General features: G+C 43.8%; 2 protein-coding genes across 2 annotated transcripts in view; one reads left to right on the top strand and one right to left on the bottom strand.

Annotated features, from left to right (window-relative positions):
* The first annotated feature begins 12,158 nt into the window (after positions 1–12,158).
* Positions 12,159–53,656, top strand: KCTD3 (potassium channel tetramerization domain containing 3). Its single transcript, XM_075204247.1, is given in 19 exon segments — positions 12,159–12,524; positions 14,415–14,468; positions 15,208–15,253; positions 18,774–18,847; positions 20,371–20,429; positions 22,606–22,686; positions 24,915–25,052; positions 31,810–31,900; positions 39,553–39,743; positions 44,718–44,833; positions 45,186–45,273; positions 45,479–45,595; positions 46,711–46,881; positions 47,004–47,159; positions 49,231–49,327; positions 50,475–50,659; positions 50,733–50,871; positions 52,307–52,798; positions 52,800–53,656. Coding segments are annotated over 19 exon segments (2,394 nt in total). The 5' UTR covers positions 12,159–12,465; the 3' UTR covers positions 52,840–53,656.
* Positions 53,657–57,082: 3,426 nt separating this feature from the next.
* USH2A (usherin) overlaps positions 57,083–72,089 on the bottom strand; it is a 558,840-nt gene continuing 543,833 nt past the window's right edge. Inside the window, exons 70-72 of the mRNA XM_075204257.1 lie at positions 67,334–67,578; positions 57,952–58,158; positions 57,083–57,350 (exon numbers count right to left, since the gene is read on the bottom strand). Of these exons, the coding sequence (XP_075060358.1) occupies positions 57,261–57,350; positions 57,952–58,158; positions 67,334–67,578 (542 nt within the window). The 3' untranslated portion in view covers positions 57,083–57,260. The remainder of the gene's footprint in view (positions 57,351–57,951; positions 58,159–67,333; positions 67,579–72,089) is intronic.

A 72,089-nucleotide genomic window follows, 5' to 3' on the forward strand; every position in this document is an offset into this window, starting at 1 on the left:
CAAATAGATTGAGAATATAACACAGACAGAGTGGTTCTTAAAAATATAAAAAAAACTTTAATTGAACCAGGCAAATACTTTATCCACAGAGAAGCTGTGAAAACAAAACATTAAAAAATCAACCAATGACAAAACAAATTTTAAAAGGACTATAGCACTAAAGGGATGACTTAAGAATGCAGCGAGTATATATGAACTGGCAATAGATATAGTATTAGGCAATTTCATACTATTAAGACTTATTGCAATTTTCCTGTTATAAGTCTATACTGTATATGTAAAGCATGAATTCGCACCCGAAATATTCAGAAATCAATGGTGTTAGGTCAGGGGTGGGCAAACCAGTCCTCAAGGGCCATATAACAGTTCATGTTTTTAGGATTTCTGTCTGTAGAAACAGCTGGGATAATTACTGACCCAGCCAAATAGATTAACTCAGCTGTGCATGATTAAAGAAATCCTAAAAACATGAACTGTTATATGGCCCTTGAGGACTGGTTTGCCCACCCCTGTGTTAGGTGATACATATGTTATAACCAGACCTCAGATGTCAATCGATTGTTATCTTCACGCTATAATGACTCCCATAAAAACGGGCACTGATTTAAAAGTACCTGATGGTAATTGGAGCACCACAATTCTGTGCTGGTTCTGTACACAGGTCAAAATTGCCGAATGATGTAAAGCCTTTGGTTTGCCGGCTGTGTGTTGTTACGACTGCCTAAGTTTTGTATGTGTCAGCAGTACCTCAAATCCACCAGAGGTGCTGCTGTTCTGCTCCTGATCTTGCACCATGCCTGAAGGGGTTAACCTCCTTGCCTAATTAGAACTGCACCTGTCGCACTGCTTCAAATACCTGCCCCAAGCTGTGCTCTATGCAGTTCATCCGTGTACACCTGGCTGCTGCTCGTGTCTCCCTGTTCCAGTTTGGTTCTGCAGCTGCTTGATCTACCGTTGTGACCTTGGCCTGTTTACCATTGATGCTTGTTTGCTCGTGACCCCGAACTCTGCCTGGATACTGGATACTGCTTGAACTCTCGTTGCCCAAAACCTCTGCCTGTTTAACGATCTATGCTAGTTTGCTTGTGACCCTGTACTCTGCGTGGACTCTGGTTTTGCTTGTACTTGTGTTGCCTGGACCTCTGCTTGGTCACTGGACTCAACTCCTCTGTTTGCTTCCCTGGACAGACTTGTGCATCCTGGCAATAGGGTAACTCTATATTTGTTCCAGCATTTTATCTGTCATTTGCTTTGAACCTGTTGCTCTGTGAACTTTCCTGCCACACCTGTTCATATTTATGTTGGGAGTTATACCTGTTTATGCTGTTACATGAAAACGTGCATATTCCTTTAACTGAATCTTTGCTCATATATTCTGCCGGAATAAAGACATTTGTAATCATACTTCCGTGGCCACTTTCTGAGTTTACTAGGAATCATAACATGTGTATACAAGATCTTTTGCCTTTAGGGAGTTTGCACATGAGAGGAGATCTGTTCCATCATTAGTTAAATCTGCTATCCACGGTTTGTGTAGCTTAATGAAGAGATTTAGTAGTACTGCACCTCAGTATCAAAGGTGGTATTAGGAATCAAATTCGGATCCTGGGGTGAATTATCTAAGCCTGACTGACGCGTTTCGTCTGACTCTGTCAGACTTTTTCAAAGATGAAAACTTGAGCTTCACTTGGAGATCTGAACACAAAGACCGCCAAAACTAGGCCAGTAACTGGACCCCACGATCGGAGATTATTTCTGAAGGCAAACGATGGAGTCTGAAAACCTCCTGAATAGACAATTGAGCCAGATTTGGAGCGGAGGGTAGTCCAGTGAGAGGGATAAAATGGGCCATCTTGGAGAACTTGTCAACTACAGCCCAGATGTTGTTGAACCCTTTAGAAACTGGTAGATCAGTAATGATGTCCATAGACAGATGAGTCCAGGGTTGGTGAGGAATAGACAATGGTTGAAGTTGGCCGGCAGATGTCAGATGAGATATTTTATATTGGACACACCTGGAACAGGAAGCTATGAATTCTTTGATGTCCTGCTTAAGAGTAGGCCTCCAATAGGATCTTTGAAGAAATTTGTAAGTCTTCTGAACTCCAGAATGTCCGGAAAATCAGGCAGCATGAGCCCATTGAAGCAATTTCTTGCGAAGTGCTGGAGCCACAAAACTTTTTCCCAGAGGTTGGGTAGAGCCAATATCGGTGGTAGAAAAGGACACAGGATCGATGATGGGAGTTTTTTGGGTGAGGCAAAGATCCTCAAATTTAACCATGGAACAAAAAAGGGCAACGGCCTTACAATTCTGGAAGCCTGGCCAGTAGGATACCTTGAAGTCAAACCTGGAAAAGAACAAGGCCCATCTAGCTTGGTTTTTATGAATCTGTGACGACAGAGATGGTATATTAGGCATCTTCTGTCATGAACACGCTCTCAGCTTTCGTGACTTTGAGTGTTTGCTGTATGAGGTTACACGCGATTACAGCCCGCAGTCTCTCTGTACCTATCACACAGGATATAGACCTACTGAATCGCCCCCCACACAGTGCTCTCACACCCCTATACACTTCAGGTTTCCCACCACCTACTGCATACGGGCAATAGGACCCCAATATACTGTCCCACACCTGCACACAAGGCTTCTGGCTACCCACAGGCTAGCAAGGCCCACACCAGCAAACAAAGGGTTAACTCTTCCCACCTCCAGACTGTTACACAAATGTAAATGCAAGCACATACTAGGCTTGTTAGTCAAATGTTCGACTGTATTAACAAATCTCACACCGGAATTCAAAGGGTTAACTTGGTCGGGCTATATTCTTCTTAACAGGCTAATGGTTTTGTTAGAGTATCACGCCACTTATTAATTTTATAGATTTAATATACGAAGGTACAGGGCATTCAGATATAAAAAAACAATTAATAAACAATTGACATAACATACACACGCAAAGCAGTTTAAAATAAAAGGAGTTACATTCAGAGTATAACTTCCATGAGTTGTATAATCTGTGCCATGAGAAATTGGCTAGGAAGATGGACAGATTATCAATATGGATTGATTTTTCCAAATGACTGACAATTTGCCCCTTCCCAACACAGGTTTTTTAAGCAAAATTAAATGGGACGGTCTTCACACGGGCAGTGTTAAATGCTAATAGGGGGGCAGGGATGTCCAATGGGTGTCACTATATTGCTCACAAATATTCCAAAAGTTTTACCTTTGGTAATTTTTCACAGATATATCCCAAGGACATAACTCCCCCTTCAATAAACAGGTCATAATCTCCTGTACATTTAAATACCAAACATGTGGAAATTATGACAATGTGACATATCTTTCCTACAGACATATGATTATAGCTATTCCTGGATACCGCCAGTACCTGTCATTCACAACCCTGGTGTGATTTCTGCTCCTCAGTATGGAGTACAACCCAGAGTTCCCAAAATATCAACTATGATGAGATTTTCCTTTTGAAGCACATATTTTTGTATACCTGTATATGCCTTCAAATGCTGTTTTTGGCTGCAAGGATGTCCTGCTGTGACTGGCCCCACAAAGTATATTCAGGTGTCCAAAAACTAACTTGTGTCAGGATATGTGGGCAGCACGGTGGCTAAGTGAATAGCACTTCTGCCTCACAGCACTGGAGTCAGGAGTTCAATTGCCGACCATGGCCTTATCTGTGTGGAGTTTGTATGTTCTCCCCGTGTTTGCATGGGTTTCCTCCGGGTGCTCCAGTTTCCCCCCCCACTCCAAAAAACATACTGGTAGGTTAATTGGCTGCTAACAAATTGACCCTAGTCTGTGTGTGTCTGTGTGTGTATTAGGGAATTTTGACTGTAAGCCTCAATGGGGTAGGGACTGATGAGTTCTCTGTACAGCGCTGCGGAATTAGTGGCGCTATATAAATAAATGGTGATGATGATGATGATGATATAGCTCACAGCAGGGGCTCTTTGAAACTGCTACAGGCAACATTGCTATTTTCTAACATGGGGATGTGCAGAGTTACTGAATACACATACAACAGAGTTTCTGACTTCACATATTACACTTTAGTAGTTCAACTTATCAATGTATTCATTTGATATACCATATTTACACTGCAGTTATGATATCGGCCTTATTCCCCACAATTATGTGCTGGGTTACCCCTTATAACTGTAAGTTCTCTATGCTCACAACACCTTCCAACAAATGTCTCCATTCCTCCAAAGCCAATTTAATGGCTAATAATTCTTGATCTCATATAGAGTAGTTTTTCTCTGTTGGCAGAAATTTGCAAGAAAAATAGCCCAAGCTTCTTTGGACCAATTGGAGGGATCGGACCCCTTTGTGCTAAGGGATGTGATGGGAGCCACATGAGTGGAGAAATTTCTAATGAATTTCCTGTAATAGTTCACAAAACCCAGAAAGCGTTGGACCACCATGAGAGCTGCTGGAAGAGGCCAGTTGAGAAGCGTCTTGAGGTTCTCTGCAACCATCTGTAAATCAGTACCAGAAATAATGTAACCTAAAAAGAAGATGGATGGTACTTCAAAGGTGCATTTTTCCAAGTTACGAAAGAGCCGGTTGGTACGTAGTTGTGAAAGAACCTCTTTGACATGGGCACGATGTGATTCTAGATTATTGGAGAAGATAAGAATGTCGTCCAAGTAGACAACAACTGTTTTGTAGAGGAGGTTTCATTGACATAATGCTGGAATACCGCTGGGGCATTACTCAATCCGAATGGCATGACAAGGTACTCGTAGTGCCCATCACAAGTGTTAAAAGGGGTCTTCCATTCGTCCCCTTCGCGAATTCTAATTGAATTGTAAACTCATCTCAAATCTAGTTTGGTAAAGATGGTAGCACCTCTGACACAATCAAACAGTTCCGTGATAGGGGGCAAAGGATAACAATTTTTAATGGTAATATCGTTCAAACCCCCATAGTCAATGCAAGGGCAGAGACTGACATCGTTTTTCTTCACAAAAAAGAAACCTGCTCCTGCAGGAGAGAAACATGGATGGATAAACCCCTTCTCAAGGTTCTAATGGATATATTCAGACATAAACTTAGTGTCAGGAAGAGAGAGCAGGTAGTTACGCCCCCTAGGGGGTGTCTTCCCTGGCATCAAATCTATAGGACAATCCCACTCTCTATGTGGTGTTAAGGAGAAAGCACCAGCTTTACTGAAGACATCAGAGAAGTCCCTGTAAGGTAAGGGTGGAAGCTCTTGACCAGAGGAGACTGTGGTCCCAAGTGGTATAACACGCTGGAGGCAGGAGTCCTTACAAGATACACCCCAGGATGTAATCTGAGATGTAGTCTAATAAATCTGGGGTTATATAACCGGAGCCAAGGTAAACCTAGGATAAAGGAATGTGAAGCTTTGGGAATGATAAGAAACTTAAGCAATTCTGAGTAAAGAACCCTCACTCTAATCTTGAGAGGATTAGTCTGGTAGGTGATAATACTATTTGAGATGCAACTTCTATCCACTGCCGTGATGTAGAAAGGTCGAGTTAATTGCTCTGTGGGTACCCGCAATTCTTGAACCGCTGTGGGAGTAATGAAATTTCCAGCGGCACCAGAATCAAGAAGAGCCGATTAGCTCTTGGTTCTCTGAGCATGTTCAAGAGTGATTGTTAGTACACAATCAGATTTTTGTGGAGAAGAATTGACTACTCCTAACCTAGCTTCTTCATCACCGGTTAGGAGCGGGAGTTTCCCGGATGCTTGGGGCAGAAATCAAGTAAATGTCCCGAAGCTGCACAGTAAATGCACAAGTTCGCCAGTCGGCGTCTCTGACGCTCCTCTTTGGTTAAACGAGTTTGGTTCACCTGCATGAGCTCATTGCTTGGCGGTGAGGACTGCCAAGGCCAAAGTTGATGATGCGGCTTAATCCTTTCACCCCTTCCTTTCCAGGGCACGCTCCCAAAAGCGTAAATCAACTTTAGTTCACAGGGAAATTAGTTCTTCAAGTGTAGAAGGCAGATTACGAGTAGATAGCTCATTCTTAATTTTATCACACAAGGCTCTCCAGAAGGCTGCGATCAGGACCTCTTTCTTCCACTTCAATTCAGAGCCAATATTTGGAACTGAACCAAGCATTGGCGCACAGGACGAGAGGCTTGTCGAAGGCGTAGGATTTCTAAGGATGCTGATGTGGATCTGCCTGACTCATCAAAGATCCGATGAAAGGCTGCTGTGAATCCAGAATATGAGGAAAGCAGGGGATCTGCTTTTTCCCACAATGGAGATGCTGGAGCCTAGGCTAATGCTTGTCCCGATAAGAGGGAGATAATGAATGCAACTTTTGCTTTCTCTATGGGGAAATTGCTGGGCTGTAGCTAAAAATGGATCTCACATTGGTTCAGAAACCCTCTGCACAGTTTTGGATCGCCATCAAACTTGGCAGGAGTTGGCAGAAGAAGATGAGAAGCTGTGGCAGGAACTTGAACAGGTGGAGCTTGTACAGAAACAGAAGAGTAACCTGAACTGAGAGTAGTTTGAATGCTGTCCAGACGAGAGGACAATTCTTGAAGGAACTGCATGCAGTTTCCTGACTCACTAGCCGATTCACCAGACTTTGCATTGAGCCCACTCCTAGGGGCAGATCACCAGTGGAATTTATTAGGCCAGTGCACACTTCACGCCTGAGGATCTGTCTGTACCCAGACTGGGTGGTGTCTCTGGAGTTAGGCTGGTGATAGACTAGCAGAGAAGACCAGGCAGGAACTTGATTGCTGGAACCAGAATGCTGGATGATGGAACCGGAACAGAACCGGATTGCTGGATGACAGAACCGGAAAGGAACTGGAATGCTGGATGATGGAACCGGAATGCAGACTGCACTGACTGAACTGGAACAAACAGAAAAGACTGCAGACTGCTGGGAACCAGGTTGGCGTTGGAAAATACAACGTTGCACTGGCAACAGGTAAGGGCTCCAGGAAGTCCTTTCATAGTAGTTGATGATTCCTTATTGGAGACTGCAGTCAGCTGGGCAGAAGCAGCACTCTGAGTTGCTGAGATGGATCAGGTGATCATATCCAAGATTGAAGCTCCCAGGAACTGGTTTTGGAGGGAAACCTGAAGTAGAGGCTGCTATCCCCTGATTGGCTGGGAGGAATCATGTGACCGAATCCAAGATGGCAGCTCTGATTCTGGAGGGATCTTTGGAGTGGAGACAGACTGGGCAGCATTTTGCAGAGAGATCTGAAAGACAGTGGAGAGGTAAGTGACAGGAGGGCCTGGTGTGTGACACTTGTTTTGCATTAAGACCAAACAACTTCACTTTGGTCTCATCTGTCCAGAGAAGATTGTTCCAGAAGTCTTTTATTTTGTTCAGATGCATTTTTATGTTTCATAGAGCAATATATATATATATTTAGAGCATGGGCTTTCTCCTAGCTACTCTTTCAAAAAGCCATACTTGTTCAATCCTACTTTGATGGTAGAGTCATGGTACCTGATTCATCAAGGAACATAAACAGTGATTTTGAGCATACAGTCCGCAAAATGAATCTGCGCATACCCAGACCAAGTTCATACACCACAGAACGAAGCACCATCCAAAGGACACTTACTACAGCCCACGATATTTGGTAAGGAACGGGACGGGAAAGGGGCGTTTCATTTTTTTCCCCTGTGTGTTCTTTTGTGAATTTATATTCCACATATGTATTGGACGTATCCTGCAGTGTCCTGTCTAGTAGAGCGCACCTACACCCATAGTTATCACCACACGTATCTTCACATTCACTTCTTGTTGAATTTGGGCATACATATACCCAATTTACATCTGTCTTAAAACAAACACACATTGCGCTCAGTACGAGCAGGCCCGGCGCTCCCATTAGGCAAGGTTAGGCACTTGCCTAGGGCGCCGGGCTCTGAAGGGCGCCCTCCAGAATGAAAATTACTTTAAAACTGTGCGGCGACCGCTGACCATACCTGTCACGGCCGCCGCACAGCATTCAGATGCACGGGGGAGGGGGGGAAGAGGCTATTGCTCACCACCGCCGCCTCTCTGCTCCGTCTCCTCCACTCACTAGTGTCAGTGAGTGGAGGGGAGGAGACGGAGCAGAGTGGCGGCGGTGGTGAGGTAAGGAAAGATGGGGTGAAGAGGGAGGAGGGCACCGTTTTTGCGCGGGGGGGGGGAGGGGGGGTGCGCCGCCGATTTTTTCAAAATGCCTTGGGCGCCATGGACCCTAGCACCGGCCCTGAGTACGAGGGCCTTGATCAATCAGGTCCATGAGCTTTAATATTTAATTGAGCTCATGCAGAGTTGGACTCAATAGCGACCAGATCGTAAGCAGGTAAAGACGTGCGCATAAAATGCTTCTTTACATGCATATGTTCAATCACAATGCAACCAGCTGTACATCAGTAGCATGTGCGCCAGGTTTGTGGCAGGAGTAACAAGTGTGTATACTTACGCTCGACGATAGCATAGAGAATGAGTAAGAGATAGGGTAGAAATACAGCTTGACAATGTTAGCAGTAAATGAAAATGTTGCATTACCCTATTTATACAGAATATAATAATTATTATTATTATTATTATTTATTTATAGGGTGCCGCATGAGGTCCGCAGCGCCATACAGAGGGAAAACACGAAGTCTGTAAATGGTATAACAGTACAATACAGTAAACAAATAACACAACAACTCACAACACAGATACTGGGGTGCAAGGAGTATGTTCAGCGCAGGCTGAAACCTGTGCCCATTAGTGTTGGTGCAACTAACAGGTCTAGAGTTACCGAAAGAGGTGCAATGACAATTGAGGAGTGGAGTCAATGGGCAGAGAGCCCAAGAAGGCCCCAGATCTTTGGCAGCAATACCAGACCACTGAACATCTTTGGTCTGTTTTGTATTGCTACCACATAACCAGAACATGGTAGTAATACAAAGCAGACCAAAGATGTTTAGTGGCAGTACTATAAAGACCCCCAAATCTCTGGTGTCAAATAATGCAGACCCCCAAATCTCTTGTGGAAATATAAGAACAGCAGCCCAAAAACCTGGTGTCTTTAAAAATGAAGACTCTGGGAGGTCGGAGGAGACGGGTCAAATTCAGGAGACCATACAAAGCTGGCTGTTTTCAGGGAGAAATCTTTAAAATCGTGGACAGTCCCTGGAAATTAGGAACTATTGACAATGATGAATATAGTGGTTTACTTCAAAGATAAATTAAAACAACAGTAAGTCACAATTTTTACGACATATATAAGATAGTTAACAATTTAAGACAGTTCCAGCCAATGCATTTTCTTACTTGAGATACTGAGGCTTATTTACTATTATTCATACTTTTGCCCCAATAATCATCATCTGTCATCGCAGTAATAGGAGGTTGTTCCGGCAATGAATTTGGGTTCTGATCCGGAGTCTTTACTACGCAAGCGCGACTTGCACATGCGCAGAGGTCATTTATGTTAATTAACGCAGGGCAGAGCAGGAAGGCTGTCGGAGAGTGATTCTTCTCTTGCGATGATCTCCCCATAGGATTGAAGCTAACACCATTTTCAGATGCAATTAGCCTATTGAGTATTGGGGGACTGTGGCATTGTGTGCTAACTTGCCTAGTGCAGGATACATCTCCTATGTTAGGCTGGATACACACTATAGTGTTTTTAGGCAATTATCAGGCCAATCAAATGATAACGGACCATTCGGCGCATATCACATTAGTGTCTACGCTCCAACGATGAACGATAATCGTTCCAAAGCTCATCATATCGTTTCATTTAATTTTTAAACCAGACTAAAAATCTCGTTCCACGATGGAACGATGCTGTTCCGATCCAGCAGTGTGTATGCACTCAGGACCGGCAGTGTCCATAGATCTCTATGGAGTGTCCAGTCACAATTTTTTCAGCCGATGGTTATGACAGATGAAGAGCACAGATCTGAAGGCAAATTTTGTAAAATAGGTTTAGTGTGTACACATGAATCGGATGCTGATCGGGACTTTTTTAATCAGTAGAATCGTTAAGGATATCGCAACAGGAGTAATTTTGTATAGTGTGTACCCAACCTAAGGCTTCTGTTACATAAAAACTTTACTTAAAAATGCCTACACCAGGCGGAACAATCTGTTTCCACATGGTTTAGGACTTGATAAATAGACCTCACTAAGGGGCACATTTATCAATATTCGCAAAAAATGAAAAATAGTTTTCAATCCTTATCGCGTTGATAAGGATTAAACTATTTCTCAAATTTATTAAAAAAACCTACACAGGAACAGCGGTTCCGATAAACTGCTCTTCCTGTGGAGAAAAACAACGTACTTACCACTCCATCTTTGTAATGTGATCCTGGGTGGCTTCTTCGTCCCTCCTGTCACATCCTGTGCGCATGCACCGATTGATAACTAGAGCATGCGCACAGGCGTCCACACAGCACTGACCTGAAGGACCTGGGTCATGTGACAGCGCTGCACATGCGTTGTAAAGCTCTGCTCGAAACGGCAATGTGCGCCAGCCTGAGCTGGTGCACATTGCCACGGGTAAAAGGTTTTTTTGAAAATTGCAGTACATAGCAGTCCCCGTAGACATCTATGGGGACTTTATGCATTACTAAAAAAAAGTGCAAAGCAGCGATGCACTGTTGATAGATTAGACTTCAATTATTGTTATTATCGTTTATTTGTAGCCCGCCACAAGGTTTCCGCAGCGCCGCACACAGTACAAACAGTAGACTATACAGTAGACTATACAGGGTAGAACAGTACAGAACAATAAACACAAAGTACCAGTACTTCAGAAACTCCGGGCGGGCAGATACAGTAGAGGCGGAGCAGAAGAACAGGTATGGAGACAGGAGGGAAGAGGGGCCCTGCTCATACGAGCTTACATCCTAAGGGAGGGTAAACAAAGTCAGGCACAAAAGGGAGCCAGTGAATCAAAGGGGAGAGAGAAGAGGGGTCAGGGAGGATGAGCAGAAGAGATGAGAGGTTAAATGGATGGTTGGTAGGCCTTAAGGAACAGGTGAGTTTTAAGTGCCCGTTAGAAGGAGCACAGATTAGGAGAGAGACGGCTGGAACGAGGGAGGTCATTCCAGTGAAGGGGGGCTGTACAGGAGAAGTCTTGGATTCGAGAGTGGGAAGAGGTGATCAGTGTGGAGGAGAGGCGGCGATCATTGGCCGAGCGCATGGAGCGGGCAGGAGTGTGAATGGTAAGGAGGTTAGAGATATAAGGGGCAGTAGACTGGGAGAGTGCCTTGTAAGTGGTGGTAAGGAGTTTAAAAAGGATTCTGTAGGGGAAGGGGAGCCAGTGTAAGGCAAGACAGAGAGGGGAGGCAGAAGAGGAGCGGCGTGAGAGGAAGATGAGTCTTGCAGCCGCATCGAGTATAGAGCGGAGGGGGGCAAGGTGGGAGTGGGGGAGGCCGGTAAGGAGAAGGTTGCAGTAATCGAGGCAGGAGATGATGAGAGCATGGATGATAGTTTCGGTGGCTTCTTGAGAGAGGAAGGGACGGATGCGGGCAATGTTACGGAGTTGGAAGCGACCGAAACTGCTGTTTTCAGGGAATAGACACCAAATGAAGGTTTAATAAATGGCCCCTAAGTAAGAAAATACTTGCTTAGGGGCTTAGAGAGCGATATGTATTCATTGTATAGTCCAGACTATCAGCACAATATACAGAACATGCAGGGATAATAGGAATGTTATATGTAAATACTATATGTGGTGACATTTACACAGACACAGATTCCCAGGGAGAACACTAAACCCTGAGCCTGGTAATTAGGGGACATGGGGGGGTAGTGAGTGTACTATCTGGTAATTAGGGGACATGAGGGATGAGTGTACTATCTGGTAATTAGGGGACATGAGGGGTGAGTGTACTATCTGGTAATTAGGGGGACATGAGGGGTGAGTGTACTATCTGGTAATTAGGGGGACATGAGGGGTGAGTGTACTATCTGGTAATTAGGAGGACATAGGGGGGGGGGGGGTAGTGAGTGTACTATCTGGTAATTAGGGGACATAGGGGGGTGAGTGTACTATCTGGTAATTAGGGGACATGGGGGGTGAGTGTACTATCTGGTAATTAGGGGACATGGGGGGGTGAGTGTACTATCTGGTAATTAGGGGACATGGGGGGGGGTAGTGAGTGTACTCTCTGGTAATTAGGAGGACATAGGGGGTTGAGTACTATCTGTATTCAGCGGTGTTACTATGGAGACAGCGCAGTGACGGATAGGCCTAGGCCCGTGAGGGGGGGTGACGCCGCCTCCCAGCCCTGGATCCAGGAGAATCGGGAGACGTATCACCTGGACGGCCGCCCTCTCTCTCCGCGGCCCGGGACATGCTGTGCTCCGGGGGGAGCTGCTGCTGCTGGCTGCCCGGTCTGCAGGGAGGGGACAGCAGGGAGTGAGCGGCGGTATCCCGGGAGATCCCCTCACCGCCAGCCTGGAGACCGCAGGGTGGAGACTGGAGGCCGCAGCTGACATGGCCGGGAGTAACCCGGGCACCGGGGAGATCATCCAGCTGAATGTGGGGGGCACCAGGTACAGTGTGAGCCCAGCATGTCCCCCCTTATAGACCCCAGTATCATGTATCAGCCAGGACACAGCACTGCCTGCGCCGAAGAGCTTGCAATCTATACAAGCTGTGCTGGCTGCTGTGTAAGGCTGTAATTTATTTGTTACATATTATTAACCTATTTTTTATTTTTTGCAGAAGCCATTCATTGCTTAACTGATCTCTACTAATAGTGTTGCTGTTGTTATTGTTGAGCAAATGAAAATCATGCATAGACTGTTATTGTTGAATAACAGGCAGGAGGAGCCTTTAAAGTCTCACTTTTTATAAGTCTTCCTTTTTCCCCCCCTATCATTTCTTCCAATGCAGTGTTATATGGTTATCATGGCCCATGAACCCCAGCTTTTTCGTTGTGGACTTTTGTATAGTGTTCCTCAGGCGCATATGGTTAAATTTTATAATGCTATGCAGCAACATTACATATTCATACACTACAGTGTGTGTATGTGTATATATATATATATATATATATATATATATATATATATATATATATATAATTGCTGTGTTAGTTTGAACTTATCATTTTATTTTTTAACCATTTTATGGTTGCATCAGTTTCTTTATAATAGCTATTCCCATTTGCATAGCATTTCCCCAAAAGCGCTATGATAAGATGCACTTCCTCTCCCTGTTGGCTGTATTGGGTACCTTTTTTGCTGCTTGTTTTTGTATTCCAGCTGTCATGTCATAATATAGAGACACTAGGATTGCTGCTCGGTAGAACCTGCGTATTGGCCCATTAGTAATTTGAAACTTCCCTGAGTGGTGCCCACTCGCCCACACAATAATATCCTCGACCTAGGCTTTTGTGATCCCTCCAAAAATTCCAGCATGTTCATACCCCTGGTTAAAGACATTTGAAAGTCCAAACGCCGGTAGTTTGTGCACTGGGAATTTTAATTGTCTTTATACTGCTGCAATGATTTGGTAGTATGATGTAGTGGACAAAGCAGAACACTTCAGTGTCACTATCATCTTTATAATGCAAACTTCTTTTGTGAAATTCCTCGAGCATCTACCACCTATCGCTAAACTAGGTTGTCTCAAAGGAGGGGAACCCCTCTGTGTAGGTGCGTGGTGTGGGCTGTGTTTTTAAAAGGACACTTTCCAAAAGTGAAAGTGTCCTTTATGGTTTGCTAGTAAATTCTAGATACAGGGTATATGCTGAGCATTTCCTGGTCTTTTCAGTGGTGTCTGAGTTCGTGTGCAGAAAATATTTTGGAATGTTATCAAATAATTCAGATTACTCGCATGTTTCTCATTCTTTCATAGTCTGCTATGCTTGATTGTTCGCTTGTATTCTATAAATTTTTAATGGCTGATATGTTCTCCTCTTGGACTAGTTATAAAACCACTAGTGTAGATTAGACCAGGTTTTAAACCACTGTTGTTGTTGTCATTATGGCTATTAACGTGTATTTATATAGCGCCATCATATTCCATATTGTTTTACACACTGCACATTCAAAGGATCGTGGTATAGATAAATTGAGTTGGTTTAAGGTCATATAGGAACCTGGTTTGTGGATCGCTGTGTAGTTATCGAGTGACAGTGCATATGTGCTTCTTAATAAAACGGGTGAAGAGACATTATCAATGCTTTAGATCAGTGTCGGCTAACCTGTGACACTCCAGGTGCTGTGAAACTACATGTCCCAGCATGCTCTGCCGATATATAGCAGCTTATTGCTGGAAGGGTATGCTGGGACTTGTAGTTTCACAACACCTGGAGTGTCACAGGTTACCCAACACTGCTTTAGATGCTCTATATAAATCACATATATTACTACTTGATGCTGAAAAATATTTTTTCCTCTTTCTTACATACGTAACTTTTATTTGTTTCCTTCCAGGTTCAGTACATCAAGACAGACACTTATGTGGATTCCAGACTCATTTTTCTCTAGGTGAGTTGTAATACGGGTCAATGATCTTATGTTCTATCACTAAGTTATAAATCTGATATAAGTTTGTTTCTTTATATGTGAATACAGTTAGTGTGTCTGCCCACTGTGTTAGAACACTTTGCTGTTACAATGGTGTCTGTAAACCTAATCTTTCCCTGTTGGTGTGTATTAGCCACGATTTCTGTACACATAATTTCATTAGACATTTTACTCTTGCACAGATACTGCTGCAGATCAATAAGTAGTAGTATTACATCTAATATGGTTTTGCCAAGGTGCAAATTTTCCCCTTTATTTGCTCTTTTCCGAATTTTAAATGCGTTGAAACAGTTTGAGTCACTGCAGAGAGGGGTAGTTTAGTTCAAATAAGCGTCCATGTGAACTGACATTTGCTCAGGCCGTAATAGCTACCCCAGACTACTTACTTTCTTTTCCCGTAAAAGGGAAGACAGTTTTAGGAAGTTATCCCCAGTTATGCAGGTAATTTAGGTACATCAGCAGTCTGAATCATCAGAAACTAAGTATTTTGAGTTAAAGATTTCAAGTGGGGAGGAAAAGGGGGAATGTCGAGAGAAAACTAGGACTACCGGGAGCACGAAGTTATAATAGTGTGTCTCTGTTACAAAAGATTTATTCATTTTATTTATTTACCTTTATTTTTCATGGAAATGGATTATTGTGAACAAGGAATTGTTTCTTTGCCAAGATTTTTCATGTATTTAAATAATTTGTTTTGCAGTCTTTTAAGTGGGAGAATTTCAACTCTTCGGGATGAAACTGGGGCAGTGAGTACTATTTCTCAAAGTTCTCTCCTGAGTATTGTATATTACTGTGCCAGGCTGATTTTGATGGAATGTTTTGAAGATGGTGGCTCAGTGGTAAGAGCTTCCTCACAGCACTGGGGTCATAAGTATGATTCCCGACCATGGCCTTATCTGTGTGGAGTTTTTATGTTCTCCCTGTGTTTGCGTGGGTTTTCTCCGGGTGCTCTGGTTTCCCCACCACACTCTAGAAACATACTGGTAGGTTATTTGGCTCCTGACAAAATGAACCCTAGTCTGTGTGTGTGTGTGTGTGTTAGGGAATTTAGACTGTAAGCTCCTATGGGGCAGGGACTAATGTGAATGATAAATATCCTCTGTACAGCGCTGCAGAATTAGTGGCGCTTTATAAATACATGATGATGATTATTTCCTTGTCTAGAATTTACACTTGGCATATGTTCGCCTATAATAAAAAATTGTTCAGCACAGACTCTTAGAATAGGATAGTTGAACCTCCAAAAATATTTTGCCATGTCTTGCTATTATATAATCTTTATTTACAAATCGGTCATATTGTTAAATTAAACTGTTATGTTTTCCTAAACGTTGTGAGAAACTAAGCCACGAGCTGACACATTAAATGATGTTTTCAGTTAACAATCTAACCCAGATTACCTGTGTGGTGGGCGATCCCTTTACTGTGTGCCAGCGGTAACCCTGTAGAAGTTGGACTTCCCTAACGAAGGACCTGATCACTCTGCTGGGTCATCCTCCACGTTACTTAATTTTGTAGCCATAATGCTGATTGTTTGTCCTGGGCGGTAACTATTGGCGTTAGGTCTATCTAATATCATCAGGGAAGTGATGCAGCGTTATTACACGGGGGGCTGACAGGGCACTTTACTGCAGCCAGCTCTGACATCAGAAAAAGGCTGGCGTATAATCGGGATAATCTATATTAATGTACTTGTCTGCAAAGGATTACATTATTAAGAGGTGGGCAGCACGGTGGCTCAGTAGTTAGTACTTCTGCCTCACAGAGCTGGGGTCATAAGTTCGATTCCCAACAATGATGGTAATACTGGATGACATTTGTGTTAAAAGTAATTCCTCCATCTAGTGGTGGATGTAAGAATTGCTGTGTGAAAGCATGTAACCCTACTGTCATGTGATAGGATGCTGTAACTTATTTTTATTTGTTCAGCAATAAGTGAATAGTATGTTAGTTTTACATATGGGGGCTCAGTTAGAGATGGGTGCATATGTAAGGAAAATATGCTCTCGGAAACAGTCTATTTACTTAAAATTTATTTACTTAAATACTAAAGTTGCATAAGCCTACTCCTACACAATAATATCATCATCATCACCATTTATTTATATATATAGCGCCACTAATTCCACAGCGCTGTACAGAGAACTCATTCACATCAGTCCCTGACCCATAGGAGCTTACAGTCTAAATTCCCTAACATACACACACAGACAAAGAGAGACTGAGGTCAATTTGATAGCAGCCAATTAACCTACTAGTATGTTTTTGGAGTGTGGGAGAAACCGGAGCACCCAGAGGAAACCCACACAAACTTAGTGAGAACACATGCAAACTCCACACAGATAAGGCCATGGTCGGGAATCGCACTTATGACCTCAGTGCTGTGAGGCAGAAGTGCTAACCACTGAGCCACCCTGCTGCCCCTACTATTGTGCCCTTATTGTACTCTGCCTACACTTGGCCGCCCTAGTTTTGCTTCTCCAAAAGTTAGGATACACAAGTTAACAATACACATAGGTCTACATATGGATGTGTGCGTAGACGTATTTGCTGTGCATGCTCAGTACTGAAATATGTGTCCTACGGAGATCAAACAGACCCTGTGGTGTCTAACTGATACATTATTGTCAGTATGGTCTGAGTGTCTTAGATAAGGTAAATAGAATTGTGACTGTGCAGGTAAAGCCGTGAACTTTACTGGTCTCCTCCTGTAATCATTCATAAGAACTAGCTCTTTTGTTAGGAATATAAATGGAGGACCTTCTGTACTTTGCTCCAGTGACCAATCCCACTGTGTAAGCAACAAACGAGAGGGATTGAAGTCACTGTGGGATAACGCCAGGCATTTAGTGCCACAGAAGATTCAATGGGAAAGTCCAACTCACTGTTTTACAAGAGCGCTTCAGTTGTAAAAGCTCCGCATATAGCAGTTACACCGCTGAAGCTCAATAATGTGACCTAGAATTAAATGGACAGTGCTAATTCTATTTGTCACTAGAGCACATTTCTGAACTCATCTGCTCATCTCACCCCCTGAGTGTGAGGAGTATAAATAATTACAAAACTTCACCCCGATAGTAAATATTCCTCTTGTTCACGTTATGCCCACTGCCATACTGATGGGGCCTAATGCAAGTTGTCTGGTAATGGTGGCAAAGCAAATGTTAAGCTTTTATCATAATTTAGACAGTCCAGACAATACCTCTGGTTTAATGTGGGTACATCTCAATTTCCCAACTAATGTATCCATTAAGTCGGGTGCCTGTAAAGGCCACCACAGACGGGCCAATCCCGCCACTGGCGCTGAGGGATGCACGACGGGATCAGCACCTACTGCGGTCGCAAACGTACTTTGGCTTTACTGTGGCTTATTAGGGAGGTTGCAGGAGGATTGAGCACACAGGGCAATAGATCTTCTGATTGCAATTACTAAACTGCCTGATAATGAGCCTAGAAATTCCGATAATAATATTATCATCATCATCACCATTTATTTATATAGCGCCACTAATTTCGCAGCACTGTACAGAGAACTCACTCACATCAGTCCCTGCCCCATTGGAGCTTACCGTCTAAATTACCACACACACACTCAACACACTAGGGTCAAATTTGATAGCAGCCAATTAACTTACTAGTATGTTTTTGGAGTTTGGGAAGAAACCAGAGCACCCGGAGGAAACCCACGCAAACACGTGGAGAACATACAAACTCCACACAGATAAGGCCATGGACGGGAATTGAACTCGGGACCCCATCTCTGGGAGGAAGAAGTGTGCCGACGCAGTATTCCTGTGGACTGTTTAAGATTATATTCTGCTTCCCACTTTGCTGCTGCTACCAAAGAATGACATATTATGGGAGTGTTCCTAATTACATATTCTTTTTCTTAAGTCTCTTATTATAGTCCAGTTCAGATATGTCCTATTTCAAATTCACATTTGTCATTCAGTCCTGTTACATGTCTGTTAGAGAAGCTCTGTGGCCTCATTCTGCTGACTAATGGGAAAAAAAATCTTCTTTTGTGCTGCAATAATGACCTGGAAATATATTTCCTTTCACTTAAGGTTTTAAGTGTTTTTTTTTTTCATGAATATGTTAGAAGGTCTATTAACTTTATTGGACTTTATAAAATGTGTATTCAAGAAAAAAGTAAGTACAAGCTTATTGGAAATGGAAAATGATACGCTTTTTTGTTAAATAAAAAGCTGCAAATGCATGTTCTTATTTCTCTGTAATAACCATGTAATTTTTTGTTTTTTACAGATATTTATCGATCGCGATCCAACTGCCTTTGCACCCATTTTGAATTTCCTTAGAACAAAGGAACTTGACTTAAGGTACGAGGCAACATTGCTAATCATGTCTTCTAATGTATAATAATATCATTTAGAAATCACTGTTACTACTACCTTATGTTTGGAATAGAATGTTTAAATATATCTGTAAATAATTAAAAGGAATCTTGGTCTTTACAGAACGGGTAAACTCCCATCTTGGCATTGGGTACTCTTGTATCTATGCAGTAAATCTGTTGGTGCCTCTTAAGCTATCCGAACATGGGCCCAGGCGTTCGGAACAAAGTCTAGTTTGCCCACACAGCGGTTCAGCCTGAGTACGCTTGTTTGCTTAGCGTAAAATAACTTTTGTTCGTACACAAGAAGGAATCTTATTCCTGCTGTCTTGTCACCGTTTTTTCTTCTTTAACTCAAGTCTAATAGTAAATGCGTTTTTGACTATCAAAAGAAACCGTAAAATACTCTTCTTGTGCTTATGTCCGGTGTAAGTACGCCTGATGTATACCAGCAGCTGTACTAGTAGTAGGTACTAGTAATCGACTGTCCTCTTCCAATCACAATTACCAACATGTAATGATCCCGTCCATTGTAATTGAGTTATTTTGCAATGTGGATCTATTAGGAACTCGTACATACGGCAACATTTGGCCGTCGTTGGGGCAATGTAATCAAACAAGTCAATAGAAGACTGATTTCCCCCTTTAAATTAAAGCCTAGTGGTGTAGTGAGGTAGAAGTAATTGAACAGCTCATGGGTCTGTTACAGTTAATGAATCGGCTGATAGATGGGTGGCCGATTATTTGCGTTTTAAACCGGATGTCCTTTAGAATAGCGTTGGTAAGTTCTTTATTTGTCACAATGCGTTGGAAAGACAACAATGAAATGCAATGATTGGCAAATCCCTTTTTGGGGTTTTTTCTGCATAAATGTCTGATAATAATCTAACAAATAAAAAGAAACAATGGGAATAAAATTGTAATACACAACTGTAGATGTCCGAAGCTCTTCTAAGGATAAGATACCATGGCACATGTAACACTTTTCCTTGGATCGTGGCAAATTGTTATACTGCCTTAACATTTGGTGGATGTAATGTCAAAGAGTAATCCAGCATCCCCCCCCCCCCCCAGGATCTACTATTACCACCATTGTCTGTAGCTCTTCCTCACCCATTGTTGACAACCAGTAGAATATCTCATTGTATAACACTGGGGCTGACACTAGCTCTGTCCACTGAGACATTTACACCGCAGTGCTGGGGTAAGAAGCATTCGTTAGTTTTAGCTGTAGTTCCCCTTTAAGAAACATAATATATAAGCAGATGGTAGGAATAGGATATAGAGATAATTTGACTGTGTAAGGCAGAGGCATATGTTTATACTTCAGCCAATCTTTTAATATACGTTTTGTATTCTCTCTGATCACTGACTGCCTGTATGGATACGATGTGAAGCGATGGTGCGTTTTTATGTTTTAAGCCAAGTTTAGACCTTAAACCAACCACGTGTTATCTGCCTTTACTCTAAACATCCCCAACTCTTTCAATGTTTTCTTTATTCTTTTAGGGGCGTCAGTCTGAATGTTCTACGCCATGAAGCTGAATTCTATGGAATAACTCCGCTGGGTAAAATGATGTGTATTTACGATCATTGCTGTCCAAGCATTATGTACATATAGAAGTCACTTATTGTTTTCTTATATTTTTTCCTGTTTACTCCTGGTTTGCTTGGCAAAATCCTGATTGTTTAAGCTGAACTAAGCTGTAAGGGCCAAATGCTTTAAACTCTCCTACTGAATTTAAGGAGACTTTAACAAGGTGATGCCTTTAAGGTCTCCTTAGCACGAAGAGGTTATGTTCTAAAATAAGTAAGGTTCCCCCTCACTCCTGTTTGAGGCTTCAGTGTTACTAAAGGTGTTACTTATAGGATATTACTTAGGTCAGCTAATTTGCAAAGAACATGGCTACTTTAAAGTTAATAACAACAAAACTTAGGTAAGCAAGGTGCCCTTGAAGCACATGCTTAACAAAATTTATAGCATCGGGGATGAGTACCTTTAGTAGTCATTCTCCATCTCCTGCTTATCCATGTATCCCTAGTTTTGAAGCGGCCAGGGATAGGCTGACCTATCGCCGAATATTTCAGATGAGTGTGCTGATATTGTGTGACCTTTCTCTCATGTGATTATATAAGTGAGGACAGGGCTGCCTGTGTCATGGACAGTGACATGATGTGAGGAGGGAAGTGGAGGCAGCACCAAGCCACGGACTGAGAGTTATATAGTGGAAGGAGCAGGATCCTCCAGCAGCACAGAGTATATCGGGAGATGAGTGATGTGTTAGTGAGGACAGGGCTGCATGTGACAGGGGCAGTGACATGATGTGAGGAGGGGAGTGGAGGGAAGCAGGGAGCCATGGACTGTGAGATTGTGGAATATTTAGTGCAGCTGAGCACGTTCTGGGGGTTATTCAGGTATTATGGAGAGAGAAGTAGACACCTCCACTCTTGTACTTGTTTTCTTATAGCTACAGGTAGAGCAGTGTTTATACAGTCAGTAGGTAGAGCAGTCCTAGGATTAAGAGCAGAATGTTCTTACTTTGCATGTTACCAGCACTGTAACATGTACCGTGTGTTAGTTGAGGAGTGGGTGTTGTATATACAGCTATAATTAGGGATTGAATGAATCTTCCACTTTTGCAGAAGATATTATTGAACAGAAATAACGCACTCATTGGTTTACAGCAAACCCTGAAGGTCTACAGGCTGCACCGGATGTTTACCTATAAAATGTTTTCATTGCCTCTGTCCAGTTCTCCATCTATAATTATGTCTTATGTATAAATGACGTTTTCAGAGTAGTCGTCATTGAAGGTGCTAAGAAGTGTCTGTGATTTAAACAGTTATTAGTTGCATATGAGGTTGAAGGGAAGAATCTTCCTAACAATCCCTTAGATTGTACGCTCCTCTGAGCAGGGCCATCTCTCCTCCTGTTTCCACCACTTCTAACTCTGCTCTCCAGCTACTTAGCCCTCCTCCTCAAAGGTCCTCCACCCCACATCCACTTTCGCTCCCTCCTCCCCCCTGGGGGTCTCCCTGTCTTCCACGCCCCCCTTCTTGGGCCCCGTCATTTTCGGATCCTCCCTCCCCCTTCCCCGCCCTCTCTAGCTGTGCATTGAGCGTACTGAGTTGCTGTGTTTACTGTACTGTGCTGTCTCCCATTGTATTGTGATTTTGTTTGTCTCTGTACGGCGCTGCGGATGCCTTGTAGCGCCTTATAAATAAATATTAATAATAATAATAATAATAACTATTGGAGCATCCAAAACTGCTAAATTTCTTCAATATTTTAATTTTGGGGTGTATTATAAACAGCACCCACAGACTTTGTTACACAGATTGAGAAAGTCTGATGATGTCTCTGACTTTATTATTATTTTTATTTAAAACTTTATTTAAGGGTTTTCAAAAGGCTGTAGAATAATAAAATATTTACCTATTATGGAAATTTAAAAGGAACAGGAATTCCTTCACACCAACCAAAATGATAGAGATAAAGTTTTTTTTTTTTATGAAAGCGCGTAGACTATTTGAAACCTAAATTCAAAAGGTTTAATTGATTTAATTTTATTTCTATCCTACTATGAAACCTCAGATCAATAATGTATTCTTTTAATATGCAAATACCATAACATTGATGAATAGAGGGATAAGAAGGCACCAACTTATGTCTGCTCTTTAGGAATGTACATGTATGATTATTTGCCCTCCGTTGATAGAGGTATCATCTAATTTCTATCTTAGTAAGAAGATTGTTGTTATGTGAAGAACTGGAACGGTCATCGTGTGGCAGTGTCCTATTTCACGGATATTTACCTCCTCCAGGTAACTTTATATTTTTTCTACACTTTTTTTTTATTTTTTTTTAAAAAATGGTCTTGCCCTTATGAAAGCATACCTCTCATAGGGGTGTGTCCTCTCATAGGGGTGTGACCTCTCATAGGGGTGTGACCTCTCACCTCTCATAGGGGTGTGTCCTCTCATAGGGGTGTGACCTCTCATAGGGGTGTGACCTCTCATAGGGGTGTGACCTCTCATAGGGGTGTGACCTCTCACCTCTCATAGGGGTGTGTCCTCTCACCTCATAGGGGTGTGACCTCTCATAGGGGTGTGACCTCTCACCTCTCATAGGGGTGTGACCTCTCACCTCATAGGGGTGTGACCTCTCATAGGGGTGTGACCTCTCACCTCTCATAGGGGTGTGACCTCTCACCTCATAGGGGTGTTACCTCTCATAGGGGTGTGACCTCTCACCTCTCATAGGGGTGTGACCTCTCACCTCATAGGGGTGTGACCTCTCATAGGGGTGTGACCTCTCACCTCTCATAGGGGTGTGACCTCTCACCTCTCATAGGGGTGTGACCTCTCATAGGGGTGTGACCTCTCACCTCTCATAGGGGTGTGACCTCTCACCTCTCATAGGGGTGTGACCTCTCATAGGGGTGTGACCTCTCATAGGGGTGTGACCTCTCATAGGGGTGTGACCTCTCATAGGGATGTGTCCTCTCATAGGGGTGTGACCTCTCACCTCTCATAGGGGTGTGACCTCTCACCTCTCATAGTGGTGTGACCTCTCATACGGGGTGTGACCTTGCACGGGGTATGGCCTCGCACCTCTCGCACGGGGTGTGACCTCTCGCACGGGGTGTGGCCTCTCGCACGGGGTGTGACCTCTCGCACGGGGTGTGGCCTCTCGCACGGGGTGTGGCCTCTCGCACGGGGTGTGGCCTCTCGCACGGGGTGTGGCCTCTCGCACGGGCTGTGGCCTCTCGCACGGGCTGTGGCCTCTCGCACGGGCTGTGGCCTCTTACCTTTCGCACGGGGTGTGGCCTCTCACTGAGCTGCCAGTCTCCTCCCACTCATACTTGTCTAACCACGTGAAAGTAATATACCTGCTTGTTCAGGACACTCGGTGCTCCAGACCTTGAAGAAGCTTCGGGATTGCCGACGTAAAGTAGGAGACTCGTGCTGGAGAGACAGAGCTCTGCCCATACTGCTCATCAGCATATGGAATTGCGGGGCGAGCTGCTTCTCTTTAGTGTGAGCCTCTCTCCTCTGCATCAACCCCCCCTGTGCATCTTGCTGGTCTCAAGTGCTGACTTCATAGTAACCGAACAACATCTATTTCAAGCGAACCAATAATTTACTCCCACTCCCATGTTTTTAATGGAAATACTTTTGTACATAATTTGCATGAAACAATAGTCCGACATACAGTCTATATTTTAGAATACACTAGAACACTTTCAAGCAATATCACCCTTTTCTGCTCACTGAATCTAACTGTTAGTTCTGGGCTTGTTGTTGTGCATTTAGTATCCTTTGCCTATACCACAGTGACTGTGGTTTTTAATGCACTCAACACATATTTTCAATGTGTACTGGATTGAATGTTACACTCATTACACTGTTGACAGGTGCACAGAGTGAAAGACATTTTAAGCTAATTTCAATTTGTTTTTGCATCTGAGTCACTCTGTTCTATCCTATAAATGTACTGCATGAAACTGTTGGATCTGTGCTCACTTTTAACTCCATAACGAAGCGAATAATAAAGTGTACAATGACATTGCTGGTTTATTTGGTACTGAAGAAGTGCTCTCCTTTATAAAGCGTTATTATCTCATTAACTACCAGATTATTAATATGAATTATAATAATGACTTTAATGACTAGACATTGTCCATTCTATTAAGTGGATTGTAAAACAGTTTTTATATTTTTCTGCCAGTTCTGTCTCATTTAAAACATGCGCTTTTATTTTTTGGAGATCCAATCCATTATGTAATTTTTAACCAGCATTTAGTATTAAAATAACAGAGGCGCACACTCCCTTTTTTTATTTTTTATTGCTGACTGTAAAGTCATGTAGAAATTAGAGCTTACGGAGCAGGCCTGAACAACTAGGTGTTTGTGAAACTACAAGTCCCAGCATACCCTGCCAGTTTTCAGCTAGCAATGCATGCTGGAGCTTGTAGTTTCTTGTAGAGCCACAGGTTGTCCAAGGCCTGATATAGAGGTATTGTATTGATCAAACTCTTGTCTGTTTCCAGCTATTCCCAGTCGTAAGCTGACTTGTGATGCTGCATCCTCTGCCGAGAGTAAAGTCAGCCAGAGACCGTGTGACGGAGCAGCCCAAGGCACTAGTCTGCAGCCAACACTCTCGGCAGTAGAAGGAATGGTCAGACTTGGTAAGTATCATGATCATCATCAACATTTATTGATATAGCGCCAGCAAATTCCATAGCGCTTTACAATAGGGAACAAACACAGTAATAAAACAATACTGGGTAAGACAGACAGAGAGGTAAGGGGGCCCTGCTCACAAGCTTACAATCTATAGGACAATGGGGGTCTGATACATGAGGTCAAGTTCCACACATTGTATATTGGTCTAGCCAGAATGCAGAGTTAGAGTGCTTAGTGTGTTATATTATCCAGTCACACAGCAATGTTGGTCAGGGGGTCAGAGCGTTGTTGTCTTGTGTGAACTCTGTAGAGGGTGGTAATAGGGTAATGTAGTGAAGTTAAGAGGGTAGTTGAGGAATATTATAAGCTTGCCTGAAGAGGTGTGTTTTCAGAGAATGCTTGAAGGTTTGTAGACCAGAGGAAAGTCTTATTGTGCGAGGGATGGAATTCTATTGAGTGGGTGCAGCCCAAAAAAAGTCCTGTAACCGGGAATGGGAGCAGATAATGAGTGGATGAGAGATGCAGATCTTGTGCAGAGCGCAGGTTGATTTGGGAGATACTTGGAGACAATTGAGGAGATGTATGTTGGGGCAGTTTTGTTGTTGGCCTCGTATGTAAGTATAAGAATTTTATATAAGGATTACTTCTTTCTATAAAGGTTGGTCTGTAATACTTGCAATATTCCAAAAAGGAGACACAAAAGACTCGGTGTCCAGAAGGAAACATGGATTCTTTTATTGTAGACGCTGAACATTTATTTTTTTGATGGTAGTGAATGAAGGAGAGAGAAAAACAGCGAAGAAATGGCAGCACGTGGAACCTGCCTCAGTTTAGAATATTTGATTGCACTGTACTGTGCTTCTGGATACAAAGTTCAAAATGATAGGTTTACAATAATAGGAGTAATGGCTAAATTCTATTCAAGTAAAAAAACAATAATAAAGTGTTGCTTACTGACTGTTCTTATTATCGTTTATACAGCGCCAATCGTTTTACGCAGCATTATACAGAGAATATGATCATTCACATCAGTCCCTGCCCCATTGGAGCTTACCGCGTGCACCCTGGTCGGAATTTAACCCATGAGGCAATGCTAACCACTGCGCCACTTTGTTGCTCCCGATGGAGGCAGCCATATTGTGGAATTAACCAATATTCATTATCTATTTGCAAAACCTGGTACACATGTAACAGTGCAGAAAAGGTGTTGGGATCTATAATAACCAATCAGATTCTAGCTCCATCTTGTAGGACAATATAAAAACGAAAGCTATCCTATGGTGCCTAGTGGGTTACAGTACATATTTTGCTGTTATCTATTCACCAGTTTTAATTCTATTAGCCGATGTATGTATGTAAACCTAGTATTGGTCACTTATATACATATATCATCATCATTTATTTATATAGCGCCAACATATTCGGTAGCGCTTTACAATTGGGGACAAACATAGTAAACTAATAAACAAACTGGGTAAAACAGACAAAGAGGTGAGAAGGCCCTGCTCGCAAGCTTACAATCTATGGGACAATAGGAGTTTGACACATGCGGTTAAATCTAAATTTTGCATTTTGGCCCAGCCAGACTGCAAAGGTAAAAGTGACTCATAAGATAAATGATCCTGTCACACAACAATGTTGGTGTTGTCTTGTGTGAAATTGTGTAACGGGTGGTAATAGGGTATTATAGTGAGGTTAAGAGGGTGGTTGAGGAATATTATAAGCTTGTCTAAAGAGGTGGGTTTTCAGAGAAAGTTTGTAGACCAGAGAAGAGTCGTCTTGTCCGAGGGAGAGAATTCCATAGAGTGGGTGCCGCCCTAAAAAAGGTCCTGTAAACGGGAATTGGAGGATGTAACGAGGGTGGATGAGATCTAGTGCAGAACGGAGGTGCCGAGTTGGGAGATATTTTGAGACAAGAGAGGAGATGTATGTTGGTGTAGCTTTGTTGATGGCCTTGTAGGTTAGTAAAAGTATTTTATATTTGATTTGGTAGCAAACAGGCAACCAGTGTAGAGAATACAGATTGATTCAACAGAGGAATAACGCAATAATGCAAGGAAAATTAATCTTGCTGCAGCGTGCAAAATAGATTGTAGGGGTTTGAGTCTGGTTTGGGGAAGACCAGTAAGGAGGGAATTGCAATAGTCAATGCGGGAGATAAGTGCATGAATTAAGGTTTTTGCAGTGTCTTGCGTGACACTGCAGTGTGATAACGTGGATGCATGCTTTCTAGCAGAGCCCCTTCTAAGAAACTGGAATGTAGTAAAAAGTTGATATGAATGAACACTGCATTTGACAACTTTAGTATTGTATGCTGTGTTGTGTGCTTGCTGTGTTGTTTGGATTAAACCGATTTGGGCTGGGACCGGCTCACCGCACTGCACTTCAGTAGACTTTTAGGGAGGATGTTTTGTACACACACAAATAATTTCCTTATGTTAGATACTTTCCTATAATGGTTAGTTGCAGTAAGCAGCAAAAAATGTGCATATGTTTTCGTTAATATTATTACATGGCTCTTTTATAGAAAGACACTAGTATGACAGGTGTGGTCATTTAAAGGGTAAAGCCATGTTTTTCTGCAGATGTTACATTTAATATAGTAGGGTCCTGAGGCTAGTTTTCTTTAAGGAACTGTCTATCCAGCTCCTTTTTAGTTAAAGGACGCAAGGCCGGGGGATGTGTGTATGCAGGTTCATACAGTACGTAAATGTAAGCGAACATTAGATATACTCTACCAGAGAGAGCTGTCTTCCTAAAGAAGACGCTCCACCTCGCCACTTTATCTAAAGTGACCCCTAGGGTCCAATTTAATTAAGAGTTATGTCCATCTACAAAATAAATGTTTAGCTGTAAGATCCCCCCCCAATATAGCTGATTGGACAGAGCCAAGGTGTTAAAATTTAACATGCTGTTTCCATCTCTTCTCCCCCTGTTGTCTACATGGGAGAGGATCCCTAGACATACCAATAGGTTTGAGTACTCCAGCGCTGCAGGGCTCCCGGGATCTGGTTCTTACAGCTCTATCAGTAGGTGTGAGTACTCCAGCGCTCCCTGCGATCTGGTCCTTACAGTTCTGCCGGTAGGTGTGAGTACTCCACACTTGCAGGGCTCCTTGGGGTCTGGTTCTGACAGTAGGTGTGAGTACTCCACACCTGCAGGGCTCCCTGGGATCGGGTTCTTCTAGTAGGTGTGAGTACTCCACACCTGCAGGGCTCCCTGGGAATCGGGTTCTTCTTCTAGTAGGTGTGAGTACTCCACACCTGCAGGGCTCCCTGGGAATCGGGTTCTTCTTCTAGTAGGTGTGAGTACTCCACACCTGCAGGGCTCCCTGAGGTCTGGTTCTTCCAGTAGGTGTGAGTACTCCACATCTGCAGGGCTCCCTGAGGTCTGGTTCTTCCAGTAGGTGTGAGTACTCCACACCTACAGGGCTCCCTGGGGTCTGGTTCTTCCAGTAGGTGTGAGTACTCCACACCTACAGGGCTCCCTGAGGTCTGGTTCTTCCAGTAGGGTGTGAGTACTCCACACCTGCAGGACTCCCTGAGGTCTGGTTCTTCCAGTAGGTGTGAGTACTCCACACCTACAGGGCTCCCTGAGGTCTGGTTCTTTCAGTAGGTGTGAGTACTCCACACCTGCAGGGCTCCTTGGGGTCTGGTTCTGACAGTAGGTGTGAGTACTCCACACCTGCAGGGCTCCCTGGGATTGGGTTCTTTTTCTAGTAGGTATGAGTACTCCACACCTGCAGGGCTCCCTGGGATCGGGTTCTTCTTCTAGTAGGTGTGAGTACTCCACATCTGCAGGGCTCCCTGAGGTCTGGTTCTTCCAGTAGGTGAGTACTCCACATCTGCAGGGCTCCCTGAGGTCTGGTTCTTCCAGTAGGTGTGAGTACTCCACATCTGCAGGGCTCCTTGGGGTCTGGTTCTGACAGTAGGTGTGAGTACTCCACACCTGCAGGGCTCCCTGGGATTGGGTTCTTTTTCTAGTAGGTATGAGTACTCCACACCTGCAGGGCTCCCTGGGATGGGGTTCTTCTTCTAGTAGGTGTGAGTACTCCACACCTGCAGGGCTCCCTGGGATCGGGTTCTTCTTCTAGTAGGTGTGAGTACTCCACATCTGCAGGGCTCCCTGGGATCGGGTTCTTCTTCTAGTTGGTGTGAGTACTCCACATCTGCAGGGCTCCCTGAGGTCTGGTTCTTCCAGTAGGTGTGAGTACTCCACATCTGCAGGGCTCCCTGAGGTCTGGTTCTTCCAGTAGGTGTGAGTACTCCACATCTGCAGGGCTCCCTGAGGTCTGGTTCTTCTAGTAGGCGGGAGTACTCCACACCTGCAGGGCTCCCTGGGATCGGGTTCTTCCAGTAGGTGGGAGTACTCCACACCTGCAGGGCTCCCTGGGATGGGGTTCTTCTTCTAGTAAATGTGAGTACTCCACACCTACAGGGCTCCCTGGGGCCTGGTTCTTCCAGTAGGTGGGAGTACTCCACACCTGCAGGGCTCCCTGGGATGGGGTTCTTCTTCTAGTAGGTGTGAGTACTCCACACCTGCAGGGCTCCCTGGGATCGGGTTCTTCTTCTAGTAGGTGTGAGTACTCCACATCTGCAGGGCTCCCTGGGATCGGGTTCTTCTTCTAGTAGGTGTGAGTACTCCACATCTGCAGGGCTCCCTGAGGTCTGGTTCTTCCATTAGGTGTGAGTACTCCACATCTGCAGGGCTCCCTGAGGTCTGGTTCTTCCAGTAGGTGTGAGTACTCCACACCTACAGGGCTCCCTGGGGCCTGGTTCTTCCAGTAGGTGGGAGTACTCCACTCCTACTGGGGTCTGGTTCTTCCAGTAGGTGTGAGTACTCCACACCTGCAGGGCTCCCTGGGATCGGGTTCTTCTTCTAGTAGGTGTGAGTACTCCACACCTGCAGGGCTCCCTGGGATCGGGTTCTTCTTCTAGTAGGTGTGAGTACTCCACACCTGCAGGGCTCCCTGGGATCGGGTTCTTCTTCTAGTAGGTGTGAGTACTCCACATCTGCAGGGCTCCCTGAGGTCTGGTTCTTCCAGTAGGTGAGTACTCCACATCTGCAGGGCTCCCTGAGGTCTGGTTCTTCCAGTAGGTGGGAGTACTCTACACCTGCAGGGCTCCCTGAGGTCTGGTTCTTCCAGTAGGTGTGAGTACTCCACACCTGCAGGGCTCCCTGGGGTCTGGTTCTGACAGTTGAGAGAAGAGTCGCTGACATAAAATGTACACAGTCCACCACCAGGTGGATTTGCCTGTAATAATCTTCATACCCTTAGTTCATTTCTTCAGTTAATAAACATTGAAGTGTTTGCAATAAATAGGATAACACCCAAACAAACAACATCATGATGGATCTGTGGATCGCTTTTCACAGAACAGGCTCCTGACGTAACACTGCAGAACATAAATAGCTTGTGGGTTATGTTGTTGTGACAGCTGCCTGCAAACACCTCAACCCAGAGGCTTTTACTTGTACCATTGAGTCATGTCAGAGAGGTATAAACCAAAAATAATGAGCACGCTGCTTGCATGTAATCACACATTTCTAATAGTAAAGGTGACCACCAATGTTGTGCATTTTGTTCAGTACATCATAGCAGCCCTTTGTGGGTCTTTGCGCTATTTGGACACATTGTGACTTTCGTGTTCTGAGTTTGTTTTCTTTGCAGTATCCGCAATGTACTTCTTAATCATCATTACGATTCTGTAACTTTCGGTAAGACCTGATCATTTGATTTACCATGAAAAGAGATCTTTAGAATGATGGCAATGTCTTCCTGCCCTGCTGGGTGTTTAAACTGGTTTGCTGTAGAACATATGCACACAAGGAGCCAATGAACCATTTGTATACATAGCACATAACTCTATTGATGTGCTCTTACCCATCAAATGTTTACTTCCAGGAGAGAGATCAGCGCGCGCTCCATGAGGTTTGCGTTCTGCCACTGACAAAGACTTAAAATCTGCACATTGCACTTCTGACTTGTAATAACAATTCTTCCTACCAAAATGTGTCGACTGCTGGCAGGAAACGGGGGGCCGTTGTGAGCCTAATGAAGATATCGTGTTCTGGGTGACATTTGAGCATCATAGTCACTACATCGAGAGAACTCTTTTATTCTTTTAAACCAGCAGTTATAGCCGAGAATAAATAGAGCAACGATGTTTGTAAGAACCGTAGAGGTAGACATCCCGTGTTTGAGCAAAACTCTGGTTATTAAGTATGGCTGGCAGTTTCTACTTAAGAGACTTATGATTTAGTGAGAGTGTCACTTTCAATAGCCCCATTTCACTGGAGGATGGTCTCATGAGTTCAGATTTGAGAAGCAGTGATGGATCAGTGATGGTGATGCAATTACGGGACTTGCCAGCCGCGTACCTGACCTGTAGATAAATGGAGGGACCATGCACACAGCCTCCTCCAGCTCCCACCTCCCCTCGTTCTGCACCAAGGTTGCATTCATTCCACAAAGCACTCCGTCCACCGGTCTCATTTGGGAATCCAATTTCTTTAGTATCTGGGGCTTTCAAAATGGCAACATCATAACCTATAACTTTACTTAATGCTTGGGGGAGGAGGGGTTGTCGAAATGTAAATTGCAAACTGTGGTGTCCGTGATTAAGAGGCTGCAGGTAATATCATTTGACTGTTTTGGAAAGGGTGACTCTCCGTCATTTGTCTTTTGGGTTTGTTGTGGAAATACTGCCAAGTGCTGTGGCATTAAATATATCTGTCTCTTCCCTTGTATTTTTGTAGGATTCCCAGTGGATCCCCGGAATGTACTTATAGTAGCGGGCCATCACAACTGGATCGTCGCTGCCTATGCTCATTTTGTGGTTTGCTACAGGTATGAATTATTCATCAGGACGTGTATTATTATTTTTTTTCTAGAGGCTGATTGTTTTTCCCAGAATGCTTCGGGCTCCGCGCTGCCTGAACCATTTCTCTTCTGAAATTAGCTGCTATGACTGCGATCAGCATGAACATAAAACGGGAACATGTTCATCTGTTCAACGGCTCTTGCTTTTATATTAGACTGTAAAGAAGTCATTGCTTTAAAAACTTATCTCTAGCGAGATGAAGGGATATGTACTTGTCCGGTTAGTAATGTTGTTTCCTGCAAACGGTGAACAAAGCAGCGTGGTGATGTTTTTTATATATATCGGGAATATATACTGCTTTTATGACATTACAAAGAAGTAGAAAAAGTTCAGAAGAAAATACTGCAGAATATATATATTTATTCCAGCAGATAGAATGTTAGTTTTCTCCAGTGTGGAACCAGATAGTGATAAAAGCACAGGATTAGTAGTTTCTCCCAAATCCAGGTCCCTTTGTGAGGTTTACATTGTGTTATTATCCCATTAATGATCTTCCTTGGATGGGGGTAGCACAGTGGTTAGCATTGCTGCCTCAAAGCACAGGGATCTAGAGTTCAGTTCTGACCCAGGCCCAATCTGTGCAGAGTTTCCGTGGGTATCTTCTGGGAGCTCCCGTTTCCTCCCACACCCCAAAGACAATACTGGTAGGTTCATTGACTAACATGGGTGTGTGTTAGGGAATTAAAAATGTAAACTCCAATGGAGGCAGGCGCTGATGTGAATAATGATTATATATCCCCAAGGTAGGGTTTTTGCTGGTATCCTATTATAGTTTCAAATGAACCCAGTGTTTATATTAAAGAAGAACCTCCTCTAAACATAAGATTTACACTGAGGAAGGTTTTCACTTCCTACCCAAGTATTAGAAGCTGATTGGTCGGTTAATCGTGGCAGCCGTGCGCTCCGCGGCATCGCGGCAGCCGTGCGCTCCGCGGCATCGGGGCAGCCGTGCGCTCCGCGGCATCGGGGCAGCCGTGCGCTCCGCGGCATCGGGGCAGCCGTGCACTCCTCGGCATCGGGGCAGCCGTGCACTCCGCGGCATCGGGGCAGCCGTGCACTCCTCGGCATCGGGGCAGCCGTGCACTCCGCAGCACTCCGCAGCATCGCGGCAGCCGTGCACTCCGCGGCATAGGGGCAGCCGTGCACTCCTCGGCATCGGGGCAGCCGTGCACTCCGCAGCACTCCGCAGCATCGCGGCAGCCGTGCACTCCGCGGCATAGGGGCAGCCGTGCACTCCTCGGCATCGGGGCAGCCGTGCACTCCGCGGCATCGGGGCAGCCGTGCACTCCTCGGCATCGGGGCAGCCGTGCACTCCGCAGCACTCCGCAGCATCGCGGCAGCCGTGCACTCCGCGGCATAGGGGCAGCCGTGCACTCCTCGGCATCGGGGCAGCCGTGCACTCCGCGGCATCGCGGCAGCCGTGCACTCCGCAGCATAGGGGCAGCCGTGCACTCCGCAGCATCGCGGCAGCCGTGCACTCCGCAGCATAGGGGCAGCCGTGCACTCCGCAGCATCGCGGCAGCCGTGCACTCCGCGGCATAGGGGCAGCCGTGCACTCCGCAGCATCGCGGCAGCCGTGCACTCCGCGGCATAGGGGCAGCCGTGCACTCCTCGGCATCGGGGCAGCCGTGCACTCCGCGGCATCGCGGCAGCCGTGCACTCCGCAGCATAGGGGCAGCCGTGCACTCCGCAGCATCGCGGCAGCCGTGCACTCCGCAGCATAGGGGCAGCCGTGCACTCCGCGGCATAGGGGCAGCCGTGCACTCCGCGGCATAGGGGCAGCCGTGCACTCCGCAGCATCGCGGCAGCCGTGCACTCCGCAGCATAGGGGCAGCCGTGCACTCCGCGGCATAGGGGCAGCCGTGCACTCCGCGGCATAGGGGCAGCCGTGCACTCCGCGGCATAGGGGCAGCCGTGCACTCCTCGGCATCGGGGCAGCCGTGCACTCCGCGGCATCGCGGCAGCCGTGCACTCCGCAGCATAGGGGCAGCCGTGCACTCCGCAGCATCGCGGCAGCCGTGCACTCCGCGGCATAGGGGCAGCCGTGCACTCCGCGGCATAGGGGCAGCCGTGCACTCCTCGGCATCGGGGCAGCCGTGCACTCCTCGGCATCGGGGCAGCCGTGCACTCCGCGGCATCGCGGCAGCCGTGCACTCCGCAGCATAGGGGCAGCCGTGCACTCCGCAGCATCGCGGCAGCCGTGCACTCCGCAGCATAGGGGCAGCCGTGCACTCCGCGGCATAGGGGCAGCCGTGCACTCCGCGGCATAGGGGCAGCCGTGCACTCCGCAGCATCGCGGCAGCCGTGCACTCCGCAGCATAGGGGCAGCCGTGCACTCCGCGGCATAGGGGCAGCCGTGCACTCCGCGGCATAGGGGCAGCCGTGCACTCCGCGGCATAGGGGCAGCCGTGCACTCCTCGGCATCGGGGCAGCCGTGCACTCCGCGGCATCGCGGCAGCCGTGCACTCCGCAGCATAGGGGCAGCCGTGCACTCCGCAGCATCGCGGCAGCCGTGCACTCCGCGGCATAGGGGCAGCCGTGCACTCCGCGGCATAGGGGCAGCCGTGCACTCCTCGGCATCGGGGCAGCCGTGCACTCCTCGGCATCGGGGCAGCCGTGCACTCCGCGGCATCGCGGCAGCCGTGCACTCCGCAGCATAGGGGCAGCCGTGCACTCCGCAGCACTCCGCAGCATCGCGGCAGCCGTGCACTCCGCGGCATCGGGGCAGCCGTGCACTCCGCGGCATCGGGGCAGCCGTGCACTCCTCGGCATCAGGGCAGCCGTGCACTCCTCGGCATCGGGGCAGCCGTGCACTCCGCGGCATCGGGGCAGCCGTGCACTCCGCAGCACTCCGCAGCATCGCGGCAGCCGTGCACTCCTCGGCATCGGGGCAGCCGTGCACTCCGCGGCATCGGGGCAGCCGTGCACTCCGCGGCATCGGGGCAGCCGTGCACTCCGCGGCATCGGGGCAGCCGTGCACTCCGCGGCATCGGGGCAGCCGTGCACTCCTCGGCATCGGGGCAGCCGTGCACTCCTCGGCATCGGGGCAGCCGTGCACTCCGCGGCATCGGGGCAGCCGTGCACTCCTCGGCATCGGGGCAGCCGTGCACTCCTCGGCATCGGGGCAGCCGTGCACTCCTCGGCATCGGGGCAGCCGTGCACTCCTCGGCATCGGGGCAGCCGTGCACTCCTCGGCATCGGGGCAGCCGTGCACTCCGCGGCATCGGGGCAGCCGTGCACTCCGCGGCATCGGGGCAGCCGTGCACTCCTCGGCATCGGGGCAGCCGTGCACTCCTCGGCATCGGGGCAGCCGTGCACTCCTCGGCATCGGGGCAGCCGTGCACTCCGCGGCATCGGGGCAGCCGTGCACTCCGCGGCATCGCGGCAGCCGTGCACTCCGCGGCATCGCGGCAGCCGTGCACTCCGCAGCATAGGGGCAGCCGTGCACTCCGCAGCACTCCGCAGCATCGCGGCAGCCGTGCACTCCGCAGCATAGGGGCAGCCGTGCACTCCGCAGCACTCCGCAGCATCGGGGCAGCCGTGCACTCCGCAGCTTCGGCAACCTCTAACTGGTCTGAATTTACTTTCAGATATCTCCCGGTTGGCAGCCCGCATACCACGTTTCCCAAACCATGGCCGCCCAGGGCATTGAACCCTAATAGTTATATTAGTTGGAGGTGGGGACGGCTGTTAGGAAAATGTTATGTGGGAGTTTCTAGATTTACGTTCTAACTATTCCTACAAGCTGCTATTCATTTTATATATTAAGTACTGAACAGTGTGCTCCATCCTGGACTCTTGTCTTTCAATAGACTGCAAGATTGTGTATAAACCTTCCAGATTATTGCTTATTACTATCACTCCTATACATAGCACAATACCGTTGTATGTTGGCCTTGAGTTAGCACCTGACCCTGTTTTTGCTCACCGAATCTCTACTCGCTGTGTTACACCAGTGATAGGCAACCTGATAGACTTCAGGGGACACGTGGGCAGCCCTCGAACCTTCAAAGGGCCACACATTACCCTTAATCCCAGTAAGGTAAAATAATCTATTTAATCAGACAAACCTATCTGTAATATCACATCAGCAGGCGTTTTAAACAAGTGTTACAAGTTATACCTAACAGATCTGACAGTGAAGCAGGAAGGAGCTGGGGGCCGCCGTTAAAGGCTCAGAGGGCCGAATGCGGCCCTAGGGCCAACTGTCGTTCATCACTGTGTTACACAGTGGACATTTTTGTTTAAGCTCTTTTAATGTGTATTAATCTATATGTAGGATCCACCTGTAGACTAATGCTATCGGCAGCACAAACATTAGTTAGTGTAGTAATGGAGAGACAAGTTAGCCTGTATTTTTTTCAGTAATTTGGATTTGATGGTACCCTCAGTTTATTATGATTTATACAGTTTTGTATATGAGTAGGGTAAAGCCCTCGCCGCCCTTTAATTCGGCAGCATTACCAACTGAAACATTTAATGACTTTTAAATTGCTTGTTTTAGCATCGCTATGACCAGTGGGCACCGGCTTCTCTTCCCTCTAACTGTGATAGAGTGAACACAGCAAGGGGTTTATTGAAATTTGTCAAAAATCTTGCTCTAATGCTTTTCAAATGGATTACCTGTCCGTCCACGCTCGCGGTTTCAAATTGTTTCAGTCACACTCAGCAACACTCGCGGTGACTCAAAGAAAAATAGAAAACCGGGCAGCTGACAAAACTTTTATTAATGGTAGGAACAGCATGGGGGTAATGCAGCTTCTCCCGCTCTTGTTCTATTCTCTCTCTCTCATATTCTCGGCAGAAGTGGGAGTATTGAGACATGTTTGATTTGTAGCTAAAGAACAACACTTCTGAAGTTTTAAATGATGTCCAGTAAGTTTTTATATGATACTGTAAAGAGGGAGAACAACATGGTGCCACTACTGCTTTGCACCAAGGTTCTGTTACCGCTGCCGTTCTGTTCTTCAGTTTAGGGATATTCTAAACTCCATCGTCAAGACTCCCGCATGGTATAGTGTTCAAAGGCAGAATCCACTCTACTGTGGCCTTAGAATATTGCCCGGTGTCTTCTGAAGGTCTCTATTTCCCCTCTGGAGAACTTGGGAGTGAATTCTGATCATAGTGTGGGCATTTTGAATCATGATTGGATAAACAGACCTGGTTTAAACTATCCTCTAGCCCGGGCTCCATTTATTTCCTATATAACCAACAAGGTATTAGCCTAGGGCAGGACATACATGGGGTTATGGCCGGTGCATTGGATGCTTAAACTTCTTCATCTCTCCCCTCCAAGCGAGAACCAGGGTTTTGAACTTGGAGGCAGTTGTCCCTTCAACACTTCAAGCACTGCAGCAAAATGCATGAATGTATGCTGGAGGAGTCCTAAATGACATAGTCATCTGCAAATAGCAGAGATGTCTCCTCAAACCCTGACTTGATGTCCTATTCAGGACAATCTCAAGCAGGAGTGGAGAGAAGATGCATCTGTAAACTAATATAAATGTGTATCCTGTATGCTGACATAACTAAATGTCCTCACACAAGTGCTCATACCCCTGCAGTACCTCCCACAGACCGTTCGTGGTTCACCTTTCCCAAGTCCACAAAACACCTGTAGACTGTATTAGTGTTCCCACGATTCCTTACATAACTACAAGGGAAAACGATTGGTCCACTGTCGGGGTGAAATCTGTTTTTTTTTGTTTTTTTCTCTTCAGCAGTCGAATGGAATCTCTTCTTCGGTACCTTGCTAAAGGTTTTTCGAGAGAAGCTTGATAACCCTGTGGTTGGTATACGGCCCCTGGCCCTTCTTTTTAAAGTTGAAGACCACCATCCTAGATTACCCTTTTAGAGGCACTATAATCACCTTCTATTCAACAATGAATAGGTGTGTCTGCCGTTTTAGCCCATTGATGTCCAGTGCCATCAACATCTCTTTTTAGAAATCATCCACCCCTACCGTCTTACCACAATAGCAACATAAGCCAAAACTATGGAGTCCAAACCACCATGGATTTCCAACACTCCCTCTTGGTGAAGACTTTGTGTCTACTGGATTAAGTATTCCACAAAAGACTCTAACAATATCCCCAGTAGTAGTCAGCATTTCTCAGTCCTGGCTTAGCACCACCTATGAAAGGTCTCCCTTTCCTCTCCTGAGGTTCTGAACAGTTTGCCAGAACATCTTTTGGTCCACCCAATAGTCCTTTTTTGTGCTGAACTGTTGCTTCCAGTACCGCTCTACCAAAAAGGAGATTCCTCTGCGAGCCTTTTTCCGAACATCACTTTCTTTAGCTAGACAGCCTCCCTCACAGGGATTATTGACCAACAAATCCTATGTCTACTGGTGGATTGCTTTTTGGATTGGATTGCTTTCTAGCAGCAGATTTTTAAAGACTTGACATGGTCCGTCGAATAACAAAGTCCCCGGCTTCACTCTACCCAGATCAAGATAAGACTCTTCTCCCACGCAAGCATCCACCAGACATTTCCAGCCAATCCTGGTGGTTCTCATTGGCCTCGAGCTCCTGTCTCCTTATCCAACTCAAATACCAATTGGTGATCATTTGACAGTTCCTCCTTTCTCTTGACTGAGTTTCCAAAATAGATGGCCTCAAGTCAGATGCGATGAACACAAAGTTGACCGTTGACCTTTATCCCAGGATACTTTGATACAATTATGAGAAACCTTGTGTGTAAATCATGGGCAATAATCTTTGGGAGGTTGTTCGTCCAATTATGCCCCTCCTGGTATTTCTATTGTTCCTCCTGTGATTGCGAGTGTGGAGGTCTTCCAGCAAGACTACAAACTAGGTGGTACTCTAAAGCAGCTCACATACTTTCTCCAAGAAAGCTGCTACTGTCTCCTAGATGCCTCCCTCGTGTCTACTGCGACCTCCCAGAGTTGGAGAGAGACCTCTCCCAATATTTAGCTATAAAAAGCTGCAGTTATTTCCTATTGCCAAAGTCTGTGATCTAATCTCTGCTGTCTCATTTCCAAAGCTTCTAACACACCTAGATCTTCTCATAGCTGGTTACAAAATGCTTCTGAAATCCAGATCCATTGAAATCAGTGTAAAATGCTCTAGCCGGTCACATGAGCTGTAAGAAGCTATCGAAATATCAAAGCGGAGTTCTCCCTGGCAGATCAGAAAGACTCCTAAAACTTTCAGAGTGTTTGTAAGCAGCTGAAATACTAAAATACAAAGTTTTGGAAACCCTTTTTTTTTTTTTTTTATTATTATTATTATTCACTTTGTGCTGCACACTTTTGCATTATTTGCTAGTTTTACTAGGTTTTTGACATGCAATGAAGCTCTCATGTCTCACTAAACATCTATTTGTTGAGCAGCCATTTATGTAAGTATTATATTTGCCTTTGAATGTATTCTGTCTCTAAGTTCACAATGGATTCGGTGTCCTCTCCACGTTTGTATGAGGCTGAAAACTGGGCAGACTGCCATGTACCCAGAGATATAATTTTACATTTACACTGTAATGGGATTACTTTGTACAGTACATGTAGCTTTTAATTGTAAATCAATAGACATTTTTAAAGTCTAATGAGCTGTGCCAAATCTCGGCGTTATTGACTGTCTCTCCCGGGTTCTCGCAGAATAAAGGAATCTTCCGGCTGGCAGCAGGTTTTCTCGAGCCCTTACCTAGACTGGACCATCGAGAGGGTGGCGCTCAACGCCAAGGTGGTTGGTGGCCCGCATGGCGACAAAGACAAGATGGTGGCCGTGGCGTCGGAGAGCAGCATCATTCTGTGGAGCATACAGGATGGAAGCCGGGGAAGTGAAATAGGTGGGACTTTGTATTTCCATGATACGTTTCTTTACTGAGTATGTATGTGAAATAGTTCCATACACTGAAGTTGCAGATCAAGGAATCTTGGACTAATATTTAGTATCCTAATAGTGCTGTAATTTGTACTTGTTTTATTTAAATTTGGGGATGGGTTTTTGTGATATGGTTGCGATTGTTTTACTGTACAGCTCCTGAGATTCTATACATGTTATACTGTATGCTTCTCATTGATCCTGTTTGGGGAACACTGCTAACCTCCTTGGGATGTAGAGGAGCCGACTGGGCAGGGAGGCATCTGGCCACTGGACTCTGTCCCACAATAAGCATCTTTGGGCTGGGTCCTACATTTATTTTTCTTTTAAATTGTTCCTAATAGGCTGCTGAGCCAAGTCCCGCCCCCAGGCTAAAATGGGCCAGCCAGTCCCTGCTCTGCACTGGAGCAGGTGCTTAATCAACTTCTATTTGTTTGTACTCTAGCTCCTTAACCTATATACCCCTCCCCCCTCCTTATGGCTCTTCAGTTTTTCTTTAAATTTTTTTTAAATAAAAATAATTTTGAGGGAGTTTTTAAAGGCAGATTTCACAAAGAAGAGCTGCAACAACAATATATTGCCCTATGGATACTAATATCTAGTTTTCCTATTGTGGTTTACAAGATTTTTTTTAATTTGATCTTACTGCAGCTGTCTGACATTGGAATAGTTGTGTGTGGAAGTGTTTCAGTGCATACAGTGTACATAAAGCAGTGAATGTCTTTCGTTCAAGTGCTGTGAAATCGCAGACATTGCTTTGTAACTTCTACTATTCAGGGAGCATTGATGATCCTACCCCGTGCTTGCAGTGGTACCTGATTATCCACTATACCTCACTGCAATACTGCGTTGCAGACTACGAGACAAGATACTGCTGCTTAATGAATCACTGAATCTAAAATCCCAGTTAGTACATATAAAATAAATAATAATTAGCAATAGATGTGCAAAAGCCTCCTGTGCTTATGAGAATGAAGGATATATGAGCTACAGCTGTCTGTGTGAGTGTTTTGTATGCTCACAAGACTCTGTGATTTAAGTGACTGAAGGTGGCTGCAGAGAGTCTGGCAGCCTGAAATCATTGCAGCTGGGTATATGATGTAATATCATAGCTGTTGTCTTGCCCCAATATTGCAGTATATGGGGATGAAAGTGACTTACGGGTGATAATAACCAGATCATTATTGGGTGTGTTGAAAAATTCTTAATGTTGTTGTCCTTGATTTGTAAGACACCTCAGTGCCCAGCAACCTTGGCAGTAGGGAAGACCTACATAAAGTTGCGGAGCGACCTACAATGTAGACAACATAGCACGGGAAGGGTCTTGCTCTAGTGAGAGCGTACATCATAGAGGGCAGAGGCGAGAGTGCGTCTCAGAGTGGAGGTTGAGACAGCAGCGAGGGGCTACCGGTGTGAGTAGTATTGGTGGGCTGTAGTAATGAGGGAAGTTTCAGAGGGCATGTGTGTAGCAGCATGGTCGCTTATGTGAGATGTGTTTGTCAGAGGTAGAGCTCAGCCGGAGATTTGATGTATTTGAAGGGGCAGCGGTGTTTAGGGCTTTGTAGTTTAGGGTGAGTGGATTGATTCTGGAGCACAGGGAGCGCTAATGAGGGAAGCGCTGAGAGAGGAAGATCAGCCTTGCAGCGTATTTTAGGATGGATTGAAGCCGCAACAGATGAGCCTAAAGATTGCCAGATAAGAGGAGGTGGCAGAAGTCCAGATGGGAGATGAGAGAATGGATGTGAATCTTGTTTGCATCTTGGGTAAGAAAATATGGAGAGGACCGAGGACTGCAAGAGATAATGGATGTGAAGAGTAAAGCAAAGGCACAGTCCAGGCTGATACCAAGGCAGCAGGTTTTTAGGAAATTAAGGAACTCGTGGTGTTGATGTTGAGGGAGGGGATAAATGGAAGCAGAAAGGGACAACAGGCCACTTCTACTGGCCCATGAGTGCAGTCCTCTTCCAAATAGACTCCATTCATGCCAGCAGTGTATTTTGGTCCTGCACGGGCAACGAGCAGAAACTTTGGTCCTTGTGAGTCCAGCCTCCGCTATTTAAGAAAGATACACTCAATGTCAACTAAAATGCTTCACCAAGCCCAACATATTGCTACCTGCAATGATTTTATTTGCTAATCATGATTTCTAGGGTCATAAATTATTTCACCAGCATGGGGCGGCGCGGGAGACTGATCTGCATTGTCATTCATCCATCCCTGTCCGTCTTGTTAGAATAATTTATGAATCTAAAGTTGATGTTTTGTTTCATACGGTGCATAGTGGCCGGTGTGACTGAGTATTGGCCATCTGCTGCATACAATGAGCTCTGACAAGCTCACCAGCCTCATTCAACTCGTTTACCAGAAGTCGATACATTTTCAAAGACCCAATCTTTGTGTGCACCGAGCGCTCCCGCAAGAGATGAATTCGCCTGAACTAGACCAGGCAGCTAAACAACAGGACCCGGCAAACAGCAACAACTAAAGTTCTTTCAATATCTAAAAGTCCATAAAGTAGAAATGGATAATCTGGTTTAATATCGGGGACATCCCTCAGCCATGTAGCAGGGAATAAAGTTCTACCGAGCTGGCAGGGCAATCAGAACCGCCGGCACTGGGGTGAGATACCGGGAAATTGCTTATATCCACTGCAATTAGGTTTCCATTTTATTTAATAATGAAGTACCTTTTCACTTGGTTTTGATTGTGATGGTTGGAAATGATAGTTTGGGATTACATAGGGGGACCGCAGAGGTGCTCTTTGTTCACACTCTGTAAAAGAAACAATTTGTTGTTACAAACACTCCGGACCTCTGTAACACCATCTAAAGAAGATTACAAAACCTGGCATCTCGGTGATAGAGCTGTCCCCCGGCAGACCAGCCTTCAATATTACTTACCGGAGACACCACTAGCAGATTGCTGCTATAAGCAGTATTTTACGGAGAGGGCCCCTTAAGACAGGGACATGTCATTACTTATACCATCTCCCTCCCTGTGGATAACAGTCAAGATTGTTGAGCCTAAGCAAGAGTGACACTTTAAATTCCTTCAGACCATTCAAGCTGTCTCCCTTGATTTCCCTGAACCTCCTGCGTCTCTGGAGTAATCAATTCTACTTGTTTCTCTCTCTTTTTTTTGTTTTGTTTTTTATTATTGCCTGCATGCCGGTGCCACACGTTTCTTAATGTATCAGAAAAGATTTGGGGGATATTAAACAGAACGTGGCGTCATCAGATTGTTTTTGGGACAGCACAGCTCTGCATCGCAGTATAGAATGTTATTAACCTATCATATGATGAGCCAGTGAAACCACCTTGGTAAAGCATACACTGATACATAGTGTTTCTACGATGTTGGGTCTATTAACCCCTAATGCTATCAATACTGATATTGTATGGTATAGCCGGTGAAGTATGATGGAAGCTTGGTGGGGATTATTTGTGACAGCTGGGCAGCCTGTTTGACAGTCCTTCTCTAAGGTCGTCATCATCATCATCGACATTTATTTATATAGCACCAGCAAATTCCGTAGCGCTTTACAATTGGGAACAAACATTAATAATACCACTTTCATACTACCGCCCCGGCAATATCCCGGGTTGTTAACCCGGGATATTGCCGGGGCACAGGGCAGTATAGATCAGAAGATTCCCAGGTCGGGCGGGTTCCTACTGCACCTGCCCGACCCGGGTTTTAGAAAAAAAAAAGTGAAAAAAAAGATTTTAATTACTAAAAAATACAAAACAAATGTTTACTTAACTTATTTTCAGCCAGCGGTGTCTCCGGTGCGTTGCCGGCTGCCAGGGGGACCTCTGGGTACTAAAATGACTTCATTTCTAGTCCATTAGAAATGATGTCATTTTAGTACCCAGAGGTCCCCCTGACAGCCGGCAATGCACCGGAGACACCGCTGGCTGAAAATAAGTTAAGTAAATATTTCTTATGTATTTTTTATTAATTAAAATCTTTTTTTTTTTTACTTTTTTTTCTTACTTCCCAATTTTTTTTTTACAGTATGAATGGTGAGACCCGGGAATTACACGGGTTGCACCATTCATACTGCAGGCGAGCGGGGTCCAACACGGGAATTACCCCTCGCAAAATCCCGGGTCTAAGTCCCAGGATTTTGTGGTTGGACTATTCATACTGCACCAAGACCTGGGTTTTTCAGCGTGCCTCTGCAAAAACCCGGGTTTTTGGTGCAGTATGAATGGGGTATAAGACAATACTGGGTAATACATACAGAAAGAGAGGTAAGAGAACCCTGCTCACAAGCTTACAATCTATATAAGGTCCTAATTTAGGTAAAGCTGTATAACACACATACAGTTATCGTGCAGATCACATGATTCACGTCACACTCCAAGAGAGTGTACAGTCCCATGATCATGTTTTATCCTACCAAAGTACATCGCATCTGTTGGTTTGGTTTTATAAACTTCCAAAAATGACGGAACGATGTCCTTTCAGCAGATGGTTATGAGATGATCATAGATATAAAGGTCAGGTTGTGTAGGGCTGTACGTATGAATCGGTATGGTCATCAGGACTTTCAGTTGTTGGTGAAATTGTTACAGAAATTGCATCTGAAGTAACATTGCATAAGTGTGTACCCAGCTTAATGCAGGCCTTTGATTCATATGGCAAAAAAATTGGGAACATATTTATGTCTTAGAATAGTGGTAACTTGTGCTTTTAGGAGGGATCCGGCTTATCGGTAAACGTTGACAAACCTGGGAGAGTATTTGGTGCACCTTGACAAACCTGGGGGTAGAGGGGGGCAGGGGGGGTTCATTGGTAAACCTTCAGTCTTGGGTGGGGTGGGGGGGGGATACCCTTTACAGGCGCGTGGAAAACAGAAGAAAAAGGTTTAATAAACTGTACTACTCAGCCTTGTGATTGGTTTTACATGGATGTTCTGTTATTGGACATTTAGGTGTGTTTAATCTGGGAGTGCCGGTGGATGCCCTGTTCTTCATCGGTAATCAGTTGGTAGCGACGAGCCATACTGGGAAGGTCGGAGTATGGAACGCCGTCACTCAGCACTGGCAAGTGAGTACAAGTTCCAATCTGAACACTAATTACTAACTTTATTTATATAATGACGCCCCGCTTTCTTCAGAAATGACTATTTCCCTGCCAGACATGCTTTCTGTGATGCCCCATCACTCCCAACGAAACAGCACCCCTAGTGGGCGTCGTTGTTATGGGAAAAATAGTTCCTCATTTTAAACTTTCAATATCGGTTGAAGACGCAACTTGTTATACACCGGCCGAGCCTTCTGTTATTCCGCAATAAGAACGTCCGTTGTGTCAGTAATACAGTGTGACATTCATTGGAGGTTAACTCTCCAACTTGCCGATTTATTCCATATAATGAATATTACTTGGTGTCTCCCCCCAGGTCCAGGATGTTGTCCCTATTACCAGCTACGACACCGCTGGGTCTTTCCTCCTCTTGGGATGTAACAACGGATCCATCTATTATATAGGTAAGAGAGGTTTGCTATGAGGTAGACGGTAGGAGATTTAATGGATCCGCAAGTTAAATTAAAACTTTCCACCTAACCCTTTACAACTATACTCTCTCCTGCTTAGTTCCTGCAGTTTCCCTGTGACCTAGGTTTTTCCACCATATTTATTTAAAGAGATGCCTGATTAAGCTGTATGTGGTTGTTCTTTATTCCCTTACTACAGATATGCAGAAGTTTCCTTTACGCATGAAGGACAATGACCTTCTAGTGACAGAATTGTATCACGATCCCTCCAATGACGCCATCACTGCTCTGAGTGTCTACCTCACCCCCAAAACCAGTGAGTACATTCATATATCATAGATCCAGGACCTGTCAAATGGCATCAAAGTTCTGATTTATAGGGGAACTAAATGTAATAGAGGATTTCTTGTTTGTTACATTATCTGCTCTCCTATTGGCAGACCTGTGTTCTAAATACATTTGGCTCCTCCGCTCCCCCCCTGGTATAACACTAGATAATTAGCTTAGTGTGTATATATAGGTGGTAGACCTGAAGATAACTAGATAATTATAATACCCTGACTGTCTTGAATGTCAGAACATCGGTTTACTCAAGAAATCCCCTTACAGTTTCTCCCTGGGTGCTGCCATATTGAGGTGCACCCTTTACTTTTTTTGGTACTGTTGTATTATATATATATAATCTATCATCAGGACTATTCTCTTATTGTCTGCTGCCCACTATCAGAAGTATGGTGATTGCCGCTGAAGACTGAGAGTAGAAATGATGTAATATGATATTAGTTACCACTTTCACATGTATACATAGATGCCTTTACATGGAGTTCTATTTGAGTGTGTTAATTTTATTAGGTTTAGTTCCCCTTTTAAACCACTTGTGTGCATTTCTTTGGTTTATACAGAGTAACAAGATTATTATTATTATTATTATTAATAATAATAATAATAATAATATCGCCATTTATTTATATAGCGCCACTAATTCCGCAGCGCTGTACAGAAAACTCGCTCACATCGGTCCCTGCCCCATTGGAGCTTACAGTCTAAAGTCCCTAACATACACAGAGAGAGACTAAGGTCAATTTAACAGCAGCCAATTGACCTACCAGTATGTTTTTGGAGTGTGGGAGGAAACCGGAGCACCCAGAGGAAACCCACGCAAACACAGGGAGAACATACAAACTCCACACAGATAAGGTCATGGTCGGGAATTGAACTTATGACCCAAGTGCTGTAAGACAGAAGTGCTAACCACTTAGCCACCGTGCTGCCCAGGATAACTGCATAATGTGGTCCCCAAATCTCCATCTACTTTATAGTAATGAAGCTGCTGGAATATGTAATCAGTAGGAGAAATGGGCCTTTATAACCTTATATCTGTTCAGTCTGGCCTCCAGTAATTTTAATCATGCTCTCTGCTGCCCCCTACAGGTGTCAGCGGGAACTGGATCGAGATCGCTTATGGTACAAGTTCTGGTGCAGTCAGGGTGATCGTACAGCACCCAGAGACAGTGGGCTCCGGCCCCCAGCTCTTCCAGACCTTTACCGTTCACCGCAGCCCGGTTACCAAGATCATGCTGTCGGAAAAACACCTGGTATCAGGTACTGTTATTATTACATCTCTATGTATGAACCCTCTGTGTATTGTCACATTGTTTGTAACAGATCTGAGCAGAGGGTTCTGTTACTCCAATCTGGTGATTATGTTGTGTTTTATTTTCTAGTTTGCGCTGATAATAACCACGTCCGGACGTGGACGGTAACGCGCTTCAGAGGAATGATCTCTACGCAGCCAGGGTCCACCCCTCTCGCCTCATTCAAAATCCTGTCTTTAGAGGAAACTGAAAGCCACGGGAGTTATTCTTCCGGCAACGACATAGGTACCAGATATTTACCCTGTTTATAAGCTGGGTGCAGGGGCAAACGCAGGATTTGTAGAGGGGGGTTTCCACACTACGTCACCAGTGGGCGTGACCACCATGCATGGGGGCGTGGATATAATATTAGACAGTGCTTGGCTGCTCTCCAACTCTTCCTATCCCCATATTATACATGGGCAATGCTGCGTTCACTACTGTTAGGTGCACGCAGCTCTCCCTTTTCAAGCAGAGCCGTGTGAAGCGGGGGCAAGGTCCAGCCACCTCAATTATACAGTGCCCCAGGCTTGGAGGGGGTTTTCCAGGCACTAGGAACCTCCCCCCCCCTCAGTTTGCCTATGGGGTGTTTGTTTTACTCTTTATTCTGTAAATATTATGCTAAGTCAACTGTATGGTCTAATGGAAGTTTGTGTAATAGTCTTTCTTAATAGGTAACTTTGAAACAAAGTATCGGACATGGAATGACCTGCTTTATACACTAACATAGCCAGGAACGTCTTTACATCCAGTAATATTTTGGTATAAAGTTAACTTATAAAATTGTATGGGGAAAGCAGTCAGTTAATGGGTCAATATCTGTGAGAATGCATCCAGTTAATATAGTAGGAACCAATGACCTCATCGAGGCACTGTGTACCTCATTCCTCAGTGATGTTACCAGCATTTAGTGAATTCATATTGACTTCATTTATCATCATCAGTCTAATTAGGAGGATATTGGGATAAATATTAAATTATGACAACATTTATACCAGTTTGGTGAAACTTGATATTTAAGACTCGTCACTTAGTGGATTCTCTACTGTACTGCAGAGATCTGTACACAAAGCTGAGCTGCACTTTCATATGAAAGTATTGGCGCTCTTGACACCGTAGAGCTGTCCTGTGTTCAAGCACAAAGAGTCATGAAGTTGTGTGCAGGATCGCTGGTGGCGAACACGCTGCTAAAGCTGGTGACCGCTGCGCGCACGTGTCTGGGACATACAATTCCTTAAAAAAAAAAAAAAGTATTCAGCCATAACACATTTGTCACATGTTGTTATGTAGATATATAATCAAAAATGATGCCCCTCTCTCTGTGAGGCCATACTGCATGATGGGGACTTTCCAAAAATAAAGGATTCCAAATAAAGACGAAGGAATATTCCAGACAAGTTGCAGATAAGATTGTAGAAAAGGCTCCAGGACCATTGCAAAGACATCCACCCTCCCTGCGTGCATCATGCAGAAATAGAAGTAGTGTGAAAATACCGTCACACCGCCTAGACCAGGCTGCCCCCCATAAAGTTAGGTGCTGGACAAGAAGGGCGCTTATTAGAGAACTACTGCAAGGCCAAATGTAACATTACATGAAATGCAGAGGTCTGTGGCTGTGATAGAGGATAATGTACACAAGTCAATAATCCTGGCTGAAATCAAAACCAACACCACACGTCCTTGCCTGCAAATAGTTTGCAATATCCCATTAAGAGATACAGCTAGAGGTGGCCAGAATGTCTTGTGGTTTTATGAGACTAAAGTTCAACTTTTTGGCCTGAACGCTAAGCGGTAAATAGGGTAAATCCTGCACCCCAGCCGGGTGATGCGTGGCGTCATAGCATCGTGCTATGGCGATGCTTGTAGGTGGTAGAGACTGGCAGTCTGGTCAGGACGGATGGGACATTGAAGGGTGCATATTACCGACTAATCCTGAACATAAACCGGCTCCTTCCGGCCAGACAGCTCAAACTGGGGAGGAAGCTCCGTCTTTCAACAATGATCCAAATTGCGGATGAATGTGCGACTCACAAATAAAACATTTTATTGTGAAAAAAAATAAAAAAATTCCAGGCTGTGTTTTGTTTTTCTTGTTTAGTTAATAAATACATTTTATTAAGGGGTTTTAAAGCTAAATCTTTTTTTTGGGGGGGGGCTCAAACAGGTTAACAATAACATGGCTGTGAAATTCTTAATTGACATTAAGGGGGATGAGCTGAATACTCTTTCATGGCACGTTGTATCTGCTGGCACTGATAGACATTTGTCTCTGATTGTATTGTATACTGCGCTAATGAATGTCATTGTTTCCTTACAGGGCCTTTCGGAGAGAGAGACGACCAGCAGGTGTTTATCCAGAAAGTGGTTCCTATAACTAACAAACTGTTTGTGAGACTTTCATCAACTGGAAAGAGGTAACTGCTCACATAAGAGATCTTGTTACTTTGTTACCTGGAAAGTAATGGCCCATTGTTAGATTCCACATTGAGAGCAGATTTTCAGGTCGTCTTCATTGGAACTGTGCTCAGAACATACCTCTAATTATACCGTAGCCTCCTTCCTGGGAGCTGAGAGCGATATTGGGGAATGATCACATAGTATAAAGAGAATGACATGGATCCTTTTAGACCATTGATACCTTATTTAGGGGTTATTCTCCAAAAGTGGAGGTAAACTAGTGACTGTCCTCCATGTTCTGCAACCCTCAACATTTTTTGGGTGGTGATCTGGCAGTAAAGGTTTGGAAATTCCTTATAGAGCATATTTTATTAGTAGAAGAGGTTTAGGGAGACCAGTATACAAAACACAGAGTAGCGAGTAGAAATACATCAAAACCACATACAGCTTCCAAAACTGAAAGAACACAAAATCTTAACCTGTCAACATGTAATTGTATCTGGCACAAGTAAACATTTGTCCTATATTAGCTGATATCTGGTGTTCACATGAGGAGAGAGAAAAATCACATTGACCCACCAGTATATTTATAGTAGGTTTAATTTGACAATGTCACAGGTTGATCCTTTCATGTCGTCGCTTGTAATCTCTATGCCAGCGCTTCTCAACTAACATACCTGCTTTCAGTGTATCAGTTATCTCCTCTACATAGACATACACAGGGTGTGAGAACGAGATGTGAAATGTAAGCTAAGGAAATTAATTCATATCACTTTAGGCTTATTTAAAACAAAATGTATTAACTATATATAATTTTATTAGTGACCAGTGTTACCAAGGTCATATTTTGCTGTTTTTTACATTGGATTATGTGAATTATCAGAACATTTCAACACTCGTAATCTGTTTCGTGATTGTTTTTGAACTGTGTAAGACTCTGATGACGGAGGGATAATATCCCGGGGAGGTCTAAATTACTCGCTTAATAACAGTGGCTTTACAAGTGGCCCTGTTGGTGCTACATAAAGCCACGTTTGTGACGTTGAAATGGTGAAACATTTATGCCGTCTTAGTGCGTATTTACATTTAGAAATGAATGTAATTGCCAGAACCAGAAAGTTCACTTTAGTGACTAAAACTAACAACCGTCTCTTCCTGGTGCAGAATCTGTGAGATCCAGGCTGTGGACTGCACTACAATCACGTCTTTCACCGTCAGAGAGTGCGAAGGGTCCAGTCGGATGGGCTCCCGGCCGCGGCGCTATCTCTTCACCGGACATTCTAACGGAAGTATTCAAATGTGGGACCTGACCACGGCCATGGACATGGTGACCAAGACGGAAGACACAGGTAAGAGACGGAGAAAGAGACGCGATATCTGGATTAGACTACGGTGAATTTACCTGGTGTCTGCTTTGTCTAGATGTCGGAGGTCCGACGGAGGAAGAACTGTTAAAGTTATTGGATCAGTGCGACCTGAGCGCTTCCCGCTGTGCAACGCCAAACATCAGCCCAGCCACCTCTGTGGTTTACCAAGGTCGTCTTCGTGATTCCAGCTCCAGGTAATCTAGAACAACTCGCTTACTGTATTTCTGTGTTGTATCTGCCATATCGTTATATCATTTTGTTTCTTTATATGAATGTCATCCTTGCCTAAAAATACCTCTAGAAACATCCATAATAACATTGAATCAGTCGCAACGACATTGTCCATGAAAGCCCCAACCAGATAACAGTGCAGGGATAGGCTGGTAGATAACCGTGATTGCACCGTGATGCAACATTGTCTTCAGAAAAATAATTGTCGGACCCTAAAAGAACAATCGATAGAACTTCAGTTATAAGAAGGCGGAGATCTCCTTTGTAATGCCAGACTTTTTTGTATTTTGAAATAATGTAAGGTTTAAAATGAATGTACTGAAAAGCACATCAACTAAAAGCAAAAAGTTAAAGCACATGTCCCCATTCAGACAAGTGGATTCAATTTAGTATATTCAGTCCAAACATATTTTCCAATGCAGCAAGAACCTGTGAGCTCCAGTTTAGTAGACGCAGCCTCTTGAGGGGTAATATTATTGTTCTTGTGCTTCTGTGGAGCCTTGGGACTGTCTGGCTATGTTGTGTTACTTTCTCCGCAGATGTTAGATCTGTGCAGGAATCACAGTAGCTGATGCAGTCAGTTTGGTGATGATGTGAATGAGAGACCGTGTTTAGTACCTGATACTTGCCTGTCATGAGCGGCAGGGAGGGGTTTAATCTGTTGCCACAATCTTTGCATACAGAGCAGTGATATCAATGCATCCCCCACATGGATTTCATTTTGCAAATATACAAAACCAGAAGAAGTTATTTATGGACTCGCAGTAATAAAAGAAAGACACATTTATTTGACAAATATTCGCTTTATTAAAGATGTTAAAAATAGAACTACCCTTAAAATTTTACAAAATGCCAATAATTACCCTGATGAGACACATTAACACTGGAATTAAACTGAACAGTTGGGCATATTTCTAATTAATACAGAAAACCAAAGCATTGGGGGGCAGGACTTTATCTAGGGTGACTTTAAACCCATATTTAATGAATCGCGCAAACACTGAATTCTGTTATGGAATATTTTTCTGAATCTGACCCCAAATTTGCCTAGTATAATAGTTAGCAGTCTAAGGACGGTTTTCTTTTTCTTTTTATGTCTGAAATAGGATAATTCACAGGGGAATAAGAAAGCAGAACCCACTGACACCAAATACTAATTACTAAGAACTCTCTTGATTCGGCTGATCCCTACTTTTAACTGTATTTTTATTTTTTATTTATTTACTATTTTTTAGAGAGAAAATGTTTTATGTGCAATTCTTATTTTATATACATTTTAGTTTTGCACCTCTTCTTCTTTTTTTTTTATATTTTCTCCATTAGTTCCTGAGAGTTATGCATTGTGTTTTGACATTATTTTACATATACTAAAATATTGAGTATTTATCTTTTGTATAGTTTACAACTTCAGCACGAAACCATACCGGAAGCTGCGACTTACGGCTCAGTGAGGCCTTATCGAGAGAGCCCCCTGTTAGCGCGAGCGCGGCGGACGGAGAGCTTCCACAGCTACCGAGACTTCCAGTCCTTCAGCTTCAACAAAAATATCGCCGAGAGAGTCAACCCGGAAAACGGGAGTTTATTGATAAAGAATGACGTAAAACCAAGTGACCAGGAAAGCAGCCCCCCTGACAAGAAGACCGTAACGACCCAAAAAACAAACAAATGTTTAGATTCCTGCCGCAGTCCCGATACAGCCGACGTCAGGAAGAGGATGGTGGACGAGGAAACAGAGTCCAAATTGGACACGAAGAAGAAGAGTGGATTTGAAGGAGCGTTTCTCAGTCGTCGAAAAGTTTCACAAGTACCTCACTTAAACTCGTCGTCAGGCGATGGTGGAAATGACTTGCCTGGTAATGCCTCACCATCGCCTACTAAATCCACCACCTCGTAAGAAAAGCGACTGGTCGTGCCAGGACTTTGCACTGTAAAAAAAATCATTACTTGGGAAGGAGTCTTTCCACTCCGAGCCTGATGTTTTCAAACAACAAGCTGGATTACAATACATTACGTTCTCGTTCCATTTCTCTCTTATTTTGCTGATGAAGCATGTTAGTACTAATACAAACTATATTTATTTATGGTTTTGGAAACTTAATAAGAAACCTATTTTTACTTTTTGTTGTGCTATTGTAAATTAGGCATGCTCCAACTGGGCTGTTTCTACAACCATTTAACTTTTTTATACATAATATATACTTTTTTCTTTTCTTTTTTTTTTTAAAAAAAGATACTTAATTGTATACATATGCTAGTGAATAATTTATTGATCTATAAATAGTTATTTATCCTACTATCTGAAACACTGACGCAGTAAATAGACATTTATCAAAAGTATTTAATTATTTTTTTTTTACTAGAAATATAGCATAATTTTGCACGAAGCGCACCATAGTCCTTTTTTATATTTCAGCGGCGTTTGCAAAGCGTGGCTTACACAGCAATATTGCACTCTGGTGTGTTTATCCACCGACGTCTTCAATGCAACCATGGTCTAATAAATAGGATAGATTATTTAGATTTATTTTGGCAGTATTTAATGTTCCAGAGATATTGCAACATTGTCCAGGCTGGAAAAATAAAAATAGACCAATGAAAATCGTTTTATAGAAGGGTTTATCTAATGGAGTATATAACGGATGATGTACTATGAAGATATTTTACAATTTGTGATGTGTTTGTGCTCACTCTGTAACAATGTCATTTTACATGATCCAGTAATGAGATATTAAAAGCTGTAGATTACTATTTCTTATAATGTATTTTTATTTGGCATAGTTTATCAAGAGACAATACATATGTTTGTTTATTTTAAGATTTCGGAAAAAGGTGAAAGAGAAAATCTAGTTTACTTCCATTTAAACCAACAGAAACCTTTCACAGGTTAATCCTGAATCCTTTCATGGGTGAATTGGTGACATAGACTTTTTAAAGTGCATCACTCATCCACACGGCAGCCGTTTTGTGTGTGGTGCCAATATTCATTGGAGGGTAGCCTTTAAAGTCACGTAAGTTACCTTTGACCTCACTGAGGCATGAAGAATATTGGATCACCCACAAAATGGCCACCTCCACTGTGTGGAGACGACAATGGGCATCAAAATATATTTTGTTTCTATAAAGCAATGATGTTCTAGTCGAGGTTTCATGTATGTATAAAGGTATGCACAGGTCTTAAACAATCTTCTTTATTGTTTTCTCATGCAATGTAATTTTTTTTATGATAATGTGGCCACTAGGTGACAATACTCTCTTGGTGAGGGACACAGAAAAGACTCAAAGGGCCCCACCAGGCCAAAAAGGAGCTAAAAAGCTTTGCTCCACTATAAACCGAAGTGTCATAACCAATGGCCCAAGATGTAGCCCACTGGTAATTAATGTGTGCTTGTCACTTACAGTACATAGCGGTGGCAGCCATTGTGGGCACTGATCTGATTACTGTGAGAACACAGCCTAGTGTCTATCAGGTGTCTCAGTGATGTCACTGGCTCCAAATAAATCAATTGGCTGTTCTTGAGCCTCTTAAGTAGTGTAAGTTTTCTGGGTTCCCTTATAGGGTAAAAGGTGACTTATAGCAGACGTATCAGCCCAGTGCTTGTCCCTCCTGTGGAATTTCCGTTCTTCGTTACATTTATTTGAGGCCTCCAGGAAGGTGGTTAGAGAAGACGGCACATAATTGGACAAATGCTGCACCTATCCAACCGGGGTCCACCTACATACCTCACTTTGGTGCTGGAACCTCTATTTATTTTACTCGCACAAATACAGATTTCCAGCGCCAAATTAAATGTTTGGGGATCCCAAGGCTACAGCCAACTACTAAGTGTATGGTGCAAAGTCCAAAGGAGACCCATCCTTTTATAACTGGTTCAACCTATAAGAACTCCTGGGAAATCCACGATGGCAGCGTTGCCATGTCTGCCGGAAACCTTTCAGGGGCACCAACTTAGACGCAAGGGGAGTATTTCTGAAAACTGTTGTAAAGATAATGTCGCCCTTAGCAACCAATCGGATGATTGCTTTATTTTTCTAGTGGCATTTAGGAAATCTGACTGCAATAGACAACACCACATTTTTCTTTTGCACCCAATATTTTTTTTCTTTCTTAGAAACGTCCCCCAGCACTGTACTGACATAATATATTAATGTACAGTTTTTGGTTTGTAGTCTTTGATGCATATTCTACTTGCATTGTTATGATGAAGGATAAAGAAAACTCCTAATTGTCTACTGCATTATATTACAGCATGTTGCTCACAATAGAGTGTGGGGCGGGCACCCACATCAGCGGGCAGCTGTTCCCAGAGCCCTCCCTAGAGGGGGTCAACCCAGCATCCTGGGCTGTTAGTGGTCCTATAGGGCAGAACTGAAAATCCCTTTTGTGAGTCGCTGATTGTGGACACTTTGTGATCTTAAAGTGAAGACAGAAGAGAAATAATACTTCTAATGCTAGGAAAATCTGCACAGTATTGTTTGACCTATGTGCTGTATATTAGGTTCCATACTGTATGTACCAACATCCATTAAAAAGATGGGGGACAACTAGTTTTATTGTGGCCATCGCTGCAGTAGTGTTTTGTGGGAACGTTGACAGAACTTTACCAAGTGTCCATTTGGTGGCACCTATCCTGGTGGCCTGAAGCTTGTACAGTGTACGTAAGAGCATGAACTGACCACGCATCACATTTACTACACTGAGTTGTTTGACACACAAAACACAAATAACCTTGATGCAAGTGAAATCTACAAATATTATTTAGGAAATAGAACACACACAAAGAAATTGAACTAATTTGCAACTCTATAAAACGCTTTTATTCCTTGTTTTGTCATCCTCCGCTCCGTGTATAACTTTACTCTTAAACACTAATTGTCTTGGGTAAAGGCCATTAAGCTGCTGTGCTTGGTCGTAGTCCACAATAGTATCTTTGTTAATACTGTTTAGGTTGTCTTTATTATATAATAATATTGTTGTATCCATGAAGGGCTGTATTGGGGAAGGTCATAAACTATTTGATGCCCTTTTGGGTGTCTCCATGTTCTGTGAAGGCTGCTTGTGCACTTTGGTTGCCTTTACACTATAGTGGTGTATTGGTTAAGGCCATACGTTCCTTGATCATTAGCTGCCTCCATGTTGGTCATGTGTTGCTTGGTCACTGTGGTTCCCACCATCTCTATGGTACAGTTGTGTGTTGGTAAAGGCAACATATTGCTTGGTCACTGTGCTGATCTCCATGGTACAGTGTTTGTAAGTCAAGGCAGTGTGTTGCTTTGTCATTGTGGTTGGCTCTATAGTACAGTTTGAGTTTTAGTGAATTACGAGTGTTGCTTGGTCACTCTGGTTGTCTCCACGTTACAGTAGTTTGTCAGTGAAGGCTGTTTTGCTTGTCGTATGGTTTTCTATATTACAATGGTGTATTGGTGAAGGCCATGTTTCACTTACTCATGTGGCTGGCTCCATGTTACAGAGGTGTGTCGGTGAAGCTCATGTGACACTTGGGCAGGAGGTTATCTCCATGTTACAGTGGTGTCGGTGAAGACCATGTGACCCGTGGTCAGGAGGTTGTCTCCATGTTAGTGGTGTGTCTGTGAAGACCATGTGACACTTGGGCAGGAGGTTGTCTCCATGTTAGTGGTGTGTCTGTGAAGGCCATGTGACACTTGGGCAGGAGGTTGTCTCCATGTTACAGTGGTGTCTGTGAAGACCATGTGACCTGTGGTCAGGAGGTTGTCTCCATGTTAGTGGTGTGTAGGTGAAGACCATGTGACACTTGGGCAGGAGGTTGTCTCCATGTTAGTGGTGTGTCTGTGAAGACCATGTGACACTTGGGCAGAAGGTTGTCTCCATGTTACAGTGGTATGTCGGTGAAGACCAAGTGACACTTGGGCAGGAGGTTGTCTCCATGTTACAGTGGTGTGTCTGTGAAGACCATGTGACACTTGGGCAGGAGGTTATCTCCATGTTACAGTGGTGTCGGTGAAGCCCATGTGACACTTGGGCAGGAGGTTATCTCCATGTTACAGTGGTGTCTGTGAAGACCATGTGACCCGTGGTCAGGAGGTTGTCTCCATGTTAGTGGTGTGTCTGTGAAGACCATGTGACCCGTGGTCAGGAGGTTGTCTCCATGTTACAGTGGGGTGTCGGTGAAGGCCATGTGACACTTGGGCAGGAGGTTGTCTCCATGTTAGTGGTGTGTCTGTGAAGACCATGTGACACTTGGGCAGGAAGTTGTCTCCATGTTACAGTGGTGTGTCTGTGAAGCCCATGTGACACTTGGGCAGGAAGTTATCTCCATGTTACAGTGGTGTCTGTGAAGACCATGTGACCCGTGGTCAGGAGGTTGTCTCCATGTTACAGTGGGGTGTCGGTGAAGGCTGTGTGTTGCTTGGTCACTGTGCTGAAGCTTTTTATGGTACTAATTAGATCTTCATCATCCATATACTGAAAGTGAAAAAGATCATGTTATTGCTATTTAAAGTGCTTCTTTAAAAATGAAATAATTATCTTAATACTAATGTCCAATAAATGCTTTCCATTTTGCAAACAGTTTGATCTAAGCATAAGGGAACAGACTAGATTTTGCTTATGAACAAGGGATATTTCAGGAAAGCCACTAGTGCAGTGGTATGAATTGTTTGTACATTTATAAAGCTGGTGAGCTGACAATGTGTTTCCAAGGACTGGATCATCTAAATAGCACCTTTGCCACAGCTTCATTAGATCACACGTGGCAAGGTAAGGACGGGGAAGCAGTGGTCAGGTGAACGGGACGCTATGAAGGGGTTTGGGTGAATAAGAAAAATTAGCAGGTTAATAGTGTGGTGTAGGAGAATACAAATGTAAGGCCAGGTGAAAGTGAGGGGGTGGTGCTAGTGAGAAATGGACCTTCTTCTTGATCAACAGAATGTACAAAAGGTTAAATGTTATGCCAAATATCAATTCTAGTGTTGTCTTTTTCCTTTTTTTTTTTTTAAATTCCATGAAAACTTTGTTCCTTTCTAGAACTCCTGACCTGTTTGACCTTTCAAGGTCTCACACTTACCATTCCACTGTCGTGTCCTTGAATATCCCATATGGAACCATCTGCAATGGAATGTTTATCTTGGGAGGCGATGAGTTGACTGGCACTGCGGTAGAGGGAATTCTGGGAGAAGCTGTGGCTGATCTGACTTTGGTTAGTCTTCCTGACGACTGTTGTGTTGTGACTCGTGTGAGCCTCCATTCCTGAGATCTTTATATCCGATATTCCCTGAACATAGAATGAAAGTTTCATCATTAATAGCAGAAATTGCTTTGTGATTATAATACTGAGGTAGGACTGAGCACAACGTAAAAGGGCAAAAACACTTGAGTACTTCAACTTTCATTGGCGAAGAGGTTTCAGCCCCACACTGCACGCAGTTTTACCTGGTTATCTAAACTATGTATCTCCTAACCATAATATAAGTTGGACAACTGGTTCTGTAAGCATTAAGACTCAATGAGGTGAAAAGGGTAAGTCACTCTACGGGGTGGATTGATCAAGTTGCAGGTTTGAAAAAAGTGGAGATGTTGCCTATAGCAACCAATCAGATTCTAGTTATTTATTTAGTTACATTCTACAAAATGACAGCTAGAATCTGATTGGTTGCCTATAGGCAACATCTCCACTTTTTCAATCCCGCAGTTTAGTAAATATAGCCCTATGTTTTGACACACTGTTGTAATGTCCTCTGTTAGAATAAGCCAAGGACCACAAGCTCCATTTGAAGAAGCCCAAATTATTGTGTGTAATAAAGACTTTTTATGTTCTACACAATGCTTTGCTATTTGCTCTTAACGCATTATATTATAATGATGTCCAATTTGAATATCATGCAATAGTTAATAAAACCCATCATATGTGGAAAACTTGGTCAACAGTGGAGGACGAAATGACAATATTGCTCCACGGAACAGAACATTAGGGAATCTACCGCAATGTTCTGCATTGTGCATTCCTTTTATGCAAATCTAAGCATCTGCTCTATCCATGGACCGCACTCCCCTGTACTATTTAGTAGCATTCACTGAACTATTGATACATACAGATAAGCCGCCCTGCCTGGCATTAGTCATAAAACAATATGAAAGACAGAAATCACACAGGTCATGCTCATATTCCCCATTCCATGCATAGTAAAACACTGCACACCCCAATCAGGGACCAGCCAATACCTCCAAGTGCATTATGTAACTTTTAAGCATAATCCGATTGGATGAACCAGACACATCCGCAACAAGATCGCTCTGAGTGGTAAAAGAATAGAACAAAGTTATTTACTTGATCTTTTAATATTTTAAAGGGTAACTCCAGCTGAATCAGAATTTTTACCTGAAGTTAGGGTGTTGTTCATTTACTCCAAAACTTTGACCCTCCCCCAATAAGCAAAACTTTGAGGGTTCCATGCTCGGAATAACCAATCTGCAATCTGGTTAGAGGGGATGTTCAAACCTTTGTAAAAAGGTAGTGGAGATGTTTCCCATAGCAACCAAACAGATTCTAGCTATCAATCTGTTGCTATGGGCAACACATCCACTTTTGCTCTTTGGAAGGATTGATAAATCTCTCCCACTGTGTCCATTTTTAACAGGCACAGACTGCGCAGAGCTGTGATTATTGGGGTACCTTGGTCAGAATGTCATTATTTACTTCAAAGAAAATACTGAAACATTTAGAAGATTCAGTTATTTTGCCAATTCTACAATCTGATGGTCTTTGCAATGGAACATTAAACTGAAAAATGAGAGTTCACGTTTCAGTGACAAGAATATTTTTTTCCCGATGTCGGGTAAGTCAGGTCACACAGATAACCAGTGATATCTCATTTCTCTTCTGCTGTCTCTAATTTTGGAGACTAAGGGCTAGATTTACTAAGCTGTGGGTTTGAAAAAGTGGGGATGTTGCCTATAGCAACCAATCAGATTCTAGCTGTCATGTATTTAGTACTTTCTACAAAATGATAGCTAGAAGCTGATAGGTTGTTATAGGCAACATCCACACTTTTTCAAACCCGCAGCTTAGTAAATCTAGCCCTAAGATGCTAAATACCATTTCTAGCTAATTGTAGCAGCAGATACCCAGCATGCTGAAAGCCTTTCCTAGCATTAGAGAAAGTATGGACCTGAAGAGCGTAATTAATACAATCAGAAGAGAGTTTGGAGACCTGAAAACTCGGCCTGTTAGTTTGTAACACAACAAATCTATTTCAGAAATCAGCTGAACTAATGCAATCTTATTTTCAATGCCATACAAAGTCTCGCCGAGTAGCGTTGCTTTTTCAGAATGTTATATATTTGGAATTTAAAGTCACTCCGTTATCTTTCAAGATCATCTCTTTGGATTCTCAGCTCTCGCATCTATCAAGTAATCTTCATTATTCTGTTGACGAAAAGCTACCACTTTCACAATAGGCTTTGAGAATTGAGTTCATTATTCTTGAGGTAAATGGCCCACACTCCTCCTTAACAATGCTTTCTTCTTCTTCACTACTAAATTACCAGAATTCTGTTGAAGAGTCGGTATGTCCATATTTTTTCTTCAACCTTTTTTTTTTCTGCAGAAGACATTTGTCTGTTCCATTCATTCCTGTAAACTGCTAATCTTAATTATACATATTAGTAGAATATCAGTCATACAGTTCGTTCCTGATAGAACCTCTTCCTTGAAGGCCTAGAGCACTTGATCAAGAGCAGCAGAGTCATCAGATGTTGTTTTTAATTTAAAGTTCTCCTGATCATACTTATGTGTCCTCTCCTTCATGTGCTTATATCTGGTTCCAAAATAATGACTTGAACCTGGAGTTGTTCATATACATTTCATTCTACTCAATTCAGGACATTGAAGCTTTCTACCTGCTGGTGAAGTAGACTCAATCTTCACGTTCTCTTGTCTACCTGCTTTCTGTAACCGAAGGTCTGACCTACAATTTATTTAAGTTATCTGGCTGATTAAATAACGCTCTTGAGCAGCTGTTTCTCAATGTCTGATCCAGTAAATATTTTCATATAATCTAAACCAAATTTGTTTCCTTTCCGACAAACATGACATCGATCTCGGAAAATGCTGCTCAAGCTCCACCGTCGTTGGATATATATTTTTAGGCTCTTCTTGAATACAGGCATTTTCTTAGTCTTGGCTTTCAAACCCATTATTTGTTGTTAAGATTTTTAACGTTAGCAGATGGGGTTGGCCATTGCTCCTTGGGGTTTATAACCAATATTTTGGAATACAGTTATTGGACCTAGGGGGTTTATTTTATGCAAACTGGAGCGCTATGTTTAAAAAGTATTACAGTACTCATAAAAATTGTCTACATTGCTCCTGTCATTCTCTTCCTCACTAACTTGTTTTGCAGTGCTCCTCAAAGTGACTGAAGGTAATTATGTCTGTGTGTATAACATCACCATCATCGTTTACATGTAAGGTGCCACAAAACTCTGCTGCACCGGACAATCACAAACCGCATAAAAGGAGAACAAGTACAGACGAGGTTGTTGAAGGAGGTGCAGATGTGAGTCAGAGGGTAGACAGGGCCCTGCTCATGAGAGCTTACACTCTAGGCAGTGGGCATTGGAGTTGGTAGGACATGCAGAGGGAGTAGTATGTGGTGGGTGTGGGATAAGCTACAGTGAAGAGGTGGGCTTTTAGAGAGCGTTTCAATGATTGAAGGTTGGGGAAGATTCTGGTCAGACAGGTGCGGTAAGGATTTCCAGAAGTTGGGAGCAACACAGTAGAAATCTTGGAGGCGGGAGTGAGAGGTGGTTACGAGAGAGGTGCAGAGGTCTGAGGCAGATCGCAGAGGGCGAGAGTGAGTGACAATGTCAGAGAGGTATGAAAAGGAGGATATGGTGAGGGTGAGAAGCTTGAATTCTAGAGGGAATGGGGAGCCAGTGCAGGGATTTGCAGAGTGGTGCAGCAGATGTGGATCTGTGCGAGAGGCAGATCAGTCTATCTCAGTCTAACTGTTGCATATAGGGTGGATTGTAAAGGGGAAGGACAGAGAATAGCAGTTTGCAGTAGTCAAGGCAGGAGATAATGAGAGAATGGATAAATGTTTGAGTGAGTGTGTTTTGAAGGAGTAGGCAACAAGACAGTGCAAGGGACTAGATGTGTGGAGTGAAGCTGAAGTCAAGGATAACACCAAGGGGACCAGGGGAGACAGTGACATTGTCAACTGTGAGGGAGACTGGAGGATGGGTTGTAATACTACGAGGGGAGATGCTGAATTTCATTTTGGACATACTGGGCCTGAGTCAGTAAGGAGAGTAAAGCATAAAAAAGGAGTAACTTTGCACCTTTTCAAAACCATGTTGCATTGGAGGGGGAGGTAAATTCACAATGTAGGGACAGATTTATAGTTGGGGTAGATGTCCTAAATCAACTTTAAATTTCAGTGTAATAATAAAGCTATCAAGCATTTGTGTGTTACATGAAACAACTTGTAACATGGTTTGTCCCGGACAACATTTACTCCTTTTTGCCTTACTCTCCTTAATGACTCGGGCCCACTGAGTTCTAGGTAGTGTTGTGACATCCACGTAGAGACACAAAGGTAATTGGACACATGGGATAAGGGAGATGGAGAGAGGTCAGGGGAGGAGAGGTAGATGTGTGTGTGATCATCATAGAGGTGGTATTGGAGGCAGAGAGAAGAGGTAGAAAGAGAAAAGCAGAGGGTCACGTACAGCAGCAATTATTTGCACATTGATTAAAAAGCGGAATTCAATATCCGTACCCAAAATCACCTTAAAACTAGAGATAGGCGGGTCCGGTTCCCCGAGAACCGAATCCACCCGAACTTTGTCTATCCGAGTACCGAGCTGAATCCAAATCGAGGCCGAACGTCATCATGACGTCGTCGGATCTCGTGGCTCGGTTTTCGCGATACTTCAAGATTATAAATACACGCCTCCACAGTAATCCATCAGTGACAGAGGGAGAGAGCAGGGTGTAGTCACAGGCTGATTAGAGCAGGGACAGAGAATCCAATATTCTTCTTGCAATTGCTTTAACAAAAATCGCTAGAGAAGAGAGGAGGATAGAGCTTTATTATTATTTTTTAATACAAACAATTGTGCATAAATATTTCTGGCTGTCAAAAGTCATATCTGTCAGCAGTATCTACCAAATACTTTTTAGCACTCCCCAGTGCTTTTGGGGTGTCCCCCATAATTGTGCATAAATATTTCTGGCTGTCAAAAGTCATATTTGTCAGCAGTGTCTTACCAAATAATTTTTACCACTACAAGTGCTTTGCGCTCAGAATGGATTCAAAGCAGTCCACATATGATCAGAATGAGCAACCAGGTTCTCTCACCAGTCCTGATGGTAGTGTTCCCAGTAAGTCATCTGGGCAAGGCAATGTCAAACTACAGAGTGTTTCGAAATCAGTCCAAAAAACAAAATATTTTTTTTTTTTTACTGTGTTGAAGCGAAAAAGAAGTGTTACTGAGCCAAAGTTAAGTGCCAATAAAAAAAAAATTGCCAACATGCCATTCTACACACGCAGTGGCAAAGAGAGAATGAGGCCTTCACCTTTGGCTATTAGTGGCAGATCCAAAAATGTTACCGAGCCTACAAGTGTTACGCGTCAAAGCCGAGCTGCAAAATAACAGTAAGGCATTGGAGGATAATGTTTGCTCTGAATCAGAAATGACACCGATCCCTGTGGAGAGTCCATCCAACAGTGGGATGTCTAATCGTGAGCATTCTGTTAGTGTACCCATAAAGAAGGGCCCTTTCAGCAGTTCTGCTAATGTGTACCTGAACAGCCCGAGTGTAGCCGGTGATACACAAATTGAGGATGCCACTTTGGAAATAGAAGAGGATGAGGGGGAGATTTATGGAGGTGACGAGGGCGCTAATGAGGATGTTGATGATTATGATGCAGACAGATACCAAATTGCCTTTCTCAATTTATATTTATATTCTAGATTATATAACGGCTGAATAGTTTTCTATTTTTCTCCTAGTGGAGAGGGGATCTGATGCAGACAGATACCAAACTGCCTTTGTCCACCAAAGTACCGTGGTCCATTTAATTTTACTTTCTAGCTCCACAGTGTAATATACACCCAAAGATGATGGCTACATTGCCAATAATCAAAGATGGAGGAGGTAGACAACCAGGTTTGACTGTATAATTTGCAGACAAGTGTTTGCATTAAGGACGGCCTACCAGGGATTAAACTGTTTTTTTCATAATTTATTAGCTTTAGAATTACCTCACTTATCTAAGAAACTGGTGGAGCACTAAATTAGGTTATTTTAGACCAAAAAAAATTGTATTTTTTTTTTCAAAAATAGCAAAACAAAACCAAACAAAACCAAAACCAAAACCAAAACACGCAAGGGCGGTTTTGCATAACCAAAACCAAAACACGAAGGTAATCCAGATCGAAAACCGAATACAAAACCAAAACACGGGGGTCAGTGACCATCTCTACTTAACACAGAGTAAAAACACTACAATTGACCCATTTATTCCTCCTTATAAGGTGAGCAATGTAGAAATGATATTGTCAAAAACAGAAACTTTTGCATTTCCAAATTGCTGACTCTATTTCAGTAACAATGGGGCTTCTCTCTTGACCTGGCCAGTAAAATTCTCACATGGGTTGATTCAGAAAATGACATTTTGGGGATCATTGAGGACTACTTGATTTACTATCTTACCTTTTCTGGTATGTTTTCCACACAACAAGGTGGATTAGAGACTCTGGTAACTGGACTTGGGAGAGCGGGCAGATGGCCAGCAGACAGAGACTGATTCTGGTTCAAGAAACATTAGGAGACAGGAAGGAAAGAGACTATAAGAGTAAAAGAGTAAGAAAAAGGACAACAGCAAAAGCCCCTGATGTACAGTCAGTATAATAGTTATAGGGAAAGAGTAATAAACATTGCCAATAATGCAGTCAACATTGAAAGTAATGGTTTATTGCTATTGTCTGAAGTACATGTTTGATGTGATTCAATGTACCCCTCCCCCCCCTCATGACTTCCCTCCTGTACTTCCCCTATTATTATGCATGTCCCTTTTTTTGTTGTCACCCCCAAAATTTCAATAAAAATTTAAATAAAAAAAAAAAAAGAGAACAAAAGAATATAATGGTTTATTATAAAATGGATATATTCCAAGTGCTACGTCTAAGTCATGTGATATTTATTAGATAAAGAAATGAGATCCGCCATCTTACTTGAATGCTGACCTCGGTTTATTTTAGATCATTATTTAAACAGGAAAAATAAAAAGTTAATATCATTTAAACCCCTGTGTAAAACCCATACTGGAATCAGTCTTTTCTTTATGAAAATTTTAAATGGACCACTAAATCCCTAAATCAGTTGTTTAGTGCTACCATGACATATCCCTGCAGACAGATGAAGCCCCTCCCACATCTGTAGGACAATGACCTAACGGTATCTGATCCAGGCCAGAAAGCTGAGACTACAATCACGTCAGTGCCTGTGACACCAACTGAATTCTCCATTTTGCATGGAGTAAGCCATTAATCTTACATATCACACCTAACATAACCCAATCATGGGGTAAATTTATCAAACCTTCCAAAATCACTCTGTATGTCTCTACACTGGTTGCCTGTTTTCTACCGAATCAAATATAAAATACTCTTACTAACCTACAAGGCCATCAACAAAGCTGCACCAACATACAACTCCTCTCTTGTCTCAAAATATCTCCCAACTTGCCAACTTCGTTCTGCAAAAGATCTGCTTCTCTCATCCACCCTCATTACATCCGCCCATTACCGGTTACAGGACTTTTTTCGGGCTGCACCCACTCTATGGAATTCTCTGCCTCGCGCAATAAGACTTTCCTCTGGTCTACAAACTTTCAAGCGTTCTCTGAAAACCCACCTCTTCAGACAAGCTTATAATATTCCTCAATCACCCTCTTAACCTCACTACATTACCCTATTACCAGCCGTTACACAATTTCACACAAGACAACTACCCCCTGACCAACATTGTTGTGTGACAGGATCATTTAGCTTATGAGTCACTTTTACCTTTGCAGTCTGGCTGGGCCAAAATGCAAAATGTTGACTTAACCTCATGTATCAAACTCCCATTGTCCCATAGATTGTAAGCTTGCGAGCAGGGCCTTCTCACCTCTTTGTCTGTTTTACCCAGTTTGGTTATTAGTTTACTGTGTTTGTCCCCAATTGTAAAGCGCTACGGAATATGTTGGCGCTATATAAATAAATGATGATGATGAAAAATTTAAAAGTGGATTTGACGCCCACAGCAACTAATCAGATTCCAGCTATTGTTCTTCTAGAGTACAATGATAGCTAGAAACTGATTGGTTGCTATGGGTGTCAAATCCACTTTTCCCTTTTTAGAAGGTTTGATAAATCTAACCCCAAATGTCCAAGCATAAGTTTTAACCATAAGCCTACCTGGAGTTCTAAACTTCTTCCGTAAAATAAATTCAGTATATTACTTATGTGGGTCCCACGATACATCCGATCCGGCTGATCTCCATTTGTCTGCCACAGTCCGGTGAGGCTCTACTCAGTCCCATCAGGGGGTAAATGTATCAAGCTGAGAGATTTCTGGCGGGTTTGAAAAGTGGAGATGTTGCCTATAGCAACCAATCAGATTCTAGCTGTCATTTTGAAGAATGTATTAAAGAAATGATAGCTAAAATATGATTGGTTTTTCAAACCCGCCCGAAAACTCTCAGCTTGATACATTTACCCCCTGGTGGGCTTCTCCATACAGGCAGCGTTCATCGACAGCTGAATGAGGAGAACATTGTCGGACTGCGGCAGGTAATGGTGGATTGGAATACTGGACTCCTTGTCAATCTGTAGTTCAGTTATCTTTTAATGCCGGTTCAGATTTAGAACCTTAGCAACTGTTATGGTTATGTAAGAGTTACTCTTAATACTGTTAGGCTGGGGTTTGCACTGTAATATGAGCACTGTTAATATTAATATTTAATTGTTTTTTGTTCTGTTTTTTTAAGATCAGCTAAAATAACTCATGAAAGAAAATAAATATTGTCTAGGATAGGCCTGGGTTGAGCTTTTTCCTTTATCAGACCCCATTACTAGAAAGTTCATGTCCTTGATGGCCAAGATCAAACCCCAACACGCCGAGGAAACTTGTCATCTACACAGTGGAGGCGGCCATTTTATGAGATGAACCAATAGTCAGCCTCTCCATTCATTTGGAACTAATGCCACCACGGAGGCATGAAGCATCACGAGGCACGAGGCAGGTTGAGGTGATGTCGCCAGTTCCTAGTGAACTAACCAGCTGTATGCTCTTGAACGTCGATTCAACTCACAAAATGGCTGCCTCCACTGCCTGTGGTGGAAAATCCGCTTTAACATATAGTTTAATAGAATAGAATAGCTATATTTGTACATACCGCGTATGAATCATTTTGCAAGTAAGCACTTGCTGGGGACATTCTTTGCTGGACAGAAACTAATTGCGGCCGCTCTCTTGGATACGGCTGTTTGGTCAACTTCCTCTGCAAGATAAGTGACAGCAATATTGCCAACAGCAATAGGCCCAGCAGCGCCATAAGGAGTATAAACCACAGCTCGGTATAGATGGCGTTCTCCTTCGTCTCCGTGCCGTTTTTTGTGCTCGGAACAGATTGCACAGGAGCTAAAAACAGAGAGAGATGAGAGCTTAGAGCCCATCACGGTTAACATTATATATTTACTCAGTGGACATTACCGACTTAGACTTTAATTAACTTACAATGTCCATTGCACCTATCCAATTTATAGAACCAACGCAAAGCTAATTAAATATGTATTGGATAATCAAATACTCTTAAGCGTATATTTAAGATTTTCCACATTAAGGCTATATTGTTCAGGCTGAAGGAAAGAAAAATCCCATTTAAATATTGAAACAATTAGGACATTTATTTAAACAACAACTTTCATTTCTGATTGGATTTGAACAGTCGCTGGAGCTGGAATACAGTTTGATCCAGTAGGAAAAGGTACTTTGTTATATTCTTAAACGCAGATGTTTTTCTTTGTGTTTTAAATATTCCTCTTTGATAAACATTAACTTACAAAGTGTCGAGAGTGAGAATAGATAGCAGGAATCACATCCGTTATGTAGAATAGGTGGAATTATAATGTGTAGTTAGTTGGTCAGTATAGAAAATTAGATATTTCTTGTGTCGGTTGTTTTAAAACGTGAGACGGTCCCTGGGAAACAGGGACAGCTGTCAGCAGTGGTTTTTTTGTAAGAAAAAATGTGCCGGAAATCACATCACGTAGTCAATCACTGTACACACACCCACACACGTCAGTTGTGTAACGATACATAACGGTCGCCGCCCGCAGTAAGCACTCAGCGCACGACCAATCACAAGCAGAGCAGCGCCACAAGCATATCACACCTGCCCCACATCACAACCAGCGCGGACCAAGCATGCATGCATCGACACACAAGCAGCCTACTGCATGCACCGTTTGATTTTGCCGCCGACTTGCTACGCTCGACAGGGCGATTCAAGTCCAGACATCAAATGTTCAAAACTTACTTTTAAAACTTGGAAAATCCATCGAAAAGAGGTGTCGGTGAGTTCTATGACAAAAAAAAGCACTGGCTGTAAGCAAGGCTGCCAAGAGGAATTCAGGGCCCCGGTACAACAAATTCATGGGGCCCAATTATAGTCGAGTAAGCTAAAAAAAATTGCGCTGCCGATTTTTCAGGGGTGTGGTCATACAATTTGGGCCATGGCAATGCACCATTGGGGCGTGGCTATCACATCAAAATCCCTAGGTCCTGAATTCACCGGAGCGTCACATATGTCCAAGCACTTTCAGGACATCTAGCACCACAGTATATATATAATATAGAAAGAATGCAGTTTGTACACAAAGGGCGAGATTTACTAAGCTGCGGGTTTGAAAAAGTGGGGATGTTGCCTATAGCAACCAATCAGATTCTAGCTTTCATTTATTTAGTACCTTTTACAAAATGACAGCTAGAATCTGATTGGTTGCTATAGGCAACATCCCCACTTTTTCAAACCCGCAGCTTAGTAAATCTAGCCCAAAGTGTTCAGTCTTGGCCTGCACCTTACATTGGGCACAACACTCACCTAAAATTGGCATTCTCCCTATAGAATCACAACATTTCACACACTCTGCTGCTCTCTCCTACCTGTTCTTCTCACTTTCTCCACCTGTGACTGCTGGTTTCTTTAGTTGCGGCTTGTCCGGATCCTGGAATGTTGGAGGACCTATTTGGGGAAAAAAATGGCTACATTTAGAAAATTACAGCCAGCACCGGCGTTAAATCAATAGCACCCACGAATAATAATTAGGCCTTCCTCCAGCCCCAACATTAAAATAATAGTATTAACATTTAATAAATAAACCTATTTCCTTCCTGCAAACAGCCCCAGCAATATCTATTTCCCGCAACCATCACTGCCATTAAATAATTCATTGTCACATTTAATAAATAGACCTCATTCTCCCCAAACTCACCCCCAAATTCAATAGCCCCCAAACCACCCCATCTTAAATTAATAGTCCCCACTATTAAATTGCCTCACCATCACCCTACAAACAAAATAGCACCCATTAATTAACCACCACCTATCTCACACACACTACATTGCAGCAAGCCCCTGTGCCATCACACACACATTACTGTGCCCCCTTTATGCTCACACTGCGGCCTCCATGCTGCTTTCCTCCCTTCTTTTTTACTCTGTGCCTCTCCCCCCTTTTTTTTACTCTGTGCCTCTCTCCCCCCTTCTTGTTCACTCTGTGCCTGTCTCCACTTCTTTTTTACTCTGTGCATCTCCCCCCCTTTTTTTTACTCTGTGCCTCTCTCCCCCCCCCTTTTTTTTTTACTCTGTGCCTCTCTCCCCCCCTTTTTTTCACTCTGTGCCTCTCTCCCCCTTTTTTTCCACTCTGTGTCCCTCTCCCCTTTTTTTTTTTCACTCTGTGCCTCTCTCCCCCCCTTTTTTTTTTACTCTGTGCCTCTCTCCCCCCCTTTTTTTCACTCTGTGCCTCTCTCCCCCTTTTTTTTTCACTCTGTGCCCCTCTCCCCCCTTTTTTTTTTCACTCTGTGCCTCTCTCCCCCCTTTTTTTTCACTCTGTGCCTCTCTCCCCCTTTTTTTTTTCACTCTGTGCCTCTCTCCCCCCTTTTCACTCTATGCCTCTCTCCCCCTTTTTCACTCTGTGCCTCTCTCCCCCTTCTTTTTTACTCTGTGCCTCTCTCCCCCTTCTTTTTTACTCTGTGCCTCTCTCCCCCCTTCTTTTTTACTCTGTGCCTCTCTCCCCCCTTCTTTATAGCACTGTCCCTTTCTGTTTTCCTCCCCTTGCCTCTCCGTTTCTTTACCTTTTGTTAGTTTCTTTCTTTTCTTTTCTTCTTTTCTGTCTTCTCTTCTTTCTTCTGGCTTGGTCCTGTCTGCGACGCTCCTCACTGACATCACGCCCGACAGTCAGTCAGTCAATGTGAGAAGAGCAGAGAGGAGAGGAGAGATGCCGGCACCGCGATCACGTGAGTATGTTTTTTTTTCTTTCTTCCAGCTCCCCCCACCAACGTACGAGACGCCCCACCCCCCCACACCCCCCGCGAAAAAAAAAAAAAAGATTGCAATAATTTTTTAAAAAAAATTAGCTGTGAGGGCCCGGCCCGGGCCCCCTGGCATGGCCGGGCCCAGGTAAAATGTACCCGCTCCCCCCCCCCCTCTCGGCGGCCCTGGCTGTAAGTATGGGTTTAATAATATTGTTGAGTTTTAAGGATGATTGTATTTCAGTGAGTATAAAAATACTGAAGGAAAGGAGACAAAGGTCCTGAGTCACCAAGGAACTTATTCTGAGCGCAACCCGCGTACAGTATTATACGCTCGTATTTAGGTTTTGTGTCCGCCCGAATTCATCAAGGCACGGATCTCAGGACACGTGTGCTTTTGAAATGGGGGGCAGGTCTGCTGTGATCTACTATACTGGACACGGCAGGATACGTCTAATAACTACGTGGATTATAAATTTGCAAAAGAACGCACAGGAAAATAAAAATAAAAATCTGTAATATTGTTAGCTGATAATAATAAAGGCTTTAATGTTGAATGTTGTAGAATGTTGTTAATGTCTACTGAGCATAAAATATATTTTTACAGTTGCTCGTGATTGCAAACACATGTTATAGCATGTATACGAGACTGTCATCACTACTGATCAGGACTTAGACTAGCGCTGTAGCTGGAGCAAGAGATACGGCAGAAAAGCCAGTAACTTTCACACGCACAGAGCTTGAATCGGATGTGGCTGCCTGGGCTTGGATCTAGCACGCCCCTACCTCACTATGGCAATGCGCCCTTTCCCCAGCCAGTTCACTCCCAGAAATTTTAGGCTGTAGTAAATGTCCTTTGCACTCCCAGGCGCACGGAACAGGGCTGCGTTACGGACGTATCTCCTGGTTCTGGTGCATGCGCAGAGTGATTTTGCGTACGGAACGCTCTAAATCAGCCGATACGTGCCTTAATGAATCAGGTCCAAACATACTTGTCAAAAAGACAACTTCACAGCAATAAAAATAGGGGAAACTAATTTAAAAATATAATCTTAGATGGGAAAAGTCAGGAAAACAAAACACTTCAAAGCTCAATGAACTTATTTGTCCTGCATATACCTCTTCATGTGTAATTTAAGCAAAGAGCAGAATTTACGTTCATATTGGCTGCCAGCAATATAGAAACCCATAGGTGTCACTACAGCAATATGGAAAACATTGTAGGCAGCCTCCACTATGGGAAAACAGAACCTGCATTTTCTGAACGCGAATTACTATTTTACACTTTATTTTCCTACATCGTACACACAGTATTTGTTTTTATTATACTCAATAAACCCCCCCCCCCTCCCCCCACGGACGGGTGGGCCTCAGGCTGACACTTATCCCTGGAACAATCGTCATATAGATGCCATTACTAAGTATGGCCAATCTCCCTGTGTCACACTGCAATGGGATAACTTTATTAACACACTAACATTTGCCCTTGTCCTCTCCTGTATTGAGACGTGCAGAATTTGTTTTAACAGCTCCCTGCCCCACAGACCCTTCTCTCCCTTTATAAACTACTTACAAAGTGTTGCGCTTGAGTAGGTCTCCATTATTCTGACTTCTGGTCT

This window comes from Mixophyes fleayi, chromosome 3 (genome assembly GCF_038048845.1).
Source record: "Mixophyes fleayi isolate aMixFle1 chromosome 3, aMixFle1.hap1, whole genome shotgun sequence".
Lineage (NCBI taxonomy): Eukaryota > Metazoa > Chordata > Amphibia > Anura > Limnodynastidae > Mixophyes > Mixophyes fleayi.